This window comes from Urocitellus parryii, chromosome 12 (assembly GCF_045843805.1).
Source record: "Urocitellus parryii isolate mUroPar1 chromosome 12, mUroPar1.hap1, whole genome shotgun sequence".
Taxonomy (NCBI): domain Eukaryota; kingdom Metazoa; phylum Chordata; class Mammalia; order Rodentia; family Sciuridae; genus Urocitellus; species Urocitellus parryii.
Window position 1 is genome coordinate 70,674,393 of NC_135542.1, and position 72,089 is coordinate 70,746,481.

The following is a 72,089-nucleotide window of genomic DNA, read 5'->3' on the forward strand; positions in this document are numbered from 1 at the left end:
GACAGCCTTTGGATAAAACAGAAGCCCACAAATGTTTCTGTGAAGGGCCATGTGATCTCTGTGCAAGTTCGCAACTCTGTTGTAACATGAAAGCAGCCAGACAGAACACCAGTTAAGCATGGCCTTGTCCCAGCACAATTCTATTAAGGGCAAGGCTTGGCCCACAGGCCACAGTTTGCTGATCTCTGGTCTGGAGGGAAAGACACGTTAAGGTCAGCGAGGGGTAGGACAAAGGACAAGCTCTAGAGAGTGACCCTAAAACAGTACAGAGCATAGTACTGGACAGCTTCAAAATGATTCATATGTGTTTTTGAAACTTTATTGAAGAATAAGAAGGAAAGGAAACAGCATGGTAGGGAAATGATGGATAGGGATAGGGAAATGATTTTTTTTTTTTTAAAGCAGAAAGAAATGGTTGGGATTAAATGGGAAAAGAAATGTCCAAATGGGATGAGCAATTAAGCCTATTTGAGGAGGCTAAAATGGGAAGAGGAAAAGCCAGAGCATGGAGGTGAGGTCATATAGAGACATATCAAACATCAGGGTATAAAGGACCTGGTGATATTACAGACGGTAATGATATAAGCCCATTGCAATAAAAGGGCTTATAAAGGGGACTTGAGCTCTTCATCTACTGAGCCTGCCTCTCTGAACCAGAGGCTCATCAGCCTCATTAAGCAAGGTTTAACTTTCCTTTCAGCAACTGTCCCAAATTTCTTACTCCATCTCTAATTAATCATTCCAACACTGAGAAGCAGACAGGAAAATGAGAAATGATGGGGTGAGATGGGCTTCAACGGGTGCTTCTGTGTGCCCCCTCAGCACCAGGCCCAGCTTACCTGTCTCTTGATTTCTGAAAGCTTTGTCTATTCTGGTGAGGAATGGATGGTCCCATAGGCACAGTGTGGAGTCTACAGAGTATTAAGCCTTGCAGATGTCATTAAGGCAAGGTTCCCAGCTGATTTAACGAATGCAGTCAGCAGGAGGGCCAGAGAATTGAGTTTATCAAGGCGATTGTTGTCGTCTTATTATCTAGTTTAACAATTTGGGATCACCAAATCACATATCATCGTAACTCCCTCCCTGCCAATGTTTTCCCCTTCTCTTTCAAGACTTGCCACTGAATCATTTCACAGTATGCTTTAATGACAGTGGATATGGGATTCACTGTGGTTTTATAATAAAGCTGCAGCTGCCAGGCTCGTCTAAAGAATTACAAGGTCTCTTCTCCAAGCAGAGTGAAATGAATATCACATCAAAAATAACACCTAGGATTTAAAACAAAGGAGCTTGGATACAGTTTACAAGAACCAAATTCTCTTTTTTAGTTTTTGTTCCAGGGTAATTCCTGATCTCTGAGACAATGCTCTTGTGTGAAGTAGAAAATGTGGAAAGGATGGACTTGGGGTAGAACTACCTAGACTGGTGGTTCCTTCTTCATCCCACCCAGCTGACACTGTATTCATGTCCTGGTGCAAGCTGCACCTGGCTCAGTGCCTCACACATAAGAGTTGCTCAGTAAGTGGGAGGTAGGTTGGGTGGATGAATAATTACAAATTTTCCTTGTGCTTCTTGGGAGGGAGCCGGCTAATGTCTTCTCTTGTTAGTTCCTCTTTACTCTGCAAACTGCCACCAGGATTGGGATGAGTTCCAGAGGGAGACTTTAATTTAGTAACATGAAAACTAGGCAACCTACTTTTTTTTTTTTTTTTTGTTTTCAGTCAAACTTGAACTATTGCTGGGGAAACATTTTGAACTGATAGACAACTGGATCATGTTTCTGTACACTAGCCTACAGTTCATGAACTTGAACCTTCCGTTCTTTTTTAGTGAGACTTGTTAATGTCTATGCTGTGATCAGCACTAATCACGACTTTAATTATACTGTAATTACACGAGCACCATTATGTCCTTGTGTTTTCTCGAAGCAAAGAAAAGCACAAAAGCTCTTCTTGGCCATACTTTGTCCACATTCTTCTTTTGTCATCTCTTTCTTTTTTTTCTGCAAGTAATTAAAATTATGAAATTCAGGACAAAAATTCAACAGTTAAATAATTCATTGTATATTTAATAGACAAGTTGTACTCTTCACTTATTGAAGGTGCAATTAAAAACACATAAAACTTTAATTCATATAATGTTTAATTGGTAGGTTTGAAGCCAATTATGGTACCAATGTACTCTTTTTCCAATTTTAACTCCTACATTATTTTTCATTAAAAATGTTAAATTAAAAGAAATTGTCATTAAATAGCAAGGAAAGCTGTCACTGAACCTAGCAGGTGGTTTCTGTTAGCAAAGCTAAGACCACTTAGGAAAATGGCTCTAGTGGAATCCCTTTTAGGTAACCACTGTTAGGGACACACACACACACACACACACACACACACACACACACACACCCTTCAGTTTTCTCTAACAAAAGCTAATGCATATATGCAAGCCAGAAAACTGGAAAGTATAAAAATATGGAAAAAAATCCCAAGATGAAATAAACATGAGTTAACACTTAGAAGACAATAAAATTTCAATCTTAAAAAAAAAAATGTGCTACTCTAAGATCCACATGGCTCAGCTTAAAATTTTAAAGACTGTTGGATAATCTTTTTCATGTTATTAGTCTGTTCTTTTCCTACAGGTATTTTCCCTCCAAGAAAAAGGAAAAAAAATATTATGACCTTTGGTAAGGTTGAACTCCTTGGTTGGTTCAGGAAATTTATCTTTGCCTCTTTCAGTTAAAATATTTTTGTTAGAGAGAGCTGTGATTACTATTTATAGTTTTAATTAAAGGGATTTTAGAAACTGTAATCCCTTCTCCATTTTGTCTTATTCTTTTTCTCCAATCTCTATGCTTTCTATAGTTATAAATTAAAGATCTCAACTAAAAAAATGTTTTATATAGCATGAGGAATATGCACAACCAAGACAAAAAGGAGTAGACATCATGCTGTTTCAAAGGAAAGAGCTAAGTGATTTCACAATTTTATAGGCATCTATGGTCTTAGTTGAGGGTAATGCTTTCTAGTATTTAAGTGCTAAAGGATGTATGAAATTGTAGCAAAGCTTCATTGCATGCTACTTGATTTACTTTTCAGGACTCCTGTTTTTTTTTTTTTTTTTTTTTTTAATGAGAGTCCTGTGTTAGAAGAAGCCCTAGGGGCTGGGGATGTGGCTCAGCGGTAGCGCGCTCGCCTGGCATGCGTGCGGCCCGGGTTTGATCCTCAGCACCACATACCAACAAAGATGTTGTGTCCGCCGAGAACTAAAAAATAAATATTAAAAATTCTCTCTCTCTCTCTCTCTCTCTCCTCTCTCACTCTCTCTTTAAAAAAAAAAAAAAAAAAAGAAGCCCTAACTATTTTACTTTTAATTTCTTCCAAGGAGGAGATTGCCTCTAAACAGTCCTGAAATATCATTCTTTAAAGATTTGAAGATTTCTGGGAAAATTCAAGCATCTCATTTCACTGATGGAAGACTTCAATTTTAAGGAAAGTTTCTTGGCAATTTCTAACCCTTTTCAAGGTCAGGGGTCTGGTTATAGAAATAAGGCCAGGTTTTGTTATTCTAGAGCAGAGATTTTCAACCTCTGCAACACAGGCACTGTATTCTTTTATGCATGTAGGATTCCCATTTTTTACCTATTAGATGCCACTAAGCACCACTCTACTAACCCTATCCTCTCTCCCCCACCATTTGTAAAAATAGAAAGTGTCTTCTGGGGTGGGGGAGAGTAAAATCCTCCCTGATTGAGAACCACTGTCTAAAGAACAAGAACATAACTGGTTTGTAACAAAGTTTGGACTTTAAATCCGGGTTCCATGTCTTCCCTCTCTCCCTCCCTATTATGGTTTAGCTGAGGTTTTCCCCCAAAGCTCATGTGTGAGACAATGCAAGAAACTAAAATGATTGGGGTATGACAGCCTTAACTCAATCAGTCCATTAATCCCCTGATAGGGATTAACTGGGTGGTGACTGCAAGCAGATAGATGTGGCTAGAGGAGGTAGGTCAATGGATGTGTGCCTTTGGAGTATATATTTTGTCCATGGTAAGGGAATTCTCATTCTCTCTCTGTCTCTCTCTGTCTCTCTGTCTCTCTGTCTCTTCCTCTCCCGCTCCCGCCCTCCCTTCTCCTTCTCCTTCTTCTCCAGCTCTCTGCTTCCTGGTGCCATGTTCCCAACTTCCCAGGTGATTCCCTCTGCCACTCACTTCTGCCATGACGTTCTGCCTCACCTCAGGCCCTAAGGGGAGTTGACCATCTATGGACTGAGACCTCTGAAACTGTGAGCCTCCAAACAACCTTTTCCTCTCTAATTATTCTTATCAGGTCTTTTGGTCATAGAAGTATAAAAGCTGACTAACACTTTTCCTTCCTTCCTTCCTTCCTTCCTTCCTTCCTTCCTTCCTTCCTTCCTTCCTTCCTTTTTTCCTACTGGGATTGAATCCTAGGGGTGCTTTACCCCTGAGATATATCCCCAATCCTTTTCACTTTTTTTTTGAGATAGGGTTTCAGCAAATTGCTGAGGCTGGCCTTAAACTTGTGGTCCTCATGCCTCAGTCTTCCTAGTCACTGGGATTACAGGTGAGTATCATCATACCTGGCCGTGCTTTCCACCATTTTGTTATTTCCTGAACCGACTCAACATAGACTATTTAGAGCCTCCTTATGAACCCATTTAAAAGAGATGGCTTTAGTTATACAGAGTGGCCAGGAGATGTGTGGTAGAACCTGGTGTCTGCATGGCTTTTAAGTTTTCACGACACCAGTGCTCACCAGACTGAGGAATTTGAGAAGATATGTAAGAGTCACATTTTCCTGAAATTCGGTGACCTGGTATATTGTATAATAAAAAAATTCAAAGGTAGGAATTTGTGATGGTTAATCTTGATTATCACCTTGATTGGACTGAGAGGCAGCTAGGAAATGAGTAAACACAGTGGCACAGCAAACTGAGCTGAGAGGCCTGTCCTGAATGTGGGCAGCACCATCTAATAGGCTGGGGGGCTCCATAGAAAAGAAACAAAAGGAGGGAGCCCACCAGTATGTGTAAGCCTGATGCTTTTTGAGCACGTGCATCTATTTCTGCTGCCATGACCCATAGATATCAGACTTCTTCAGTCTTTGCACATGGATGCTGACCACTGATTCTCCAGGGACTTCCAGGTTCAGTCTCAGACTGGGGACGGATCACTGATCTGTCTTGTTCTAAGTCTCCACCTTCTTGGATGATTTGCCTGGCTCTCCAGTGTACAGATGGCCATCATACTTTTTGATCATGTGAGCCAATCTAATAAATCCCCTTTAATAATTAGATACCCCTTCCATTCTTTTCCTCTAGAGAATCCTAATAGAGGGAGAGTGTGTTGTGGCTCTCTGCTGTGGCTCAGCCTGGCCTACTACTTCTTGGATAGACAAATCTAGATTTTGCTCCTAGTTGGACCTTTTGCCAATTAAATGACCTACTGTCCTATTTCCCCACACTAACTTTGAAAATATGTGTGAGTTTTTCTTAGATTTTGTTATTGAATATTTCGTACTTGGATTAACATGTAACTGAGGGAGAAAAAACTTGAAAGTTTCCTCAGTTTTAAGTACTCTTCCCCAGTGTTTCTTTACTCCATGGGCACTATTGTTTTTCGTGATCCGTTTTGTGGAATGCAAGGTTTCTGAGGAATGAGTGTATTGTGTTATTGCTGTTATGGCTTACAGTTTTAAAAAGTCACATAGCGCGAGGAGCTTATAAATATAGACCTGGGTCTCTGCCTCAAAACCTTCAGAACCTGTTCTTTATCCCAGGTGTTCTAAGATTTCATGACATGCCTTTTTGTGGATATTTTTTCATTCATTTCTCTGGGCACTCCGTGGGTACTTTTAACCTGAAGTTGTATGCCTTTCACTTTGGGAAAATTTCCTTGTATAATTTCTTTGATGATTTTCCTCTCATCCTTTTTTTTTTTATAGAACATCTATTAATACGATAAAAGTGGAAGAAGGTTTAAATGAAACTTCTCCAGTTATGTAATCCAAACCAAAAACAGACGTCAAAGGGGACTGATGCCAGGTGTTAGGCTAGAGTTGACATCCATTTACTGGAGGGCTGTCAGGTTTATTGCAATCAAGTCTTGCTATTATTTTAAAAATTTTTTGAAAGTTCAATGTTAAAATAGCCGCGATAGCAGTGTTTCAAAAGTTCATTATTTCCACAGTGTGTTTGTTAGAGCAAGAGGAACATTTGATTATTAAAAGTTACTGGGAAAGGATGAAATTAGAATAGGAGAAAATGGATGAGAAGGTTACATGCAGGTTACCAGCCAGCGCTGCTGACCCCTTATTGATGGGGGTGTGGGCTATTATTTAACAGCAGCCCCTTCTCTAGAGATTTGTCCTGGTGAACCAGGGGCTGCTTCTCCTAAGGGGTAATGCACACACTACACGGGGTTTAAAATTCAGACAATGACTGACTGACATGGGGAGTAAAAGGCTGGACCTCTGCTTGAATGGGAGATTGGTCCAGTAGCGCAATGTGTATTGCTATGTTTTCCCAGTGGGACCAGACAGAACGAAGGCTCCACCTGAGACCAGAATCTTGCAGAGTTGTCTTGCCTTGCCCTAGCATGCATTCCTCTACTCTCCTGAAAGATCTCCCTCAAGCTGTCATTTAAACAAGAATCCCCTTTCAGTCTCTTCTTCCAGGATAGCTGGTCTAGGATAGAAATTATACTTTTAAATTTAAAGAGTTCTCCTCCCACCATCATTTCTGTTTATATATGCATCCTCTTCTTGTGCCATGAATCTGCTATTCTGAAAGGTTTTGTTTGATGCATCACTTTTACCTTCTTTTTGTTTGCTTTTGCCTCTTCTTCACAATAAGGTTTTCCCCAAATGACTGGTAATTTTTAGCTACATAGTCTTATTTAAGGTACTGAAAAATGGTTTGGAACCTGAATTAGTCAAGATTCTCCAGAATCAATAGGAAGAAAGGGTGGGTAGATAGATGAGAAGATATTGATTAGGGAATAGCTGAGAAGTCCCATGATAGGTCACCTGCAAATTAGAGACCTAAGAAGCTGTTAGCATGATTTAGTTCATGTCTTAAAACCTTGGAACCAGGGATGCCACTCAGCCCAAAGCCATAGATCTGAAATCCTGGGAATCTGCTAACCTAACACCCACAGTCCAAAGAGCAGAGCCACTAGAGTTCTGATCTTCAAAGGAATAGAAGAGTGTCTCCGCTTTAGAAGGTAATTCACCTTTCTTCTCTTTTGGTTTTATCAGGAATCCCAGCTTATTTGATGGTGACTCTCCACACTGAGGACAGATCTTCCCTACTCATTTCAGGAACTCACTCACCTACCAATCTCCTCCAGAAACAGGCTCACAGCCACAGCCATACCCACAGGCAATGCTTATCAGCCCTAGGCATTCCTAATCTAGTCACGAAGACACTTAAAATTAACTATCACAGAAGCTCTGTGTGAACTGTGGACTTCTCTTTGGTGAACACCACTTGTAAGAAAATTGGTGGACACTGGGATTATTAGGTGTTCCCAACAGCTTATCTTTGAGGTGGTTCAATTTCTCCAGAGAAGGGTTCCCTTCTCTCTGACCTAGAACATGTAAGCATGGTTGCCCAGCCGGTATCCTGGAACAAAGAGGAAAGGGCCTGAAGAGTTATTATCTAGGGAGTAGTTTTAATTTTGTCCCCTTATTTCAGTACAGCTGCTCATTTGCCCATTTTAAAGCCTAATGGATTTGCCTCCAGAGTCTCTCAGATTTCATTTTCCCAGAAAACAAATCTATCATTTTCTGATAAGCATCAGGGTGTGCACAGGGTAACCAAAATAACTGATTCTTACAAGGACTTTCAAATAAGTCCCTTATTTTCACAGCCTTATCATTCAATGTCATCCTTCCTGAATAGCATTGCTTTTTATTATTTCTATCAGCATGCATTTTGATTAGAATGGATCTCTCTGTAATATTTTATTTATTTAACTAAAGCTTATATCATGCTTATTATCTAGGCCACTGCACACATATAATTCATTTTAATATCACAACAATCTCTGAGATGATGTTTTTAATCACTATTTTACAAATGAAGAAATTGAGCAAAGGTCACTTGCCCAAGGTCAGGTACTTACTACATGGCAGGGCTAGGTTTTGAATTCAGGCAATTTGGCCCAGAAGTCTTTTTTCTTAGTCTGTTCTACTCGTCCTGTGATTTTGGGTCACTTCTGCCAAATTATTTATTATGACTTGAATCAAAATGTCTGAATTTATTATAGGTGGAATTTCTGTTTCTGATCTTCTTGTTTTGGGGTAAATTCCAGAGAAAGGGCTTACCAGGGTTTTCAAGTTCCTCAGGTGGTTAAAGCTTTAGGCTGGACATAGTTATTTTTCATAAAGCCTTAACATCTGATTATTGATTAGAAGAGTATAATTTAGAAAATAAGAATAAAATCATCTGGTTGTATGGATTAGTTCATCAGGGCTTTTGATATCCTCTCAGTCTGAGAAAGACACCAGATTTTGTTTTCTAAAATAGCATCATTGAGGTATAACTTATAAAATTAAAGGCTAAACTATGTATTTAAGAATACAGTATGATGTTTTGACAAATGGTGAAACTATCATCGGAAATCTAGATACTGAATCTACTCATCACATCAGTATTTTCTTCATGCTCCATGGCAGTCCTCTCCCTGGCACTCAGTCTAGCCTTCTTCTAAGCCCCTCTACCCCCTCCTAAAGCCCAGTCCCTAGGAAACTGATCTGCTTTTGGTCGCTACTCATTTGTGTTTTCTGGAATTTTGAAAAAAAGACTCAAGGAATCATAAAGTATTGACCTTTTTTTGAACTCTCTTCTTTTTCTTTCTCTCAGAATAATTGAGTCATTCATGTTTCTTCATGTGTTGATAGGTTATTCCTTTCTTTGGCTTAGTACCTTTCCATTGTGAGGATATACCACATTTGTTCATCTCTTCTCCTTTTGATAGATTTTTTTAAAAATATACTGTTTTTAGCTGTTACAAATAAAACTACTATGAACATTTTTATAGAACACTTTTTATAAACTTATAATTCTATTTTCACCTGGGAGCAGAGAGGCTGGATCAATGGATAGAGATACTTTTTTTTTTTTAAGAAAGTGCCACATTTTTTTTCTAAGTGGTTATACCATTTCCATTCCCTTCAGTAATGTATGATTATCTCAGTTTCTCCATGCTCTCATTACACTGGTATAGTCAGTCTAACTTTTAGACATTCTGATAAGTGTATAGTGGTATTTCTCTGAGGTTTTAATTTTCCTTTCTTTAATGACAAATGATGTTAAACACGTTCTTCTCCATGTGCATGTTTATCTTTTTTGGTGAAGTATTTGTTGACCTTTTTAGCCCATTAAATTTTTTTTTTCTTAAACCCTGCAATTTTGGAGTTGCTCTTTATGTATTTTAGATGCAAATTCATTGTCAGATATATGCCTTCCAATTGCTTTCCTTCAGTTTGTGATTTTTCTTTTCATTTCTCTTAATAGTGCCATTCAAAAAGTAGTTCTTAATTTTAATGAAGTTAACATTTACAACTTTTATTGATAAAATAAAACCAGTAAAAGGTAGATTCAATGTTGAGCTGAAGCCTCCATCTGGTATATTTCTCATTAACTATTACTGTCTCTCAGGAGTAAGATTCTTATTCAACCTGTCCTAAATAAAAAAGGTATATATAATCTCATTCCAAAAATCTCAAAAAAGCACAACCCTTAACTTTCACCTTCTAAAATGTTTCTCCTAGTAAATTGCAGTAAGATAAAATTTTAAGAAAAATTTTGGGAAAATCTCATAAAGGACTGTTTTTTTTCTAGCCCCTATTTCCTGATTAGGCCCCATTTGACTCTAATCTTTTTGTTTGCAGGTTTCCGTAGGCTATGAGGATTCCATCCACTGCTTATGGAAGTTCTTCACACTTGCTACACCTTTTGGGGCCCTTCTCCTAGCAATACTGTTTGCAAATTGAGAAACCAAATTTCTGTTTTCTCTTTCCTAATGTCCTAAAGATAATCACTGAGACCCTTTTTATTTTAAGAAGTTTAGTGCTGATAGCTCTGGGGAAGCAGATGGTAATAGCAAAAATAACATTACCAGGAACATTAAAAAGGTTCTAGAAATTTTACAAAATTCTTACAGTTGTCTTCTCTGTTCCCTGGCTCCTGGATCCCCCTAAAAAACTATCAGCTATTGTTACCTATTTTCATTGTTTGTAGGTGTGGCTTCTTCACCTCTAGCAAAGGACCTTTTTCTTTGCCTTTCCCTATCATGGAATAAAAAAACTCTGAAGATTCAATAAATAGAAGCACTGTTTTCCCTTATGTGAGAAGTTTGCATCTCTGTAGCTATGCAAACTTGGTAACAATCAAAGTTATCCTCTGGGAACTTCTACAGAAGTATGAGTTCTTTGTATATTAGTGGTAGTATCTTCCTATTATGAATTCAATTATGTAACTCCCAACTACCTCAAGAGTTAGAGATTGCACAACTGAATCCATAGTAAGATGTCCTGGGGAAGAGGATTTAGATTCAGAGTCCCACTGAGCTTCTACAGGCTATAAAAATAGGCAAATTTTTACCATTTCTATAAATCAGTGGATAGGTTCTGGGGTTTTCTTGATACTGGGGATCTAAAGCTGAAGAGCAGGTGAGGTTTAGGACAAAGCTCATGTTAAGACAAACAGGAAAAAAAATATTTCACATAGTAGACAGTGGGGAGTTACACACAGAAGATTAGAACTGGAAATGAAGTACTGAGTTGAGTTAATGGGAAAAGCTGGAAATGAGGCGGTGATCCTCGAAAGCTGTCATAATGGCAGCATCAAGTAACCTCCACAGGGATGGATCAGAAGGCATTTGGTGTCACTGATTGTCAGAAATAGGGTCAGAGAGTTGAGCTAGCTGTATGGCTTCCACAATCAGCTACGTCTGGTTCTGACTTCCTTTTCACTTAGTTTGGCTTAAAGATGACCTCTCTGTCAACCATCTGCTCCTTCACATGGTTTGAGTCACCTGAACTCACTTTGAGTTCAGAGATGATTAAAGGTGGCAAAGCACTGAATGATCCTCTGATTCAATTAACATGTATTGAAAAAGATGTTGATAAAAAATGTAGTAACGACACAAGAGTGAAATGGTGAAGGCCCATGAGGTATCAAGGAAGAGCACCCAACTAGCTGTGTGGGCCCTGAGGAGGTTCCTGCTTATGTCCTTTCTACATCGTAAGTCCATCCTATCATACATGCCTTCCTTGTTGTAATTGCACATTTCAAAGGGCACATGAAATAATTTTTGTGAAATCTCTGAAAATTGTGACTACTGATAAATATAGTGAAGCCTAAGACTCAGACAATGCTGCACACACACTTAAAACCAGTGACTCAGTAGTCTGAGGATGCAGAATTCAGAGAGTTACAGAAGCTGGCTTGGGGCTGGGGATGTGGCTCAAGCGGTAGCGCGCTCCCCTGACATGGGCGCAGCGCTGGGTTCAATCCTCAGCACCACATACAAACAAAGATGTTGTGTACGCCGAGAACTAAAAAATAAATATTAAAAAATTCTCTCTGTCTCTCTCCTCTCTCTCTCTCTCTTTAAAAAAAAAAAAGAAGCTGGCTCATAGGCAAGCTTACAAATATGTACCTATGGTAAAAGAAATGACCAGCAGATATCTATAAACTATGGAAAAGCACACAATAACAGTAATAATCATTACCATTTGCTGAAAATGTACTGTGTATTCAGAGTTCTCATCTCATTTCACACAATGGATATGATTACTTCCATTTTATGAATGAGGTGACTGAATCTCTAAAGAAGTGAGGCAAACACTCCAAGGACCAGAAGATAGAAGAGGCTGAAGCAGGCTTGGAACCCATCAGATGACTGGAAGTTCATGTATTTAACTAATCAAATGGCCTTTCCTCTCCAATAAAAATACAAGCCATTGGAGGAGGTTTGGGTGTAACGTCTTTTAAAATGATGGTCTTCTTCATGTTCACCCTACTGCTTTTGAACAAGAATAGGTCTCATTTCAAAACTTACCAAGAGATTTCTGAGAGGTGTGTCAGATGCCCCAGGAGAAAGTGAGCACTTCACAGAACACAGCAGGCTTTACAGGGATCTCAGTCTTGGGATGAACTAACTGTCCACTTAACCTGCCATCCACACATTGGAGGGGAGAAGAGATTTCCTCTGTCCTACTGTCTGGAAAATGGGGAGTAAAGTTGCCTCGTTAAAAGAGGGCAGGGGAGCCTTTCACTTTTCTGATGATGCGTTAGTATGTGTGGGCTGCAGAAGGCCTGGACCATTGCTGCACAGAGAGCTGATTAAGCCTGGAAATCACCTTGCTGGGCTGCAAAACCACTTCTCTTTCCCAAGCTACTAACTTCCACGCAGGAATGGCTTCTTAACACCAGGGTTCTGATTATATAACACCCAGGGATAATCTGTCCTTGGAAAAACAGCCGCTATTCTACTGATGTTCTAGGGAGAACAGAATTAAGAGGGAGGAGAAATGCCAGCAGGTGGGTTTGTTTTCTATAACAGAAAACCCCAGAATTAACGGATATAGGGGGAAAAAACTGACTGAAACCCATTACCAGATTTGTTAAAAGGATATTAAACTGAACCTTCTCAAGTTCTGCAGAATTTCCTTGGTGCCCACATCCCGTAGTGGTTGTAAACATCGAATGAATTAGTGCGGTGTTTCTAATTGACGGATATTTTGCCCTCCAGGAGGGCATTTGGGGAGGTCTGGAGACATTTTTTGATCGTCACAACTGAGAAGGTGTGACTGGCATCTAGTTGGTGGAGAACAGGAATGCTGCTGGACATCCTACAATGCACAGGACAGCTCTCCATCCCATGACCACACATACCCAAGAATTATCCAGTTCACAATATCAACAGCATCGAGACCCAGGAATCCTATAGGTGCAAAGAAAGTTCTTAGGATAGAATCCAGTACCTAGTTGCTCTCTGAAAGTGTCAGCTAGTCCTTTTGTAACTAAAGAGTGAGCACAATACAGAACTATTGTGATGAGGAAACTGCTCCTGTTGCTGCTGCCATGCAGCTAACCACTTTTCAGTTGTCCCAGAAACTCCATGTGGCGGTAACTTTTGTTTCCAGAGAAAGACTCCTACAAGGTCCCTGCCTCTTGTGTCATTAACTGCTGGGTCAGAATCGAGTGTTCGTTTATCTGATTGGTGATATGTACGTTTCAGAGGATGCCTGGGCCACCAGGCATGATGAAAGACAGAGTACCTTCCATTTTCATCTTCTGTAATGGGAGGTGGGACCTATTTCCCATCAAGCTTCATAACATGTGGACTCCCCAAACACAGGACTAAATTCAGTTATCTAAAATAATAGCAAATTCCCACTTCACTGAGATATTGCAGCCTAGGATCTAGAGATTGATAGACATTTATTATCATGGAAATTACTGAGAGAAAGGAAAGAGTTATTTTCCTATGCTGTGCTCAGACAGCAGGGAGTTTATTCCGAGGAGTATAACTAGAAGAGAGAGAAATCTCTATTCTTCTTTTGTTCTTTTCATTCCACTGAAATTATTAGTACTAAATATATTTTTAACATTCTAATCATCAAAGGCTACTTCTAGTCTAGTAAATTTTCTTCAGTATTTGACACCTTTGACTCTTCCTGTTGTTTAAAATTGTTCTCTCTTGATTTCTATGACACTCTTGTTGACCTCTGTGGCTGGATTTTTTTCTGCCTGCCTCTTAAATCCTAAAATCATCTATGGTTTAATCTATGGGTTTATTCTGCACATTCTAGAGGCGATTTTGTCTATGTCCATGGATTATACGACCAGTGAAGACTAAAGGGTCCTTCCATTAAAGGTCTTGCAGCTTAGCTTATCTCTCCCCCCACCCCAATAATAACCCATATAGCCAACTGCCTCCTCTTGGTTGCTCTAATTCATTTTAAAGTCAACCCACGTAGAATGAATACCTATATTTATTTTTCTCCTCTACCCACTTATTTTCTACCACATTTAGTGGTATTTATTTCCTAAAATATATAAGTAAGAGAAGTGTGAAATATTTTAGAGTTCCCCTTTTCCCTTAAACCCATATTCAAACAGCAACTGATCCTTTGGCCTTAGCTCTTTAATATATCTCTTCCTCCTCTCCAATTCAAATTCTTTGTTCACATATCTTGTCATTCGCCATAGATAGTAAGTTCCTTGAGATCCTATTCAATTTTATATTCATGGGACTGAGAACAAAGACCACCTGGGTCAACATGACCTAACTCTAAAGATAAAACTATAAATCAATAAGTCATTTTGCTGCTTGTTTGAGGAAATCATTGCAAGCCAATTTAAGCCAGACAACTGGTTTGCTCATCTGGATACACAGTTTCTTTTATTTAACAATATCCTCACTTGAGCAAACATCAAATTGATTGAACAACTGTTTTCTCAACACGGATATGATATCTATATGTTCACCATTCTTAAACTATTGTGTCAGTAATTTTGCCCAATCCCACCTTGAAAGACTCACTTTAAACCATCTGAGTCCAGTCCCCTGCAAGCTCTATAAACGTCCTTCCCTAACTTCATTTTTTTGTGTGTGCTATTGAGAAGGCTGTCTCCATGTGGTTTTCTCCTGTTGTAGTATATTTAATAAATTCCATTTTGTCTGATCAACAATTTCTATGATGGATATTGTTAAGGAGTCAATAATCAACAGGTCCAAATTCAGTCCTTAACACATAATCAAAGCTCAATAAAGTTCTACTTTTGCTGTTGCTTTTATTTCATTAAAGAACTAAATAGGAACTTGGGTGGGGTATCATATAAAAGGAATGTGGAGAAGAGGAAACAGGGGAGTAATAGCCAAAGGGCAAAGTTTTGGTTATACAAAATAACTGAGACTCAGAGATCTACTGTACAGCATAGTTTCTGTAGTTAATAATACTGTTTTGTATATTAAAATTTGCTAATAAAGTAAATCTTTTGTTAAGTGTTCTTGCCTCAAGAAAAAAACAAAATCAGTGGTAGGAAACTTGCCTTCAATGGTATATGTGTATATATTTGCAATAGATATATGTAAAGGATAGATGTGGGGATGATTTGGTGGGATACACTTATTTCCAAACTCATCAAGTTTTATACCACAGTCACGTACAGCTTTTTATATGTCAAAAATAAAAATAAAACATTTTGAATTTGTAAAAAAAAATGTGCTGCCTTCTCATCTCTATAAGAATTAGAAGATTTTGGGATAAATTAATATACACTTAAGGTTGACTATGCTAGATGTTTAAACATGGAGAACACCCTTATGTTTGAAAATAGTGAATGAACCAATAAACTTTATTGTATGAGCTTAAGAAAAAGCAGATGAATAAATTTTACTTTGTTGATCCTTGATATTCTGAAAGGAATTGTCATGAGACCCTGAATCTCTGAATTCACAAGTACTAACAGGCCTCACTATCAACCAAGGAGTCTTTGATAAGGTCAGAAATCATGGACAAAGCAAATCCCCACTAAATTACAAATGCTAAGTTGATGAGCAATCTACTTGGCTAACTTACCAGCTAACATATTTCCCTCCCAAGCCTACTCCTACAGAGATTCAAAACAGCATCATAATCCAAATCCATGCCTCTGCAAAAGTACAAATTACTCTGTTATAAACTTCTAACACACAGTAACTGTTGAAACCCAAATATTAAATCTAGGAATGCAAAGTCCTTCTGTAAGTAGGTCGTATTCTTAGTTATTCAATGACTCATTGGTAAACTTTCTCATATGAGATTTTGAACTTAAAAGCTGTGTTTTCAGGTTGACAGTGGGCATGGTGTTGAATAAAGAAGGTGTTTAATTTAAACATTTACTGAAGACATAATAAATTAATCTCACTTGGGAAAGTGAAATGCATAGGTCAATTGCTTCCAGTCATATGAGAAGTCAATAGTGCTATGTGACAGTGGTGACCATATGGGCTTTCTTAGGAAAGTCCCATTTATACCTGTTTTCCCAGCATTCACTTTAACTTAGAATATGTCCAGATAAAAGGTACCTGAACATGGCTGGTAAATTATAAGGTTACCCTGTAACTTTGATCTTCTACCTCTACATTTGAAACTTATTAACTGGATATTTTTATTTTCATTTGGAACATGTTTTTCCTGCAGATTATAAAAAGTAGTTTGCAGGCTGATATGTTTCTCTTGGAACTGGAAAGCAAAGAAAGCTAACTCATACTGTGAGGTGTTTTCTCCAACTTAATCCTGTGGGTACTTTGCCCCACAATTCAGAGAATGTGAACTTACACCCATGAGCTGTTAGAGATCATTCAAATTAAATATTTTAATTAGAAAGCACTTTTCCTATACTTTCCAATCTTCTATACAAATATTAAAATAAATTATCTTCCCTTAGTCTCTAAAAGGCTCAAAGAATATAGTTGATCCTCAATCATAAGAATCATAGAGTTCAAAGAGATAGCCAATACATGAGGTCAACCAGTCAGTGTTTGGAGATACATATATTATCCTCTCTGGAGTGTCACAAAGAATGGGCATGAAATTATCTGATAGATTTTGCAATGAAGAGCTTGAATTTATCAACATTTTTTATTCTTACATGAAAGGCTTTCTGTGTACCTCCAGTTTAAGCTGAGGCTCTGGATTTGCCTACATGGGCCAATAGGAAGAAAATAGTTATTTATTCAAACGTTCGGCGAATATTTTGATTTGCTATTTTTTTAAAAAAACATGGTAGCTTCCAGTGACACTGAGATGGATAAAACAGAGTATCAGTTTTTAAGCATCTTTTGGTATACAAAGCTAAGGTTTTAATCTCAAAGAGAAGTAAATGAAAGGAAATAACATTTCAGAACTGTACAATCCTGAAAGGGTTCATGTTCATAAGTTTTTAGATGGTCCTGTTGATCCTCCAAAAAAACCTATGAAAGGCAAAATTATTTTTTTTCTGGGAGGGTTCTTTTCATTTCACAGAAGTAAAGATCATTAACTTGGGAAAATATTGTAGCTTAGGAATCATTGTCAATTGCTTTTTTGCTGCAGAAGGGGGAAAAACAACCTTTTGTTTTGTTCTGTTTAAAGAAGTAGAACACTGAGTAATTCTTGAAATTGAAAATAGCTTTTTTGCTATCATGTAGTGCAACTTCGGCCTTTAGCAAAGATAATACCCATCAAGCCAGATGATGAGTAAAGCTCTTCAATGTGGTAACTCCAAAATGCAATTGGTCACCTACTCCAGTGCATACAAGTTTTCAACGTGAGTAAATATTTCTTAGGGACAAATATGTAAAATCTTCTCCCTTATGAAAATACAAGGCCTACCTAATTTTCTTGTTCTTGACCCAGTAAAGATGAAGACAACCTTTCTGCATTCCTAGAAAGAATGTTAGAGGCTTCCATTAACTAAACCACTGGCACATTTGTTGAGGTTCATAAGAAATTAAATTAATATCTTAGGAAATAACTGTATGCAAGAAACAGAAAAGCAATTCTAGGCTATCTAAAGGACAAGTGAGAATATGAATATATGAATAATATATATATATAAAGGACAAGGTCCAGGCAGAAACATTTAATGGGGGTAGGAGGTCAGGACAAGGGTCTGGGAGAGAGTATAGTGCATCTTGAGGCACAGTGGAAAGTTGGGCAGAAAGGAAAGGTAGCAGAGGTGGGGAAAGAGCAGGGCTGATTCATAGAGGGATGAATTTTAGGGTAGAACTTTATTCCCAATGTCAGGGATCCATATCCTACCTATGCATATTTGTTAAGTAATAATGATAAATATTACCCATTCTTATTAATGAAGCTTATGTTAAAATATAAATACATGTGAGATCAAAAGAACAATACTTCTTCCCAGCCACTGTTGCTGTGGTAGCCTACTTGATTCCAGACTTAGTCTAGGCATTTTACAAAGTGCATTTTTTCAACCAGGCACAGTGGTGCACACTAGTAATGTGAGTGATTCAGGAGACCTAGGCAAGAGGTTGCCTCATTCAAGGCCAGCCTGAGCAACTAAGTGAGACCCTGTCTCAAAATAAAAAATAAAACAGGCTGGAAGTGTAACTCATTGCTAGAGCACTTGCCTAGCATGATGACTTAGGGTCGACTCCCCATATTGCAAAAATAAATACATAAAAATTAAAAGGCATATTTTTAGCTCATGTTTCAACTTGATCGTGGACTTTTCAATTCAGTATTGCATTATGAGTCTTTTCCATGTGAATTATGCATCTATTTTATTTCATCAAGTGCATCTGCTGTATTTTTTTATACCTCCTATCTAATTTCACCTTTGAATAACCTCTCATTTATTATTATTACAAGCCATTTGCTACTAACATCTTTGTATATAACACAACTTTTCTGACATGGAGTCACTGAGAGGGGACTGTGGTAGCGTAGACAAAACATAGGATTTGGAATTAATTAGATCTGGTTTTGATTTTTCAGATTTCTTGCTTTAGTTTGTGATCTTAAGGAATGTAGCTGGCTTCTTTTGAGCTTTGGTTTCCTAAAATATAAAATGAGCATCACTATGGTTACTTTGTAGAAATATGTTGAGAGTGAGATTTAATAATGGAGAAATGCTTAGAATAGTACCTGGCTTATAATGGATGCTCAATAAATAATGGTTATTACTGTTATTATTGTTATTCATATTAGGTATTAGAATATAAGATCAATATTCATATTGATATTATGTGGGCCTTCTTAGGGACAAAGGAGAATGATGGGCAAAAACCATCTCTGGTGAGTGGAGAGATTTCATAAGGAAAAATTAGAAATAAACTCAAAGGGTAATTTGTAGCCTGATTTAGGCAGGGTTGAGTATTATTTCAGTTGTGCCTCTGAGTCTCTGGATAACCAGGAACTGTTTATAATTCTAGAGCAAAAGAGTGTTTTAATGAAAGTGATCTAAGAAAATGAACAATTAGTCTAGTTTTTTTCCCTTGGGTAATCAACCCCAACATTATTAATGTTTCCCTATCAGACCTTTCACTTCCACATTAATCCTTTGGTTCTTCCTGTAGATTTCCACTTATGTAGACGTAGCTTCTATTTAAGTCTGTGAGCTGAATCCTTCTCCACTTCGTCCCTATACAAACATAGGTAACTCCTAGTTAGGCACGGAAAATAAAATTTTAAAATCACCTAACTATACATCAGATAAACAAACAAACAAACAAACAAAAACCCTCCCCCACCCCCTACAGAAAAAAAAAAAAGGAGAGAACTCTATACTTGAACCCAATTCCAAATTTCTTTGGAGTAAAATAAATGAGTCTTGAAAAGAGACTGCATACAATACAGAAAATACTTTAAAATATATTATGTGTATTCATGTAAATTCTTTAAAGATTTATTCTCTAAATTTCCAATCAGAAGAACTCATAAAGGTGGAGCTGGTGGACTAGGCAAGTTTAGAGTTGATGGAAGACAGATGGACTTGTCATAGTACCTAAGCTTTACACAGCCTCACTTACTGCTCATTCCTGGACCAAGAGACAGCTGACAGAGTGGCTCATGATGAATGATTTAGATATTTAAAAAAATCACAGTTCCTGCTTCTTAGGTGAAATGAATCAATTTTTAAGCCTTATTTATATAAAGTTAGTAACTTGGTTCTTTTAAGGTGAAAAAAATTAGCAAAAACTAAAAACCTAAGCAAATGCAAAAAAAAAAAAAAAGCCACTTAGACATGTTGTCTTTGTTTCTTAAAAAAAAAAAAAAGTTACAGAAGGTACATGGCCTTATTCTGATTTTGGTACCTTTACTGAAATTTATAAATATTGATATTCCTTGTTTGGAATTGGAATTATTTTGTTTCCTTCCTAGGAATGAGTGGCAAGTGTGAACAATATTTGCTTGTTGGTTTTTGTAATTCTCTTAATGAAGGCTTTAAATGGCCTTGCCTTCTCTATATCAATTTGCTTCCCCACAAATATGTCACAGAAGTCATTGAAGTAATTAAAACAATCTGAGCTTAAGAAATTATCATCTAGAACTTGTGTAAAATACCTTTCTTATAAAAACACATCCTTATTCATTTTCCTAAAATTGAAATAGAACTACATTATTGGGGCTGGAGATGTGGCTCAAGCGGTAGCGTGCTAGCCTGGCATGCGTGCGGCCCGGGTTCGATCCTCAGCACCGCATACCAACAAAGATGTTGTGTCCGCCGAGAACTAAAATAAATATTAAAAATTCTCTCTCTCTCTCCCCCTTCTCTCACTCTCTCTTTAAAAAAAAAAACTACATTATTTCCTTCTTAAAGCATTTCCATTAAAGGTGTGTCCTAAAACTTTAGATGTGTTTTTTTTGTACCCTCTAATTTATTTTGTCACCTATTATTAACTATTTACAAATACACATACTAAGGGAACTTCCATTTAAAGCAACCATTGATCAATTTCTTTATAACATTCTTCTTTAATGAAGCAAAAGGAGTGAGGGAAAAGATACCTGGATACCATACTGGCTATAGAAGCAAAGTGAGGACAGTGAGCAGGGGTTGGCAGTTGGAACTTGATGTTTGAAAAGAGTCATAGCTAGGGGATATGTCAACACTTCATTCCAGTGTGCTTCAGCTTTTTAAAAATTATTACCTCCTAAAGCAAATTATTGCCTCCTTAGTCTTTTTCCCTCCTGATTGCTGCCCCTCTATAGAAATCTAATACTACAGAAATATCATATATTTCTTTTTGTACATCTATGCATAAAAAGAATAAGATTTTTTTTTATCCTGTCCTGTGTTTGCTTCTATGAGATTTATTTTGTTCCCAATGAAATATATGCTCCATGTGAACTTGTGTTTAAGACACACATTGTGCAAATGATAAGGTGGAAGAGGAATCTTCTATATCATAAAGGACTGCAGGAGTCAGCCTGTGGCTGTTTGAATAGATAACATCAGAGACAATATCCTTTTAAGGAAGGCTATACAGAGAATGAAACTCCCAGTGTTCTTTCAGGAAGAGCTGCCAGGTGCTATATCTACAGTGCAAAGTTGGATTTGAGTTGGTCTATTGAGTACCCAGAAGGTGGTTTTCACCAAATTGCATTTGCAATTTGAATTGTGTCCTACCAAAAAGATATTCTGGAGTCCTGATGCCCAGTATTTCAAAATGTGATATTTTTAGAAATAGGATCCTTAGAGATGTTCAAATTAAAGTAAGGTCACTAGGGTGGGTCCTGATCTAATATAGATGGTGCCTCTACAAAAAGGGTAACTTTAGACACTGTTAATCTACTAAGGGTGTCATAAAGTAATAACATAACCCAGGTGTATTAAATAATAGAGATCTATTTTGTTACAATTCTGGAGGCTGGAAGTTCAAGATCAAGTTACCACTGGAGTTGGTGTCCATTGAGGCCTTTCTTCCTGATTGTAGATGGCCAATGGCTTGTTGTGTTCTCACATATGATCTCATTTTACCTCATTTACCTCATTATAGGCCCATCTCCAAACACAGCTGTCCTGGGATGAAGGCTTCAACATGAAAGTTTTGGAGGCACAATATTCAGATGTTATGAAGTGACCAAGAAGAAGATGGCCACCCATAAGTCAAAGAGAAAGGCCTGGAATCTTCCTTTCTTCCAGACCCATTAGAGGGAACCAATGCTGCCAACACCTCGATTTCAGACCTCTAGCCTCCAGAACTGAGACAAGAAGTTTCTGTGGTTTAAGTCATCTGGTTTGTGGTACTTCATTATGGCAGCCCTAGCAAACTAGCACCGTGGTCATCTCTTAAAGTGGAGGCAGTCTATGCTAGCTCTAGGTCATTAGACTGAGATGCCTGAGTCCTAGATCAAAGAAGCAAAAGAAGAGGGAGGAGAGCCAAGGCATTCTGAAACAAAATTTGAACCCATATATCAGAGTGACATCTGCTCCTTTACTCTGGTATAGGCAAAACTCCGTGCTGGCATTGCTATTCCTAAAACTTGCTCTCCATTGTCCTGGGCAATTGCTCTCTGCAGAAGAGAATACTGGAAGCTTAACCTGAAAATCCAGATGGGGATTATATCACCAAGAAGGAGAAGAACGGATGGTCTAATGGATGAGGATGCAGAAATACAGAGGGAATTGGAGATTAAGGTTGATTTAAGGAATCTAATAAAGATACAGTCATTTGGAATGGAAGACCAAGTAAGGTCTTGAAAAGAAATGACTTACCTAAAAGGTATGGTCATGGGAGGAAAATATATTTATAGAAAATGGTCAGAGAATATAGGGATATCATGGGGAAGACCAATCAGAATCAGGAAAATTCGAGAACAGCAAGTGAAATGCGTTAAGTATTCCCAGTAAAGATTATTTTTCCCTTTCAAGGGGAAAACTTTCCAGCTGCTGCAAAAGCCAAGTAACTGGATTTTTGGTCTTTCTTGAGCAAATTCTGTTCTGTTCTGCTTTAGCACATTTTTTTTTTTTGACTAAGACACAACCTCTGTAATATTAAATCTTGGAGCCAGAATTGACTGATATCATGATACAATGGAAATAACAGAATCTGACACACACGACATGAGTTTAAAGATTTGAAAAGGAATTAAAAGTGACTTTTACCCATCTTAATATAATTTATTTTTATAGTGATCTTTAGAGGTCTCTTAATTCCATTTTCCTATGCCTGATATAATTTTTTCTCTCTCTTTCTTACTCTCTCTCTCACACAGACACACATCCTCGTTTTTGTCTCCACCTGATTCTACTATTGAATAGCAGATTTTTAGCCCTCTATTTCAACATGTTGGATTTTCAGCAAAGTAGCTTTCTTAAAAAGAAATTTAATGGTGGTGGTTGTATTATGATACAATAGAAGTTGTTTACTTTTGCTAAAGCAAAGGAGAAAAATGGAGTGAAATCAACCATGATTTTTTTTTTCATGCTAGCTTTTCCTATTTAGAAGATTGTTACTGATGACATGGCAGAAAACATATTGCTATATTAACAGGGTCACTCAGTCACAAAATCCTATTAATGTGGAAAATGACAGAACCTAGCCGTGTGGTGACAAATAAGGCAAGTTCTCACCTTTTATTCTTAAGACTTCTTGTTCAAATTTTCATGGACGGCAGGGAAGTTGAGCACAGATTCAAGTGAGATGCGTGACTCTGTGAAAAAGTTCATATATCAGCAGTATTGACACTTTACTAATTTTACTCTTTTTAAATTTTTTTTAAAAAATGGTGGCAAAGCAAACTAAATCAGGGAATATGTTTCAAATTTATGTTTATATATAAAAGAGTTATCTACGAAAGTATAAAGGAACCTGCTGAGTAGAAAATTTCAAAATCAACATATACATTCATAATATCGCTGACATATTAACTTTTTTTTAAGAACTAAAGGCACCAAATAGTCATTTGCATTTTGAACGATAGTAAAGGCATTTCAGATTTAGTTGTCAATTTAATGAAGCCTCAAATATTGATTTTAGAGGAACAGTAAAGTAGAAAATAAAAATAAAGAGGATCATTATAATGGTATCCCAGAGGGAATAACCATGGTCACTTCAGTCAATGATAAACTGACTTTAGTGGTGTGGATTAGGCAAATAAAAATAAAGATTGCCTTGATTTAGCTTAAGCAGGAAAAGAAATCTTGGAAGTTTATGGCTTCATAAATTGTTCTGAATGTTTAACATTCCGTGAAGAAGAATCAAACAATGAAGATACTTCATTCAAGAATATATACCAATATACTCAGGCAAAAGACTTGTCATTCAGATTTAGCATCTTGTTATCCCTGTTTGCACTGCTAAAAGGCCTTTGACTATTTCCAAAGCATTTTCATGCAGACATGATGAACCATTTTGCTTCTTTTAAACACCTGAAAGACTGATCTGTCTTAATGGTGTTATAACTACCGAAAGGTTGTACATGAGGTTATTTATTTTAGTACTTTATGACCTTTTGTTGAATATAGATAAATTACTCACACTTCAGAACAAACTATTCTTGCATGTGATGATAACTGAACTGTTTGGATCCCCCAAATACTTTCATGTCTCATTGGAAAACATTAGGAAAACTAAAAGTAAATGGTTTATTTACTATAAGGTTGATAAAGCAGAATCATAAAAAAATTATGGATTTATTTCCCAGTCTGTAGGGCACCATGACATACATTACATAGTTTAAAACTATAATTATACTGCTCTTTCTCCATAATGTATTGGAATTTCTGGAATGAGAACAAAAGGGATGGTATTAGAGTTTGCTTATATACTCATTCCTGCTTTTCTGAATATAAAAGGTTTATTATTATATCTTCTCAACAGAATGCTTGTTATTAATTCTATCTAGAATATCCTTACCATGTCATTCAACTTCTCTGGAGACCAACTTTTCCTAGAGATCTACTGACACTATACTTATATGACCCATGTTACCTTTCCCACACCCTGGCCTGCAATGACTCACTCTATGATGTCTTAGGCCACTTATTTGGCCTTATTATAGTCCTTGTTTTCTTTCTTTTCTGAGGTACATACTGTATAGTTTTAGCCTAAGACTCTCAAGATCAAGAATTTCAATTTATATATGCTCTTTAACACATATGAAGCAATACGTAGTATACTAAGTACTGTAATATAACATAGTATAATATATAATACTATAATATACTACACATATGTAGTATACTAAATAGACTACACACTGTTCTCTTAGCAAATGACAATCATGCTTCAATATTTGCTTTGGTTACTGTGGATCCCCCAATTCAATTTATGTTTTATATTTGTAAACATATATAGCCTCTCTTGCCTCTCAAGAGCCATCCACATTTTTTTCCTGAACCTGAAACCTACTATTAACATATTTCTTAACACACTATTAACACATTTCTAATTTTATTATTTTTGTTCAAAATGATAGGTGAAGCAATAAACAAATGTTAATATAAGTTCATCATTGGTTTGATTAAAAAAAAGTCTCTGCAGACCATTGTGATATATGTTTTGGAACTTGGTTCCCATTTGTAATAAATTTGATCAATCAAGAGAAAAGTCCAGATTAAGAAATAATATTATATGTATAAGAACATGGTTTCAGTGAATGGATTCAGTCTAAAGAACAGAAGGATGGCTTCATGGTAACATATAAAATGGGCTCTGAATAAGAGTGGACTTTGGCTAGTTAAATTTTGAGGAAGACAATTTATAAAATAGAATTAGCATAAAGCAAGAAAAAAATTGGAAAGAACATATTTGAGTTTAAATACATTAGACCATCTCTAAAGAGCTGAGACTAAATAGGATTAGTTGAAATAGATGATGTTAGCTATATAAGTAAAAGTACATCAAATAAACCATTAATTAAGTAGACAGAAAATATGTAAAATTGATAAATAAATTCAAGACCTGATCCTTTGAGAGCAATACTGTAGATAAAATTGTCACAAAGATAATTGGGAAAAAAGGAGAGAAATAAAAAATAATATTAGAAATGAGGAAGTTGATAAAAATTCACAGATACAAAAGAGCTTATTTCAATAAAAACAAGATACCATCTGCTCAACCAAAAAAATAAATCAAATTATAAAGTTGAAATAATTAAATGGGGACATATAAGTGTAGGAATAAACTTACAGGCTAATGAAACTGGGAAAAATATCCAGAAGGAAACCTTGATGCACACATAAATTTAATACTTTATAAAGATGGTGCTTCAAATCAGTTAGAAATAGAAAGATTATTCAATAACTTGTGTCAGGAAACTGGCTGATCAGTTAGAAAAATATAGATTGTTTTCTCACACCATGTGGGGAAAAAAGTAAAACTTTTAAAAATATATAAAATTGCTAAAAAAGAAATATAAATATTTGTACATTGTTAGTATTAGAAAACATCATTTTGAAAATGACCCAACTTCTACAATACGCTGGTAAGAATTATTATTAAAACAAACAAGCAGACAAAAGCAATGAAGTCTATTTAGAAAACAACAGAACAAAAATTGTTCTGTATAGGTGGTTGAGTAGGTAAACACCATTCATAGCTTCTACTTTTTTGTTGCTAAAAATCTAAATTATGTGACAGTGATATGGAACATAGACACACATACACACATTTTTTTTTCTTTCAGAAAAAAAATACATTTTAGGAAATATAGGTATATGAGTTATGTTTCTAATTGTGTATGTGCCCATGCATAAGTACATAGGCATCCCTAAGTGGTTTTAGTTACAAACAGAAAAAGACTCTAGCATAAATAGAAGAGGAAAATTTGAAAGCATATTGAATGGGTCACAGAATCCCCAGGAAGAGTGCAAAAGGAAAAGTCAGGGATCAAGGCAGGCAAAGTGGTATAAGCCATTGTCAAATCATACTATGGTGGTCTTTGCTGCCACCACTGCCTTTGGAAATGTTCCCACTGCCATAGCTAGAAACAATTGTCGTCTCTTCTTTGTGCCATATTTGATTGGCGACTCGTGCATTTTGGATCCTTCTACTGACTTCCAGGAGAGAGAGAGAGGGGGAAAATACTTATCTGAATTCAACTCCTGTAGTGAGAGGCAACCATGACACAACTTATCCTTCACAAAGAGGAACAAGCATATATTTGCAGACTTGCAGGTGTGTGTGGGTATATGTCTCCTGAGATAGCATCTGATATGATTTTGCTATGAATAAAGTGATGCTGTCGGTGACTTTCTACCTAAAATATATATTGTGTTCATGGATTCACTATACACCAGGTACTGTGTATTGCAAGTGTGTTGCATGCAAGTGATTTTTTCCCCCATTCAAGAGGGTGTAGCCTGGAAAAAACGATTAGCCTATGTGGAATATCTAATACTATAAAACAGCATATATAAAATTTTACAATGATTGACACAATTGATATTTGCTTGTTTTTGAAAGGAAAGATTTAAGTGATTGGCACAGTTGAGAAGACTTCATTAGAAAAGTACCAACTTGAAATAGACTTTTAAAGATGGATAATATTTGTTACACATTGCCTATATGTCAGTGTGTTGATAAATGTGTATATATATGGTCAAGTATATGTTTACATGAGTAATTATGAATATATCCTCATCCAAGAGAGGATACAATTAATGAAATAGTTGCTTAGTAAATTGTACATAGTGCATTTCATGTGTGGGTTCAATGTTTTTCAAGCAATTCTTTGATTTTTGTAATAAGCCCTTGAGCTAAAATAATCCCAATTGTTTTGTAAACTTATCCAACAAGTATATACACAAAGAATAATATATGTGTTATTCGTACATATACCTCAATGAGTTTTAGCAAAGTGAGCACTTCTTACAAGCACCACACAAATTGAGAAACATAACATTTCACTCATCCTAGAAGACCCTGGTGTGCCCATATGATTGTGCTATGAATAAGATGCTTTCCACAATGGTGACTGATATCTTGACATCCGTCACTGTAGTCTTACCTGAGAACTTTATATCAATAGAATCATATAGAACATACTCTTTTGTTCCAGTTTATCTGTCAGCATTACACTTATGTTATTTATCTATGTAGTTGCATAAAACTACATTACCTTCCCCCAAGGCTATCATCCCTTGTAGAATCCATCATAATTTATTTATCCACTCCATGAAGCTTGATTTTATTGTTTATAAATTTGGGCTTCATCAATATTGCCGCTATAAGCATTCTTTTTGATAAACATGTGCAGGCCTGTTTGTTAAACATGCAGGTATGAAATTTCTAGCTCTCAAGTATGAATATATTAAGATTCAGTCCATATTGGCAAATGGTTTCAGTAGTGCTTGCTCCAATGTACATCATCTCCAACCTGTGCTTGAGAATTCTTGTTCTTCAAATCTTGACAGTGCTTACTATTTACCAATATATTTGTTTTTGTGTCTATAATGTACCATTCTTGGGCTTATGTTGTGATTTCTCACTGTGGTATTAATATGGATTTACTAAGACAACTAATGAATTAAGGAATAATGTCACTGGTCTAATGGACATTTGTATATCTTTTGTTTACTTTTTTGTTGTTGTTGAAATACCTGTTCAAGTCATTTTATTATTTGGGTTTTCTGTTACTGATTTTTAGTTCTTTCTATATTCCAGATGAGTCTTTATTGTTTGTATTGGTAATATTTACTTCTAATCTTTTCATGCTTAGGTGTATCTTTCTTTTGATTAACAATGGTCTTAATTTTATTCAGGCCCAATTTGTCAATATTTCCATTTATGTTTAGTGTCTTTGTGTGTGTGTGTGTGTGTGTGTGTGTGTGTGTGTGTTCTATTTCAAACACATGGTTATCCAAGTTGACCAAACACAAGTAATTAATAAAACCATAACGTCATCAATGTACTTTAGTAGAAATTTCTCATAAATGAAGTGAACACATTTGCTTAGGTGTCTTTGAATCTCTTTTCTGCTCTAGTGGTCACCTCATATGTTCTTGCTGGTCTAGAAAATTTCCAGCCACTCTAGATGGCAAATGATGATAATGGACTAACTTCCAAGTAAAGACAAGATCCAGGGTACTCCCAAGGACTCAGTCTCAAGATAACATCCCAGGTGTTTATAAAGTCATTATTTTTACTTCTTTTCTCTAATCAATCATAAAATATCTTTCATGTTCACACATCTTTGTTCAGTTCATTGCTATTAATAGTTCAGACCCATGTCAGTTCTTACCCAGGTTATTAGATTCCTACAACATTTTTGTCTACCTTCCACACTTACACTGGAATAATCGGTTCCCTCTTTCAGTCCTTCAAATTACTCCACTTCTTCAACATAAGACACAGACTCTGGGCCAGAGCAATTAGACAGACGAAAGAAATTAAAGGCATAAAAATAGGAAAAGAAGAACTTAAATTATCACTATTTGCGGACGATATGATTCTATACCTAGAAGACCCAAAAGGGTCTACAAAAAAACTACTAGAACTAATAAATGAATTCAGCAAAGTGGCAGGATATAAAATCAACATGCATAAATCAAAGAAAGGCATTTCTGTATATCAGCAACAAAACTTCTGAAACGGAAATGAGGAAAAACACCCCATTCACAATATCCTCAAAAAAATAAAATAAAATACTTGGGAATCAACCTAACAAAAGAGGTGAAAGATTTATACAATGAAAACTACAGAACCCTAAAGAGAGAAATAGAAAAAGATCTTAGAAGATGGAAAATTATACCCTGTTCATGGGTAGGCAGAACTAACATCATCAAAATGGCGATAATACCAAAAGTTCTCTATAGGTTTAATGCAATGCCAATCAAAATCCCAATGGCATTTCTTGTAGAAATAGATAAAGCAATCATGAAATTCATATGGAAAAATAAAAGACCCAGAATAGCAAAAGCAACTCTAAGCAGGAAGTGTGAATCAGGCGGTATAGCAATACCAGATTTCAAACTATATTACAGAGCAATAGTAACAAAAACAGTATGGTACTGGTACCAAAACAGGCGGGTGGACCAATGGTACAGAACAGAGGACACAGAGACTAATACACAAAGTTACAACTATCTTATATTTGATAAAGAGGCTAAAAGCATGCAATGGAGGAAGGATAGCATCTTCAACAAATGGTGGTGGGAAAACAGGAAATCCATATGCAACAAAATGAAACTGAATCCTCTCCTCTCGCCATGCACAAAAGTTAACTCAAAATGGATCAAGGAGCTTGATATTAAATCAGAGACTCTGTGTCTGATAGAAGAAAAAGTTGGCTCCGATCTACATATTGTGGGGTCGGGCTCCAAATTCCTCAATAGGACACCCATAGCACAAGAGTTAAAAACAAGAATCAACAAATGGGACTTACTCAAACTAAAAAGTTTTTTTTTTTTTTTCAGCAAGAGAAACAATAAGAGAGGTAAATAGGGAGCCTACATCCTGGGAACAAATTTTTACTCCTCACACTTAGATAGAGCCCTAATATCCAGAATATACAAAGAACTCAAAAAATTAAACAATAAGATAACAAATAACCCAATCAACAAATGGGCCAAGGACCTGAACAGACACTTCTCAGAGGAGGTCATACAATCAATCAACAAGTACATGAAAAAATGCTCACCATCTCTAGCAGTCAGAGAAATGCAAATCAAAACCACCCTAAGATACCATCTCACTCCAGTAAGATTGGCAGCCATTATGAAGTCAAACAAGTGCTGGCGAGGATGTGGGGAAAAGGGTACTCTTATACATTGCTGGTGGGACTGCAAATTGGAAAGCAGTATGGAGATTCCTGGGAAAGCTGGGAATGGAACCACCATTTGACCCAGCTATTGCCCTTCTTGGACTATTCCCTGAAGACCTTAAAAGAGCTACAGGGATACTGCTACATTGATGTTCATAGCAGCACAATTCACAATAGCTAGACTGTGGAACCAACACAGATGCCCTTCAATAGATGAATGGATTAAAAACATGTGGCATTTATACACCATGGGGTATTACACAGCACTAAAAAATGACAAAATCATGGAATTTGCAGGGAAATGGATGGCACTAGAGCAGATTATGCTAAGTGAAGCTAGCCAATCCCTAAAAAATAAATGCCAAATGTCTTCTTTGATATAATGAGAGCAAGTAAGAACAAAGCAGGGAGGAAGAGCAGGAGGAAAAGATTAACATTCAACAGAGACATGAGGTGGGAGGGAAAGGGAAAGAAAAGGGAAATTGCATGGAAATGGAAGGAGACCCTCATTGTTATACAAAATTACATATAAGAGGTTGTGAGGGGAATGGGAAAATAAACAAGGAGAGAAATGAATTACAGTAGATGGGGTAGAGAGAGAAGATGGGAGGGGAGGGGAGGGGGGATAGTAGAGGATAGGAAAGGTAGCAGAATACAACAGTCACTAATATGGCATTATGTAAAAATGTGGATGTGTAACCGATGTGATTCTACAATCTGTATTTGGGGTAAAATTGGGAATTCATAACTCACTTGAATCTAATGTATGAAATATGATATGTCAAGAGCTTTGTAATGTTGTGAACAACCAATAAAAAAAAATTTAAAAAAGACACAGACTCTGCATATGAGAAGCATGGACATTGCTTACATTACTATTTTCTTACTTTAATCCTTCTTACGTAAACCTTCCTATGGTCAGTAATAGCGGCCTAAGCTCAAGGTTTAGTCCACAAACCTGCACTTCACCCTTCTGTTTCTGTTGTGAGGAAACTGCTCACCAGCTCTAATTCATTCTATCTAGAATTCCCACCTCAAAGTATCAATTCAGGATGAAGCTATTTCCCTTTCCTTTTTAACAAAAGTTGATCATTCATTTTTATTTACTGGCTGTGAACTGATATTATCTCTACTGCATCTTCATATTCATCTTCATATACCTAAAGATTAGGTACTTAAAAAATAGTGGTTGAATTGAATCAAATTGATGAATTTAGAACTTCTCCCAACAGTACTTACTCCTCTTCACAAAAACAAACAAACAAAAAACAAAGGGATTAAATCATTAAATATTGAATCTCCAGTTGGAGTACAAGAATGTTGAATATTAAGCTTCAAAATTTAGAAAATAAAGAAATAACAAAAGAATATCTCTTTAAAAATACTTATTAAACATTTTTACAAAACTTTCAAAGGAAGTACACTGAATCTTCACAGGCCTGTCACCCAGGTACAACAATTATCAAGACCTTCTAACATTTACTTCATATAACTCTTTACATTTCTTTTTCTTTGTTGAAGTATCTTAAGGCAAATCAAAGTCCATTTCACTTTTACATATACCAGAATAAATTTTTTTAAATAGACTTTTTTTTCACAATACTATACTGTCCTTATCCTACATGCCCAAGTAAAGAGTTCTTTTGGTATAATTTAATATCCAGTCTATAATCAAATTTCCATGATAATCTCAAAAAATGACTTTTATGACTGAATGAAGAATCAACAAGCTCTACTCAAAGCATTTGTTCTTTTTGTGTGTTGTGTCTTTTAAAATTCTTTTGGTAGCTGATCCTCCTGCCTTTATTTCCCTCATGCTATTGAATTTATTAAAAAATTAGGTTAATGATATTCCATATTCCCGATTTGTTTCTTTGCTTCTTTACAATGTCATGTAAATAACTTCCACTTATCCACTATAAGAGAATGTTAGCTATGGATCTTAATTGGATTTAGTTTCAGGTTTTATTTTGTTTGTTTTGGAAGAGTTCTTTATAGGTAATGTTGTGTGTCATTCTTCATCTGGTCTCTCAAGACCACAAGGACTACTTTTTATACCTTTAGTGATACCTGGACTAATTAGTGGAGACAGGCCCAGGCAATCTAATCCTATCATAATTAAATACGTCATATCATTTCATTGGATGCTGTCATTAATTTATTATCATTATCTGAATCTGTTATTTATCTCATTAGGAATTGTAAAATAATTCTTCTCACTTTATGGTATCGTTCCACGTTTCTAGATGGAATTCTTCAGCAAAAAAGAACTTTCCCTTATCAACTAGAGGTATTTGTTAATCTTGAAATATAGTGAGCACAGATCAGGCTGGATAATGCCCTTCTTTATTATGGCTAGTGTTCAGAGCTGTTGCCTTAGTACTTCCAATCACATCCTAGGAGGTGTTTTTTCCTTTCTCTTTATGAGTTCCATCTCAAACTCATTTTTAAATATTTGAATGCTTTTAATCGGTTACATACATCAGATTTTGATATTCCAATTCATCTTCTTTTGACCAAGGGGGGCCTTCTAGTTTATCTGATCTTTTTCTCATGTAGCCCAATAGTCTTGAAGACTTCCTTACTTTCTGGCACTGGATATCTCAGTATATTCTTGTATATTTCAGCCATTTCTCCAAGAAGCTCTGAGTGTCAACTTACTTATTGTTAATATACTGCTATTGATGCTGGGCTTTTTCAGTGGATAAACTAGAAAATGCACAGTTATGGAAACAAGACAAAATAATGAAAGTCCATAGTGCTATTTCTAATTCACCTGTAATATGATAGTATTTACGGAACTTTTTTGATTTTATCATATATCAATTTCATATTCAAACTTTGAGCTCCTAAACAACTGGTAATATGATTTCTAACTTGTATTTTTCTACAACACATAAAATAGATTAGAAATTATAATATAATTACTAATCATTAAACTACATGATGAAATTTAGTACATAGCTATTACCAATAATGTAAAAACAGAATGAAATGTATGCTACCAGATTGCATAGTACCTATCCTTTGTTTTAAAGTTAATTTAAGTAATTCTTCTGCTTATATTGAAACTTGATATATAGCCAAACTTCAATCAAATATGAAGGAAATAAAAGCAGTCTTTGGTCATAAAATGACTCAAGTAATATATAATTCACATGTTCTATGTTAAGGAACTTCTTGAAGACTTCCCCCAATAAGAATAAATATAATAAAATAAACCAGGAAAGATTTGAGAGCAAGGAAATAATGCATTAACTTTAAATACAAAGAAGATTTATCCAACTGGGGTCTTAGAGGTCAAGTAGTCTAGACTAACAGGTGACTACCAAGATATCAGGGAGATAGCCCAAACAAAACTATATGTCCCATGGACAGTTTAATAAAATGCTTGAGGCAGTGGAATAATTTAAAGATATAATAAGGGCACTTATAGAACAAATAGAGAAGCACAATTAGAAAAACCAAGAGCTCTGTAAGTAAGGAAACGTGATCATAGAAAAGTCATTGACTCTGCAGTGAACCTTCCCAAAGTGATAATAATTTAATATTGCTTAATGATTTCTAACATTTAGCATCAATATGTGGACAAAGTAAGAAGATTTAATTATAGTCATAGAAAACCCTATAAATTTTAGTAACATTAACTCTGTAAAATATAGGTAGCCAAATCTAAGAAGTAAAGTCTGGGGGAGGCAAAAGGGAAAACAGATGCATTAATATCCTCATTCTACACAGAATGAAATCAGGAGATAACTTTCTATTAAATAAAGATTTCATTGTATTACTTGGGCACACAAATGAAATTTATAATCATAGGAAGAACTGACGTATCAATGACTCAAATGTGTGATTCTTATGGAAACAAAATTAAGATTATGTGGGACTGGGGCAATAACTCATTATTTTTTTGTAAACTGTCCTATAATAATAGGTTTATTTAATCATGTATCTGGAATATATTGGGTAAAATGTGCAATATTAATATTTACCTAGTCACTTTAGATGACAGAAGTTCCACATCAAGAAATGTATATCACAAAATGAAGCTGAGGAAGTGAAGCCAGAAAATAGAAATGTCACCTATGAGTAATTAGTGTCCCTAAGTGAAAAAGTGATGTAAATGAAAGAGAAGCTGTATTCAAGGATAGAAGAAAACTTTATACTTGATAGAGTTCTGAATCAACAGACAAAAAATGTCTCACTATAATGAGAAACAAATTTTATTAATAAAATACTAAGACACATGATTTAGATTTTCACCACTGCAAAAGCTATTTCACAGGTCAGCTTTTTCACCACTGTGACCAAAAGACCTGACAATAATAATAATAATAATAATAATAATTATATTATTATTATTATTATTATTATTATTATTGGTACTGGAGATTGAACTCAGGGGCACTCAACTACTGAGCCACATCCCCAGCCCGATTTTGTATTTTATTTAGAGACAGGGTCTCCCTGAGTTGCTTAGCACCTCGCTTTTGCTGAGGCTGGCTTTGAACTCAAGATCCTCTGCCTCAGCCTCCAGAGCCACTGGGTGATAATAATAATTTTAAAGGAGAAAAAGTTTCTTTAGTGCTTATGGTTTCAGAGGTTTCAGTTCATAGACAGATGGCTCCACTGCTCTGGGCCAGAGGTGGTGTGTTCACAGTGGAAGACTGTGCCAGAGGAAAGCAGCTCAGGCATGACAATCAGGAAGCAGAGAGACTTTCTTCATTATTGTCAAAATATAAACCCCAAATGCACATCCTCAATGACCCATCTCCTCCAGCCACACTCTAAAGGTGTACTGTCACCACCCATCAGGAGATTAATGGGCTGAATAAATTAAGGTCTCATAACCCAAACATTTCACCTCTAAAATTTCTTGCATTCTCTCATGTTAGCTTTAGGGGAACACCTCATATCTAAGCCATAACAACATATCTGTAAATCAAATAAAGTTATGAAATTTAAAAATAGAGAGAAAAAGAGAGACAGAGAGTGTGTTTGAGAGAGACAGAGAGAGTGGGGGGGGGAGAGAGATCAACTTTTTAAGTTGACTTACAGAGTTAAAGACACTTGGCTACCGCAGGACTCTCCTTTTCTAATATCTAAGTAATAGATGAGCATCTTTATAGAATTAGCTAAATAAAAGTAGTGATATAAATATTTGAGATGGAAACAAACTGTTGTTCTCTTATAAAGAGGTCACAAAGAAATTTTCATGTATTCCAGGATTTAGGAATTACCTCACTAGTGAATATCTCATTCTGAACCATGTACTTGAAGGGAAGATATATGGTGTTGGTATGAAAAGCAAGGGGTTGAAACAATATCTTCCAGCTCAAAATATTGACTCATGTCAATTTTTAGCTGCACGAGTCTGGTTTTGTATGTTTAGAACTTTTAGCTATCTGTAGGAAGCAAGTATAATTCCCTTCTGCAAAACAATAGCATTATATTAAACCATAATGTATTTATAGAACTTTCATATAAAATATCAAACATGAGATTAGAAGTAGAATGAGGAACACACACACACATCACATACGCATGACACACAAATTAGTAATATAGAGAAAAATCATGACAGATAGATAGACCATCATTGTGGCTGGAATGTGGTTTTTGCCCCAAGGGTTCTTGTGCTGAAGTCTTGGTCCCCCGTGGAATGATGTTGAAGTAGCAGAACCTTGATGAAGTTGGGTCTAATGCCAGATTATTAATGAATTCAGGACACTGCCCTCGGAAAGGATTAATGCTGATCCTACAGAGTGATGTTTGTCATGAGACTGTGTTGTTATAAAGCTAGGCAAACCCTAAGCATGGCCTCTTCTGCATGTAGCTGGTTCACTTTCCATATCTCCGCCATGATGTGACTCAGCCAAGGGAACTGTCACCAGAGACTGAACAGAAGGGGCCACCCAATCCTCAACTTTCAGCCTTATAAACTGTGAGTTAAATATATATCTTTATAAGAATCCAGCCTTAAGTATTTTGTTACACTAACAGAAAATGAACTAATACAGTCATGTTTCATGAAGGCCTAAATATATATTTAGCTATAATCCTAGCATGAGGCAGAAAATGAATGAGAAGACCAATATTTGAAGACATAGCAGCTGTTCATTTTCTCACTTTGCAAAAGATATTGAGCCATGGAATTAATAAAGACTACAAACCCCAAGCAAGAGAAATATAAACAAAACATCTGATAAGATTATAGTAAAACTGTCAAAAGGCAAAGATACAAGGGAAATTTTTAAGGAGTTCAAAAAGAACCGAAAAACACTCCACAAGAAGAAATAACCTATCATCTGGGTTCTCAAAAGCAACAGTAAAGTCTGATTATAAGACAGTATCCCCAAAGTTGCTGACAGAAAATAGCCTCCAACTTAGAAGTCTGCTCCCAGCAAACATACCTTGTAAAAATGAGGATGAAAAGATATTTTCAGAGACTCTAAAAAATTAAAAATTGATCACCAGGAAACCTACAACAAAGAAAATATACTTCAGGAAACAGAAAATTGATCCTTGTTACAAACCTGGAGGTGAAAGAGTTCATGGAAAGCAATTGCGATGGATTTGTTTTAAAGAATATTAATTATGGAAAATGATATCAATGATAATGCCTTATGGAATTTATAGAGTAAGAACCCTGATTTCAACTTCCAGCCTCCAAAGTGTTGACAAATAAATCACCCAGTCTATGGTAATTTGTTATATCATTCCAAACTGATAAAGACAAAGATATAACTGTTAAATCACATAACAGTGCTGAAATATTTAAGGAAAAATATTTGACAGACAAGAAAAAAATTGATCATAACATAAAATTAGTGGGAGACTTTAATATGCTTTTCTTGGTTTGTAACCAAAATGAAAATAATCAAAAAAAGACTCCTACAAAATATGATATGGAGCAATGATGATAAAACCTCAGGCAGTATCAACATCACTTGGGGAGAGCCCAAATACCTGGCCTCACCTTCATGAATTTAGTTTCCTTTGGTATGGGTAGGCTCCAGGCATTATTGATTTATAAAAACCTCCCAGGCAATTGCAATGTATAATCAGAGAAGAAAACTAATAAGGTAGAGATAGAGAATCTGGAAGTTATTTTACTAAAGTGAATGTCACACTCTATATTAACCTCTGTAGCCTATAGAGATAATCTCTTTAAAAGAACACCTACAAATTATTTACAAAAATTGATTGTATACAAAGTCACAAAGAATCCTCAGTGAAATCTACAATATAAAATGGCATAGTTTTTGTTCCCTAGTAACAATATGATAAAATGACATTGGAAATAAAATACACTCTAATGACTCAACTCCATACAAAAACCTAAACTATAGCGCATTATTTAGAAAGTAGAATAATGGTAAATTATAATGATTTTACTTATTAATTGTTGTAATTATTATGAGTATATAAATTATATGGCTAAAGTTTTCCTAAGAGAAAAATTAATACTGCTTAATTATTTCATAATGAAATGAAATAGTAGGAAGGAAAGAATTAAAGCAGCTGGCTTGTGATTCATTTATTTCTTTTAGTGGAGAATCACATGCAGCGGGGTAAAAAGACAACCTGGTTAATATCACTGTCAACTAAACTTCTGGATAAATAGACTAAAAATTGTTGGGAGGAAAGAGATATTATCTGTAGAGTTCCCTTAAGGAAAATACCCCCAGTTAAAGGGTTACTAAATCAAGTTCATTAACATAAGCATTATCTCACTGATTTTTGTGGATGTATGTGTGGTGAGAATATAAAATCTATTCTCTTAGCAATTTTGAAACCACCATAATATTATATTCAAAGGATATGAAATCAGTATGTCAAAGAGATATTCTTGTTTATTGCGGCACCATTCACAATAGCCAACATAATGGAATCAACTGTGAGAAACATTCTCACCTCCCCAAACCCAAAGAAGGGGCTCAAAGATGAAGTACAGTGACGGTGAAGCTTTAATGGTGGCCTTGAGAGATTGGGCATCTGAGGAGCAGGCACCACCAGAGCCTGATATGATCAGCATCATATCCCCTTTTGCACAAGGATCCTCCCTTGATTCCTCGTTGGCTGAGTACCCTGAGGCACACAATCTTCCACAAACATTGTCCAGGTTTTACTTTCTCCTATTGGATTATTTAAAGAAATGTTGCTTTAGTTTTGTCCACTTCCCTTTGTTATTTTGTAGCAGGAAGACCTTTGGGGATGAATGCATTTTGGCACATCCTCAGTTTATCTCTGATGGCCAGGCTGGTTCTTTCCCTCCCTTCTTGTTTGTATGGACTACAAATCTGCCACATAAAGGTGTTAAGATCTGGTAACCACTCTGTTTTATTTCCCCCTCTGCTGTTTTTCTGACATGCCCAGTACCTTTACATTTAAACTATATACTGTAGTCTGAAAACACACCACCCGACTTTCTATTTCTCACAAACCAAATATCAATAGATGAATGGATAAAGAAAATGTAGTGTATATGCACAATGAAATACTACTCAGTCATAAAAAGGAAATCCTGAGTTTTTGAAAACATGAGTGAACCTGGAGGACATTTTGTCAAGTGAAATAAAGTGAGCACAGAAAGGCCAATACTACATGGTCTCATTTGTAATTGGAACCTAAAAAAAACCACTCAACTCATAAGCTGAGAGTAGGATGGTGTTTACCAGAAACTAAGGGATAGGGGTATTGATGATATTCTAATCAAAGGAAAATTACCTTCTTATTCTTTCCACTTCCTCTGTATGATGGTCCTAGATATTTTTGCAGATCGGTACATTCAAAATAACAAAATCAATCCAGATGTTAATCAACTTAATAGTTAACAGGAAAAGAATAGCAACCTTCAAATTTATTTTTATCATGCTAGCATTTATCTGATGTAAAGTATTCAACAATGGTTGACCAATAAATGAAAATGCTTACATTACTTAAAATTCATGAAACAAATAACATGAAAGTTATTTGGGAAATTTTATAAAAAATAAAACAAAAACAAAAACAGGACACAGACTAAAACTCTAAGATTGAAGTGTATTGTAATCCTGTAATAATAAAAGCTGCATATAAATGATCTCAGAAAATGCAGTTATTAATGAATCAAAATTGTAGATCTTGAAAACGACTTAATGGTAACTGTAGGAAATAAATTACATGATAAAAGAGTCATTTTTGACATCGAGAAAGAATGAATTATTCAAAAATGTTTTGAGAATAACTAGATAACCACATACACAAAAATTAAGATTTCATTTTGCCTCATTCTTTACAATAAATTCCTAATAACATTAAAATGACTAGATGAAAAATGGAATTTTGGAAACCATAGAAGAAATGAAAGAAAAATCTGTGTTTCAACAGCAGAGGAAGATTTCTACAACACCAAAGGCAAAAGTTGCAAAATAAATATTGCTAAATTTGACTGATTAGGAAAATATCCACAGATATATATATATATATATATATATATATATCACGAAAAGGAAACTGGAGACTGAGTTTCTATCGTAATGGAGTAATAGAAACTAGAATTTTCCTATCATCTCAAATTAAAAAAATTAGAACTGGTGATTGATATATGGCTTTTTAGACATTGGACAACACTGCCAGGGAGAGTTATCTCTGCCAGAAGGGAAACATTGAAGCTAGTCCCACAATTGCCCATTTCTATTGCCTGCAAAGAATTTCCAGGATACAAAGCATCTGGGGGGAAATCAGTCTGGTGGTCTTCCTGGGCGGAGAAGTCAGGGAGAACAAAGGAGCTAGGATCCACAGTGTAGAGGGCTGGAGAAGAGAGAGATATACATTCAAGTAGCTCTGGAGTAGAAGAGAGTTCCCTTTCAAGGCCCAGTGTGCTGATCATATATACCTAAATCTGAGGAAGAACTACCATAAAGGTGTGGTGGGACAATTCCTAACGTTCACACAGGGCTGAAACTAGACTCTATACATAATCAGCATAGGGGAAAAAAACCTACCAACATTCAGAGTACCAGGTAGAATACTTGATTGTGAGGACAAATTAGCCTTAAATTAAAGACTTGTCTGATTTTGCTTATCAGAGATTACAAACAAACCTTGAGGTTCAAACTTTTCCAAGTGACTAAACTGTATCAGAACAAAGATCAGTAGTAGAAGGTTTTAGATTTTTAATTAAATAATAAAATAGTTTTACATTAATGAACTTTATATATTGCCTTCCAGATTACAACGCATGTTAGGAACATCACCTCACCTTAGCAGGTGGTTTACTTGTATGGCTGAATCAAATAGCAGGAAGATGATCCAGGCATTTGCCAATCTTCATCTGTTGGAGACATAACACTGGTACTCTTGCCTTGTAAAATCAGATTAGAGATGGATGTCTTAGAGACAGACTTACAAAAATGTATAGGAACTCAGATGCAAAGGGACTTTGTTTTGTGATTGAATAAAGTACATGGTGTGCTTTTGGCTTAGGGTTGTCTCAAACCTTCTCCCAAAGAATTAGTTTTCATCAGTAGGAGTACTAATTTTTTTAGAAACATGGTATAAAATGTTAGGTGGTTTAATTTTGTGTCAGTTCGGTGCTGAGAAAGGCTTTAACCTAAACACCTAGCAACTGATAGTTCTGTTATCTGTCAACTGTGCTAGTGCCAACACAAGTTGTGAATTTCTTAATGATGCTAAAAATATTCTAGAAAATAATCAAAGTTACCAGTATTATAGTCAAAATCAAATGACTAACATATCAGGAGAAGCCCCAAAGGATTAGGAAGCTATTTTGGGGGATGTCTGTTTTGATACATGTACAATTGTTTACTGGTCAAGAAGAAAAATGATAGATGTTGCACAACTACTTGTAATTTTTAGTGTTTATTGAAGGTATATATAATTGTTTCAACAATTCAAACAGTAAAGTTAAACACATTTATGATTAATAAAAATTCAAATTAGATGAGGAATATATAAACAGGGTTCATACACAAAGTATAAACTAACCAAAACTGGGCTCAAAAAGAGTACATTTCTATAAATTACCAATAAATCTCTTCAAAAGCAATGACTTCCTAATATTTAAGTGCTTTTCATGCTAGAAAACTGTAATTTCACACATCACATTGTGTGTTGTTAAATAATTTTCTGTTTGATATTAATCATTGATGGTTAGCTCTCTCCCTTGATAGATATTCTCAATATTTATATTTCAATTAATGAAACATGAACTCTGCTTAACAGATTTATACATCAATGAGTCTTTTGGTTCTTCTTCAAAAGAACATATGGTCAATTTTTTAAAAGAAATATACAAAACAGAATCACATGTGGAGGAGAAATAAATGAGCTTTAGTCTCTCAAATATCATGCTTATTCAATTGGTAAAGAAAGATCTGTATGATTATTTTCAGGGTTTAACTATCACGTGTTCTTCCTGGGATTAATCCTTGACATCAAACTTAAGGCAAAGATGATTCTAAAATACATGGGAAACTCATTTTGTCCTTGAATGGAGGTAGGGTCAGGATTCATCCCCCACTCGTGGCAGTTTGGTTTATGAGGATCTTCCTGTGAGCTCCTTTCTGTTTAGGTTTACTGCCTGTCATGAATGAAGCTGTGAGCACAAAACAGACTGAAGACTTTGTCTTCCAGGGGCCAAAAATAAACAGCAATCCTTCTCCTTTTTACTCAAGAAACATGCCTGCCACAAGATAAGGGTTTTATAGAGAAAGAGGGAAAATTATTAATTGCTTCCCACCTCCCCTTCTCTGTAACAAGTCCAAGAGAAGGAGATATTGGAAAGCAAAGCAAAAATAAAGTGCTCTGATAGAAAATGGGAAGAGATTCAGTTGATCAGTGTGTCTTCCTCTTGCTTCCTATAAAAGTATTCTCCCATCCAGAGCTTATCAAGAAATGCATCCTCAAAATGATCTATCTCCTACTTATAATATGTCAGACTCAGAATGCATTTTTTTTTTGCAGTGCAAGATTCTGGGGAAATTGAAAGATAAAATTAAAAGGAAGCTAGGAGGGAAATTAAAATTTTCCTTTTAGGGGTCATTCATAAAATCTTTGCTTCTTAGCAGAGTGATAAAAAAAATAATTTTTATTTCAAGGAATAGGAAATTCAATACCATACTTTGTTTAACACCTTACAAACAACAAGGAGGGCAAAACCATCCATCACATACAGAGAAGTACGGAGAAGGGCTTTGGCTCAGCCAGCCATCTGGAGGAAAGCTAGAGAGGAAATGGAACTTGAGTTGGTTACTAAATAAATATGACAAATGCTTGGATATTAACCTTTGAAACAACCAAGTGCCATTCAAACCAAGTCCCTGGAAAGTTGGCTTAGAACTAAAATTTGCCTAGGCAACCAAAAGGGAAACCAGCAAACAGAAGAAAAAGGTACAATGTTGATACTACTATAAGGAAAGTAACAGAGAGCTCCACCAAAGGAAGCCTGGTGTCCCCTTTATGACACTGGAGTCACAGAGTGTGCATGACACTGCTGCATGATTGTAGGAAACACAAAACAGTTAAACTTCTATCAGGGAAACTTTAGACTTGGACTTTTGACCAATGACGAAACTGTTAAGATTTTGAGGACTTGGAAATGGACATGAACCTTTGGGGACAAGGGACAGAATGCTATGGTTTGAATCTTAAATGTCCCCCAAAGCCTCATATGCTAAAGGCTTGGTTGCCAACCGGTGGCACTACTGGGGACTGCTGGAATTGTTAGGGAAGTGGAGAAGTGGAAGGAAGTTAGGGTGAGCCCTCCAGGGGGATATTGGGACTCCAGGTCCTTCTTTGTTTCCTTGCTGCCAAGAGGTGAACAGTGCTACATTTCTCACTGCCATGATCTACTATGTCACTATAGGACCAAAAGAACCAGGCCGAGTGACCATGGACTGAGAGTTGTGAAACCATAATCCAAAATAAAACTCTCCTCCTTTTATGTTGATTTGTCTTGAATTTTACAAAAAAAGCAAATATTTGTTACAAAAAGCAAATATTGGTAACAGTGGCGGAAAGCTGACCAACACCATTTGTAAGTATCTAGATCATTTTTCCCTGGGAAATGTATGAAAAGACTCAGGTTCAAGTGTTCTGTTCTGGAATTATTCATAGGAGAAGATGGAAAACATCTCAAATGTGCATGAAATGCACAATAATTGAATAAATTATGGTACCTTGACACTTTGAAATAATACAGAACACTAAATAGGAATGAAGAAGTCTCTATCACAGATTTCAGGATCTCCATTATATATTATTAGTTTAAAAAACAAGGCCTAGACCAGTATGTAAAATGTTATTTTTGTTGAAAGAAATCAGTTATATATAAATATTCAAATAAAGATATGTATGTATGTATATGCTTAATTTTAATTAAAACACTGAAACTTGAAATAAAAAATAATAAAATAGTTACTTATACAGGGTAAAAGGAAAAGAGACAACAGGATGAAGGAGTCAAGTAAAGAAGGAATTTTTAAATATAAGTTGGTGTTTAGGTTTTAATTTATGTGCTTTACAACACTTCAAGTAGACTCTAATAACCACGAGAAAGTGATATCTAAAAATTTTAGAAGAATTTAATTGTGTATCATTAGCGATACAAACCACACAGAGATGAGCATTTTTTAAGCAACTTTAGAGCATATTACTTTTATTGTGTTGGCTTGGTGGAAAATATTGTAAAGAAACTAGAACTACAAATAAATCTTGAATTTCAGTCAGTAGTCGATGGGAGAGTAGCGATATCAATGTATAATTTTGGAACGTTTTAATGTATGCTATAAATTAATGCAAATAAATAATTCGTTAAGATATAAAATTCATCTTTAGAGAAAAAAGGACCCAATTGCAAAATACAAAGGTTGAATAAAGTATGAAAATATAAATTTGACTGAAAATATAAGCATGAACACTGGGTATTTTTTTTTCTTTTTTCAAAAACAGTTATTTATTGTAATTCCTAGAAGTAATGGACAACTCGATAATAACGAACACACCTAGTGCTCAGATCATGATCTCTAAATACCATAGGGAAATCAGAGCTTCTAGGAATAACGAAAGATTCCATACGGGGGCTGCAAAATATATTCAAAATATGTACCTTTAATACAAAGTGGATAACTACCAAAGATAAATGGATTCTATCCAAGGAACACAGAAATAAACATAGAAGAAAATTCCTAGCCAAATTTGAGCATTTTGGACTGAAAAATAGTAGTGAATGCAATTGATTGTAATATATTGAATATATGAAAATTCATGTGTTCACAATGTTACTCAAAAACATAAGGGGATGAAGATGACCAAACAGAAAACGAAATCATCTAGGACTCAATTGGAAACAGCAGGGGCATCAAACCCTTTGTAAGAAAACTGACCAAAGAAAAGTTCAAGTATTTAATCATGTCTTTCCTTTATGAGTTATATTTCTTAATGAGAAAATAAACTAAGTTAATGAGGTATTTTTTATATTATGTGAAAAAATAATAAGTTTAGAAAATGTGATTTTTCAATCCCTTATGAAATAATTGATTCAGATAATTATCATCAGTGGATAAAAGAATTTGTTGAATAACTGATAGAGCACTTTATCATGGTTGGATCAATGGACTCCCACCTGAAAGCTCTGATCTATCTTAGAATCACTTGAAGTGGGAAAACCAAGTATTACTTTTCTCTCTATGTGAGATAGCATGCAGCATATAACATCATTTTTTAAACATTCTTGTTAAAAAAAGTGCACAAATCTAATCAAGACTGTCATTAGCTTTCATTTACAGGAACTATAAGGAATAGAGCAACACATTAAATCACACTAAGAGGAAGTTAACACACATCTAAATGAGTGACATTCAATAGGGGGAGTGGTTTAGCTTTTGTGAAAAGTCAGTGGCATGAAAAATACTCGGGGTAGGGAAGTGTGGGGGACCAGCTCTTGATTTAGAAAGCCCTAGGAGACATGATATTCAAAAGTAAAGTGTGGACAAATTAACTATGAACAATACTACTTTGTAAAATAGTATAGAAATAGAAGCGTGCATAATATAATGATACTAAGAAGTTGTTTTCTTTTTAAAGTTTGACAATGGCATTGTAATTATGTAAGAAAACATCTGCATACATGCATATTGGAGAATGCATGGGTGAATTGTCATGAAGTCTGCCACTTATTTTAAAATATTTTAGCAAATCACAAAAGAAGTAAAGGAACAAATGAAGGAAGCATGGCAAAATCTTGATTATTTTTACATCTGGAGAATCTTTAATTTTTGCATATAGAAGTTGGTTGTATTATTGTGTCATTTTGTGTATATTTTCAAAATGCTATAGTAATTTTTAAGTTGCAAAAACAAAATTAATGCAATGATGTTTTTTAAATAACTGCTATTGCTTGTATATGGGTAGATGAATAAATTAATGAAAGATTCATAACACAATAAAGCTTATATTTGCGCTCCGTTACTGCACCATTTTTGGTTTTAGGTAAAGTTGAATAACAAATGTAGGTCATGTGAGGGCAAAAGCAGGTGACAGTACTCTGAATTGCCAATGAGACAGACTCTCAGAGCTTCCACAGAAGTAGCTCTCCTTGTATGTTAAATACTTGCTTTAAAGGTGAATATATCAAAGGAAAAAAAGACTTCTAAAAATCATATGATAAGAAAAATTTTTTGAAGGAAAATTCAAAATTTGAAAAATTGTCTGCTCTTCTGATTAGTGATCATTCCACTTTTCTATTATAAAAATTAGTAGTTTTACAGGGAGTTCAAGAGATCTGAATATTTAAGATGCTTAAAATGTTCAAAGTAATGAGCAAAAGACAGCCAGATAAAACAGATTTGATGAGGACATTCCCAAGAGGAAAAACACTTTGAATAAAGCAAGCATGAAGCTCAGAATCCACATGGAAGTCCTTGGAGTAATTTGAGTAGGTCAGTATTGCTAGTAGGGCACCCAGTGTTGAGTGGTTCTTGTTTTGAAAGAAAGCCAACACCATATGAATAGGAAAGAACTTTGCATTTGTCAAAAGAATGTGATGTCCCATTTTCATAGATAATGATGCCTAACAACCTAAATTCATTGATCAAGAAGAGTAAAATGACAAAATATAGGCATTAAATACATTGCAATACACTGTTGAAGAAAAATAAACCCATGTTAAAGTCAAATGACTTTTTATATTGTTTCTGCCTATTACATTTCAAACATTTCCTGCTTTTTGGTTTGTATATTTAAAATTAACAAGCAAAATATAAAAAGTGAAATACTCAGGAAAGGATGCTACTACCCAAATGATCAGATGATGGAGGAAAACAGGTATTTTGACATAACTTGAGTACTCACTGATCACCCATCTAATTAATAATTAAGCTCACTGACTTGAAAAGCATGCAGGTGCTTACATACATGTGTTTATAAAAAATAGTGGAGAAATATTATACTTTATTTAATTTTTAAAAATTAATCCTTTAAGCACAGTTAAGATCCAGTATTTTACTGAAACTATGATGAAACATTTTGCAGAGTTAAAAATCCTAACATATTGTAAATGTCTAGCTTTTCTTATAGATTTTATGTGGGTTTGCTTAACATGGGTTCCATTTTCAATTAATTTGATATTTGTTCAATTCAGAAACGGAGCAGCTCAAGAGAAGATCCTATATTTCTATACTCAGATAAAAGGGATAGGACAGAAAAGAAGAATTGACATAACACTAAAAATAATTGTTAAATCCCAGAAAGTAAGGTTCTACAAGTTAGTTTCCCACTACATTAAAGCTGATATCGAAAAAAACCCCACAAAACTGATAGGGTGACACCATCAATCTCTTCAAGGTCCCTGTGTGTTTGGAAATTTAACAATGAAATATATTTGGAAAAGAGATAGAAAACCAGAGATCAAGACATTAAATATTTTTTTACACTATGAAAAACATTTTTAAAAATCATATCAAAGAGATATTTATCTTTTTCATATTTCCAATCTTATATCTGCTTCCTGTTGTGTTTTGTAACATCTGAAATATGACAAACCCCACTGAATGTAAATTTCTCAAATTCTAGTCTTATTCAGAGAAGGAATTCAATTAATGGATTTCCTAGCCTAAGATTCAATAAGATAAATATAAAAATCAGACTTATAAATGAATGTTTTCTACTCAACTATTCTCAGCACTCTATCCATAAAGACAGAACAGCAGTTGAGTATGCATTCCTTTGAATTAAAAAATTTATCAGGTTCATCTAGCAGCATTTCTATATAGAGAAGTAAATTATGAATTAAATAAAAACCTCATGGGATTCATATCAATTTTTACCAGTAAAAAGTAAAAGATGAAGTCGATGTTATACAGGAACTCAGTTGGAGGAGAAGATGGAGAAGGAAAATAACGTTAATAAAGTTAAGACATTGAAGATCAAATAAACTTTGTGGTTTCTATTTTATCTTTGCTGTGGATATGAAGGTTTGCCTTTAAATTTCTATATGAGGAATTTTTAGTAAAGGTTTTAGTGCTTGAATATGGAAAGGTTGTGGCCTAGGATATGACATATATTGATAAAATAGTGGGTTAATTTCCAAATGAACCTCATCTTGTGTGTGAGGTAATACACTTTGCTGCCTGCAGAGGCAATTACAGGTTTAATACACTGGGTGTTGTACATCAATCTTGCTAAATCAATCATTATAAATTATCTCACAAGGTGCCTGCAATTCAATGACAAAGCCTCAAGTGGAAAACCAACAAAGTTTGCCCAACAAAAGTAGCACAGAAATTTATTTTATTGTTGCTCAAAAAGACTTCTCAAAGAAAATTCGAGAATAGTCATATATGATAATCAATATAACCCCTAATTCCTTATACTGAACCTAAAAGGCTTGAATAGATTTACTGAGAAACAAAGTTTTAAAAACCTGGTAGGTCCTGGTCACACTTCTTGCAGTTTGGTTTCTTGGTTTATAAAAATTCATTCTCGTCAATGTAAGTTTCTGCAGCATCACTGCATTATGACAGGCAGATGAGTAATTTTCAAACTTATGAGAAAATGAGAAGGGACGTTGTATTTCTACTTTGCATAAACAGGCTTCCCTTGGTGATACATTTTTTAGTGGTGAATAAAGATTACAAGATGTCCATGGCAGCCTGAAATGACATATGTGAATTTATTTGATTTCTGATTCCACCTAGGAACAGAAAGGAGGAAAACAGTAAGATCCCCCTTTCCTCTTCTCCATCCCAGACTTTAATGTTTATTATTTTTGTTTACTTTCTAAGCATCTTGAAGGCATCATCTTTATTGTGAATCAATATTCCTAAAAGAGTTCATTGCTTTTGTATAAAATCTTGTCATGCAAGTAGAAATTTATTTAAAGCTTTTCATTTTCTTTTCCTTACATATACTGAAAAAAATATACATCTAATCTACAGATATGAATGCACACACATATGCCCACACACATATAGGTTTTTACTATTTGTCTAGCAGTTGCTGGTTTTTAATTCAGTGCCTTTGGTACTTTTCTCTTCAACAATATCAAGGCTGATTTCAATAGAAGACATCTTTCAGGGGTGGGAGGGAAGAACCTTTGAACCCTGCTACTACTAGGAATTCTTTTATCCACTTTGAATGAACAGACTTGGCAAAAAGCAGGCATATTCATGTATAGACAGACTTTAGGGATGTGTGTTATCTGTCTATTGCGGGACTTGCTCTTTCTGTTTTCCTAATGTATACATTAAAAAAAAAGACAGTAAACATGACTCACCCTGGGATGCTTAATAATATAAATATTTAAAAGTACTGTTATGGAAGACATATTTTATTGATCAACATGCTCATAGGCTCTAGCTACATACTAGGCACTGTCCATTTCCCCACGTGATTTCCATTTGAAACTGCTGCCCCTGTAGGTCAGTTATGATCTTCTCTGGACTAGAAAATAGCTCCCTGACTTCCCAGATGGTTGTCTAAAACGGCTGATGGACTGGCCAGATGACTTCAGGTATGAAAACCTCTTTGGGCCTATTACAATCTCCTTTTAGCTAATGGGATTTCCTATCCCTCTGCTGTACACCTCCTCTCTTGCCCACTGCCCTCCTCTGGCTGTAAGCCCAAGTCATCAAATCCAAATATTTAAGAGCATTATGATCCTACTTAAAACGACTTACATTTTAAATTTGTTTAAAACATGTACGGACGACCTAACAGCCCAATGTGGCTCCAGACAGTATCATAATAATGTACAACACAGCTAAAAAGAAATTCCATTTGTTTTTTTTTTCTAATTGGCCTTCATATGAAAATAAGGAAATGCTTTCAGCCTACTAAATTATTCAGTGGTACTATGCATTCTCTAAATTTATTACTCTTGGCTGATCTACAGTTTTAAACATAAAATAAACGGTGGAATCTGAACTAAAAATGCAATAAATAGAACAGTCTGACGGTGGCTGTAAAGAAACTTCCATTTTCATGATCCCCTGATGGTGACCACATATCATCAAATTTATTTTGATAAAAACTGAATGAATAAAGTGAAAGATCTAACTAAAGTAGCATTCGGTACTCTAACTTCAGGACCACGTGAGAGTAAGTAATCACATATTTTTGGTTAATTGCTTCACACATATTTCTGTTTTTAACACTTCTGCAGCAAATTAGACAAGACTACTATATGTGTTATGGAAGTTATGTCAAAGATCACCGGTTTTTGCATTGTTATAGTTTCTTTTAAAAATGAGATAAGCAAAAGTAATACAAGTAAAATTAGATGTGAAATATCTCTTGGTATAGTTTTTAAAAACAAAGTTTTAATTTGACCTTTGCCCTCATTCATTTTTTTCTTTCTTTTTTTTTTTTTTGGTACCTGATATTGAACTCGGGGACACTCAACCACTGAGCCACATCTCCAGCCCTAGTTTGTATTTTATTCAATGAGACAGGGTCTCACTGAGTTGCTTAGTGCCTCGCCAGAGGCTGGCTTTGAACTCTTCTGCCTCTGTCTCCCAAGCTACTGGGACTTACAGGCATGTGTCACCATACCCGGCCACCCTTATCCATTTTAGTTATTATTTCAACACTTAGAGACTATTTTCTAACATATAATCCAAATGTTTCTCAATCTTCCCATACTTTCAATTACTTCAGCCTTTGAGTCAGGTGTCCCCTTCCCTAATCATCAGTAGACTCACCTAATGATGATGATCATGTGACAGTCTTAATCACAAAACAATACAAAATATGTAGAAAATTTACTATGTCTCAGATACAAGCTAAGAGCTTTTTCTGAATTACCTTCAGTATAACATGACCTTTGAGAGTTAAGCCCTTTGTATACACGAAGAAACTGAGATCCATAGTAATTAAGCAACTTGACAAGTGTCCCAGGGCTGGGAATTCATATATAGATATCTGGCTTCAGTGCTACCAGTCTAGCATTTTAAAACACAAGTCAGATATCAGATGTCAATCTTACATGTGGAAACTTTTTATCCATTGCCCATCATACTTAGAAAAAAGTACAAATCCTTCCTATGCCCGATAACCTCTTTAGTGATCTCAACCCCAGGCTCTTTCCCCAAATCTTACACTCACTCTCTACAATATGACAATGATTTCTTTGGTCTTTCCAAAATGTGAAGAATCAGTTTCCCCTCATGTATTTGCTTGGCTTACTTCCTTACCCCATTCAAGTTATGCTCAAATGACACACTGAGAGGAATTCCCTCCATATTCTTTCTAAGATATCACTTTGCTCCTATTATTTATTTTGATTTTTAGGCATGTATCGTTTTCCCCACCCCAGCGGGGAACTTCAGAAGGACAGGGACTTTCTCCACTCTGTTCATTGCTGTTTCATTTGTACCTGGCTTAGTGATGTCACATGGTACATGGCTAATTAACATTTGTGAAATGAAGAAAGAAGGTAGGGAGAGGCCTGAAGGGAAGAAGGAAGTGAGTCCATCAGGCAACCTCTTTCTAGGGCACTGAATACTTCTTTTTCTGTCTCTATCCTTTATTTTGCCTCTTTGCCAACTCCTTATATTTTATTTTCTTCCAAAAACATGGGCAGTGTCCAAGATTTTCTTCTCCCTTGTTGCTTACTTTGTAGAATCTTCTGTTCTTTCTTTCCTTTTGTTCCTATGTTTCAGCAATTACATTTACTTAGTCAATTTGTATAGTTATGGCAATCCTGGCATTCTGTGAGGGAAAAGCTAGAAGCCGAAATTTCCCCCTCCTCTCTGTTAGGTGAAGTGAAAGCCACTGAGCCAAGAGTTCATGGATTCTTTCCTTCCCTGAACACGTGTAAAAATGTTTGATAAGGGAAGAACACAATCAAACTTTATACTCATGGTTTTGCAGCAATAACAATAACTTATATGAAATGAGTGCTGAGGCACCCAGGCACTATGCTGGAGGATATGATGTACAATCTCATTTGATCCTCATGTAAACTTCATGAGAAAGATTATTTATTATTTCATTCAGGGGCATATAATGCTTCCCACCTCTGTTTAGATCCTGGAATACAGAACAGCTCTTATTCTTGCAAGCTGTTTTGGTGAACTTGCATGACGGTACCTGTGATTATAGTGCTGAGATGGAGAAGGATAGGGAGACATTTTCTAAAGCCTGAACTTCTGTTCTCGACTTAAAGCATTGAATAAATTTCTAACAAAATCAGAGCAGCAATAAAACCCACAAAAGGGGTGGGAAGCATGATGTAGTTTTAAGTTAGGGATAAAAAAAAAACACAGTTCAGGTGGAAGAATGTTCTTAAAGCAATGATGATTGATGATTAGATATCATTATATATACATATATTGTCACTACATCTGGATTAAAGTGAAAATTATGAGATTTTATAGTTATGCAATTTCACAATGTTAAATATTCCTGGGAATTGTTACTTTAATCCTCTTTTATAATTAATTGCAATTCTACTCCAGGATTGTATATATACTATGCTAAACATTTACATGGAGCAACTATATTTAATCACTATCCAGATGTTTCCAAAGAAATGCCCCATATGGTAGACACCATGTCTGAACGATCCAATTTGGGAAAATTTCAGAATTCTTCTTAAGCACAAATTTCTTTCCAATACATAAAACCAAATGAGAAGGAGTAATGTTCTCTGTTTTGTTTTCTTGTCTGATTTTCTTTCTTTCTTAAGAAAAAATATTTTATTTAGCTGTTGATGGACCTTTATTTTATTTATATGCAGTGATGAGAATTGAACCCAGTGCCTCACACATGCTAGGCAAGTGCTCTACCACTGAACCACAACCCCAGCCCTGATCTTATTTCTTTATCTTTCTTTCTATTTCTATTATCAACACTCTAAATCAGCCTTCCTAAATTCCATCTGTAATACAGGAATATTCTCCCTAATGTGCCCACTTTTCATTCATAATCAGCTAAATATAAAGGCTCTAAACAGAAGAGACCATCTCTTTTCTTAGAAAACCTCAGATTTAAAAAAATAAAAATAAACAAAAATAAAGAAAACCTCAGATTTCCCATTACTCTCAGGATAAATCTCAAGTTATTGAAACCAGATTTAAAGAAATGATTGGATTGTGAGAGTCTTCACCCAATCAGCAATTTAATCCACTGACAGGGATTAACTGAGTGGTAACTGAAGTAATAAGGTGTGGCTGGAGGAGGTGGGAATTGGAATGTGGCTTTGGTATATATATTTGTATCTGGAGAGTGGAGTCTCTCCTTGCTTCCTGATCACCGAGATGTGAGCTGCTTCCTTCTGCCACATTTTCCCGCCATGTTCAGCCTCACCTCCAGCCTGGAGAAATGGAGCCCATCTCCTATGGATTTAAACCTCTGAAACTGTGAGCCCTCAAACTAACTCTTCCTCCTCTATAGTTTTTCTGGTCAGATCCTTTAGTCAAAACAGTGGGAAAAAAAACTGACTAAAACAAAAACCAAATCCCAATTTTTTGTTTTTATTTTTATTTATTTATTTACTTATTGTTCTAGGGATTGGACGCCGAGGAGCTTTACCTCTCAGTCACATCCCAGGACCTTTTTATTTTTATTTTCATTTTGAGACAAGGTCTTACTAAGTTGCTTTGGATCTCACTTAGTTGCTGAAGCTGGCTTTGAACTTGGGATCCTCCTGCCTCAGCCTCCTGAATTACAAGTCTGCTCCACTGTGCCTAGCTACACCTCCCAAAATTTTACATGGTGAAGACTTGACTTTCACATGAGGGACAGGGAACAGAGGGTTCTCGGATTCCATATCCTTAATATCTGTATTTATTTTTCTCTTTTTAATTTCAAGTGTCACCACTCTATTCTTCCATTTAGTTTGAATTCACCTCTTTAGTAAACTTTTCTTTTCTAATTCATTTCAATATTACATAACTGTTTGACCAGGGGAACTTAAATGAATAAGCAAATACAACTTAGATGTAACAGAAGAAGGGCCAAAAATGAATTCATCCAAACAACTTATTTAGTGATGCATATTCTTTAAATTCACTGCATCCATATTCACATAAACTGGAATGAAAACACGCACTGCCCAAAAGTATGCATATTCTAATTAGGGGAACCATCTATGCTTATTTTAAGTAAAGAAAACTTGACCTTTTAAAAGGGCAAGCAGATGTATTTTTAAAACTTATTATCATGGCATGATGAGAAAACTGTAACAAGATTCTTAATTCTTGAGCACAGATACATTATTCTCCCCTTTCTCCTAACCCCTATGAACCTAAAAGAGTAGGATACACACACACACACACACACACATATATTTACACATATATATCACATATATGATCAATATATAGTAGGATATAGTAGGATATAATCAATATTTACTTGAATTTATTACCATTGCATGTTAGTTGAAATTATATATCCTTTATAATGCAATAAAGGATGTAGTCAAATGGGTATTCTCTTTTGTCTTCTTTTTATCATTCTTGTATCTTTACCTTAAAAACTGTGTGCAACCTTTATTAAGAAAATTGATGCATTTTCACATTATCAACCAGTGGAATAAATTACAAGGTGGTGCTTAAAGAAAGTTTAAAAGCATGTTAATGACAAGGAAGTTAGACCAACAGAGGGTAACGTTGTGTCTTCCTACAAATTCCCCTGGGATGTTGCTTTCCTAAACACTACCACTAAAGACTACTGCTTGAAGTAAAGTGGGGGGAAAGAGATAGAGGAGATCATGGTTTTTATATTGCAACACAAATGTCTGTTCCCAGATTGATTATTGTGAGCCAGCTGCATCCATCATGAACTTGAAGGAAACATCTGCCTCCAAGAGTGTGTTGACCCTCTACCTCCTGCCGTCAGCTCCCCACACCATGGTGCAGCAGGAAGTTGAATTCATGTGAAAATGAATAAAAATCAGAAAACAAGCAACACAACACTCCTGCATGAAAACTAGAAACAACAAAAGTAATAACAATAAAACAAAATCCTGAATGGGGAAAGTGCATGGGAAAAGGGTTCCTAAAGAACAGGGAAAGATTATGTAAATTAACAAAGAAGAGTCCAGATGAATAATTCTCCACAGTAACAAGGAAAATAGGATCATTGTTCTTAAAAGCAAAAAAATAAAATAAAATAAATAAATAAATTTGCAGGGTTTAGCAATAAAGCCCCAGGAAAGAAGTAGAGGAGAAAAATGAAAAGGTATCATAGCTAAAAGTTACATGCTGTATGAAATATGATGAAGGCCAAGTAAGATACGTGGTGAATAGCTTAAGAAAAATGTACAGAATGAAGTGGGAATAACACTATAAATTCTGTTAATTGAGATGATGAACATGGAAGAATATGATGCAACAGAAGGATTCCTAAAGGAATAAAAGAGGAAAACATTTATGAAATATAGAAGTGGGCATGCAAACTGAAAGGAGATGTGTGTCTGAGGAAAAAACTGAAAAACTAATTATGCTAAATATGATCAAGCAAAGCTACTGAACTTCAAATATAGAGATTCATAAGGATATTCAGGTATAACAAGCAAATTACAGACCAGATGAAAAAAATCATTTTGGCCTTAGGCACCAACCATGGCAAAATATTCCTATAAGAAGAAATAAAACAATGTCAACACAATTATTAATGACATAAGTTTATCTTAGGATATTTACACCAAGGTAGTTGTTCTTTAAACAGAAAGACAAGCATACAAACAAGAATCACCCTCACAAACCCTTCCTAAAACAAAACCCATTACAGCTACTAGAACCACTACTGTCTACTACAAAGTCATAAAATCCAATCATTTAACAAAGAATCAAATAAAAAAAAACAGCAATGGAGAAAGGATGGTAAGTACCTATTCTATTTGATTATAGAACTAAGATGGAGAACTATCATTAAGAGTACATTTATAGTCAAACAGAATTTCAAAGTTATAACCATCAAGAGTATAATACTGAGAACAGTAACAAAATAAGAGGGGAAGGGAAGTGAGAGACAGTGTAAGGATTTGTCCATCATTTATATCACAGGATTGAAACCCTGACTTGAACTAACAATTGTGATTGACCGACTGATTGATTGGTACTGGGGAGTGAATCCAGGGGCACTTAACCACAGAGCCACATCCCTAGCCCTTTAATGTATTTTATTTAGAGACAGGGTCTCACTGAGTTGCTGAGGCTGAGTTTGAACTTAAGATCCTCTTGCCTCAGCCTCCCAAGACTCTGGGATTATACATGTGTATGCTACCATGGCCAGCAACACTTGCATTTTAGAAGAGTAAATACTACAAGTTCTTAAATTTTTACAATAGTCTATTATTTGTAGAGGATCTTTAAAATTATGGTTCTTAGAATAAATAAAAACTCTTATTGGAAAGTGAGAAATTCCTTTAATTTCTGCTTCGTTGCTTTTCTCTAAGTTAAAAAAGTTAAACTGAATATTTTATAATGTAAAATTTTATGCATAGAATAATTATATTTTTAATTATTTCTATCTAGTTATTTATCCAACTACCATATCCATCTTTCTGAGGTATGTCTATATAAAGAAATATCACCAAAAGTTAACTGTGTTTACTTCTGGGTGATAGAATTTTAAGTGATTTTTTTTTCTTTTTTCTGGGACTTTTTTTTCTCAATGGAGTTGGGATGTTAAAATACACCTGTATTGTTTTTATGAAATTATTATTATGTCTCTTAGTTTAAGTTAAAATACACTTTTTTTAACAATGCTCTCCAAATCTCAGTGACTTACCACCAGAAAGGTTTATCTATTGTTTATATCCCATGTATCTCAGGAGTCAGCTGCAGCCATGATCCACCATGAAGTCTCTCTGGAACTAGGGTTTCCATAACTGTTTAGACATTTCAGGGTGTGGCTGTGCAAGTCACAAGCCAAGCTTGCTCTCAATAGAAAAGGGACATATCAATTACCCTCATGGAGAAACAATGAGAAGTTGAATGATAATACATTCTAGAAAGTCATTTCTTTTTAAAGAAAATATGCAATTCTCAGTCATATTGCTCTCATGGTTCAACTCCTTTAAGGCAGAAATAAATTTCTACTATTCCAGGTGAGAAATCACTAGCTCTCTCCTTTTTCTTCCTACTTCTACCCTGTATCACTTATCACAGCCTTTTAAACACGCGCGCGCGTGCGCGCACACACACACACACACACACACACACACACACACACATTCAAACACATGTCTTAAATTGGAGTAACTCTGCACATCAACCTATGGTGAGATACTGTGTTTAAAAACTATATTCTAGGTGGGATATATCTTCCTTTCTACTTCTTCCTCCTTCTCTCCCTCCCTCTTTCCCTCCCTTCCTCCCTCTTCCTTTCTTCCTCCCTCCCTTCCTTCTTTCTATCCTTCCTTCTATCTGTCCATCTTTCCTTCCTTCTTTAATTTCCCTTACAATGAAAATAGCTTCTAGGAATCAACAGGGAAAAGATATAATTTATAAATAGAAAGAAACAGGGCCACTGAATTCACTTAACACAAGTACAAAAGAATAAGTTTATAAAGTGTTCTCAACTATAATTCCATTATGCAAATTCAAAACAAATTGGATTAGTTTTAAACTTTTAAAGTTGCCAAAAGTTCAAAAACTTTGTGAGCCCCGTGCTAGAAATGATATAGGTGAGGGTATAGTGTTAATGGGAGTATAAATTATTCTAATCATTTTAGAAATCATTTTATCAATATCTATGAGACACTTTAACTACATGTATATTCCTTTACATACTGAGTTAGGGTTTTATATTTAGTAAGAATCCTGGTTTACAAAATATTACAAAATAAATGGGTAAAGATATTTAGTTTAGCAGCATGTGTAAATTAAAAAAAAAAAACTACGACAATCTAAATGTCCATAAAGATGGAAAATTAGAAGCAATATCAATGACTGTCATTAGGGATTTATGACATAATGGCAGGTTATGTATTTATTTATAAATATGTTACATCTTTATGTTCTTGGCAAAGATTTATTAGATGTGTAAAGTGAAAAAAAAGAATGCATATGCAAACACACATATATGATGGTACATCATAGAATTATTTCTGGATATACATACAAAAATTACTAGCAACAGTCTTTAGAGATGAGTGATGAGAGATATTTTAATTTTTATTTGTATATTTCTGTTGTCTGAATTTTTAAAGTTTACTTCTTTTTACCTTGTGTCTTAAATCTTTTTTAATTTTTAAATTTTTTTAAATTAGTTATACATGATAGTAGATGTATTTATGCACTTTGATATATCATACATAGATGAGATATAATTTCTCATTTTTCTGAGTGTACATGTTGCAGAATCATATTGGTCATGTAGTCACATATATACATACAGTAATAATGTCTGTTTCATTCTACTGTCTTTCGTATCCCCACATCCCCTCCTCTTCCCTCTCATCATTTCCTTCTACCTAATCTAAGGTCATTCTATTCTTCCCTAGTACACCTCACCTTATTGTGAATTAGCATGTGCATATTAGAGAAAACATTTGTCCTTTGGTTTTTTGGGATTGGCTTATTTCACTTAGCATGATATTCTTTAACTCCCACCATTTACTGGCAAATGCTCTAATTTTTACCTCTTCTTTGCTGGTGGGACTGCAAATTGGTACAACCACTATGGAGAGCAGTATGAAGATTCCTCAGAAAATTGGGAATGGAACCAACATTTGACCCAGCTATCCCACCCCTTGGTTTATATCCAAAGAACTTAAAATCAGCATACTATAGTGATACAGCCCCATCAATGTTGATAGCAGCTCAATTCCCAGTAGCTAGACTATGGAACCAACTTAGGTATCCCTCAATAGATGAATGGATAAAGAAAATGTAGTATATATACTCAATGGAATATTTCTCAGCTTTAAAGTAAATTACACAATATAATGATATGTGAGAATACGATTGAGCAACTCCTGAAAAGAGCAATAATAATGGAGTTCTTATGGATGGCAGAAGGGGAAAATTGTAGCACCATGTTATTGTTGAAAGCTTCACACTGACACTAGTGCCAGATGGAGTATTTTTGTAGCAGAGTAATTAAAGTCATCCTAAAAGGGAATGTATTTAGAAGTATACTGTTTTATTTTTTTTTCTGTTTACTTCCTACTTTTACTTTTTTTATTGTTGGTTGTTCAAAATATTACATAGTTCTTGATATATCATATTTCACACTTTGATTCAAGTGGGTTATGAACTCCCATTTTTACCCCATATACAGATTGCAGAATCACATCAGTTACACTTCCATTGATTTACATATTGACATACTCATGTCTGTTGTATTCTGCTGCCTTTCCTATCCTCTACTATCACCCCTCCCCTCCCCTCCCCTCCCCTCTTCTCTCTCTACCCCCTCTACAGTAATTCATTCCTCCCCCTTGTATTATTTTTCCCTTTCCCCTCAATTCCTCTTGTATGTAATTTTGTATAACCCTGAGGGTCTCCTTCCATTTCCATGCAATTTCCCTTCTCTCTCCCTTTCCCTCCCACCTCTCATCCTTGTTTAATGTTGGTCTTCTTCTCGTGCTCTTCTTCCCTAGTCTGTTCTTAGTTACTCTCCTTATATCAAAGAAGACATTTGGCATTTGTTTTTGATTTTTAAAAAACCAGCAGAGATTATTTGTGTGGGGGATTTATAGACCATTACTGTGTCTTTTTTATTTTCTCTTTCAAAAGTTAATAGGTATTATAAATACGGAAATAGGTGTATTGCTTTATCTGTTTGAAAATATATTCTCATTAGTAAAAATAAACCAGGCAACAGAGGAAAAAAAAAAACTCTGTAAAATAAAATGAAATTAGCATGGAATTCTACTACTGAAACTACAGTTCTTGAAAAATACATAACATAAATACACTGCACATGGAAGAACAATGAGCATCAATCATAGCACAATCATGTGAAGTAAGGATTGGTGACCATAACATCCTTGAATATTACATGCACTTTGTACTGGTGTACCTGACCACACTTCCCCTCCCAAAACGATGGGACATGGAAAGGTGGGAGAGAGTATTTCAATATTATTAGATGACTTTGCTAAAAGGAATTTCTAAGGCATAACTTTCATTTGCTTTTACCAATGTTTTATGAGAAACTCATGAAAAAGAACTCCGCACAGGAGCTCAGGTAGAACAGTCCATGTGGTCAACTAGCCCTCAGTTGGAGAATATGCGAGGAAGGTCTATTCTGATGCCAACACTTTACCTAAGACCACACTACCCTGAATTCTTTGTAGTTACCTGGAGTATAATCAATTTAGCTTCCTTCTCTGAGATTTAGAACAATAATTTCTGTTAAAGCTAAAATAGCCTTGAGTGGAGCAACACATTAAGTTGTTACCAGTCATTGGAACCGTAGTGTAGATTTGTTGATAAATTCCTTTCCAAAAGGCACAGAATATTAAATGGAAAGAAATGGTAAAGCTAAAGGGAGAAGGTATTGGAAAATCTTTGGCCATGGTATTTCTGCTTCTTGCATTATTACACAGGCATTTGACTTCTTTCTGACAAATGAATTTTCCATAATTATGACCCATTCCTATGGTGTTTATAGTCATCATTTTCTCACTTTCATTAATGTTAATGCAAGTAGAAGAGTAATTAGAACAATGCAAATTTTATTTTAAGCTCTATATTGTGCTGACAAGAGTCCTCTAAGTACCTTGCTTTGGCAAATAAAAAAGAAACAAACTGCTTTAGGATTGGTAGGAGTGCAGCCAGGCCCACCCACTGGGTAACTGTGACTACCACCTGAAATCCAGAGATTTCTGATGAATAAAGATAATTATGAATAATCCTGCATACCTTGCCTGATTCAGAGCATATGGCAGAAGTTCTTCATTGCCAAGAAAATAATGTTTCTGTCTGCATACATTCTGATGTTTCACTCAGAAGCTTTACCTCCATGTGATTGGCAGAAACACAAGAAAGCTTGCAGCACCATGCTGACAGAATTCACTGCAAAGGCTGATATTCTAAACAAAATCATCAGGAGTTGCATGGAATTAAATTTCAATCCGATGCCAGAACTGCAGAAGCAATTCAAATATGTACAGTATTTCTAAAGACCTTGCTTGTGTAGTCATAAATATGAAATGCTAACAACCAGCAGGGTTCAATTGGTTGAATTTTTTCCATGAAATTATTTGAGATTTTTTTTCCGAAGGTGTATGTTCTTATGACTGATTATTATTCATCATGAATAATTTTTATTTCTATGTACAGGTTTCTTCATGCTGTTAGGAAATAACTTGCTTTGGGGAGACAAATTAACTCTTTCACTTATCCTATTCAAAACAGTGGTGTGAAATAGACATTTGCTCTCTGGTATACCTGCAATTTCTTCTTCTATCTTTGTACCAAATGACCTCAAATAGCTGAATCCTCCCCTACCCCCACTAGCAATGTATTGTTCTGGCAGTGTGTAGGAAGCCCCAACTTACCCAATCACTTCTTCCTTATCCAAACATTATTATTCTTTGTCTCAGCTTATTAAGACTCTCCTTGCATTAAAAAAATATCATTTTATCCAGTGTTGACAAAATTGTGAGTAAAGAATTTAACCTATTCTTCTTCTTTATCTGCTTCTTATTGTTGCAAGGATGTTGCATAACAAAGTACTCTCTGAACCTATTGGCTTATAACAATAAGCATTCAGATTTCTTACAGATTTGAGCATTAGTTGAAATGTTCTGCTTCAGGGTAGGCTAAGCTTTGTTTCGGTTCAGGTAAGGTTTAGATCTATTTCACATAACTTCTTCTGGGATATTCTGTTCTTATAGTAATCACAGAAACATAAGAGATGAAGCCAAATGGCACAAATATATTTAAGACCTCTGCTTGCATTGCATCCACAAGTACTTCTTCAGAGAAAGCAAGTCTAATGACCAATCTCACTATGGATTGGATAGAGAAATATATTTCACTCACTGTAAGATACTACAGAGTCATATGGCAGAAAAGAAGCAAAGAATAGAGAATCTGTATAACTTTCAAAGAAATGTATCTGTTCTTTCAAGAGAATGTAATAGAAATAATACTGTGATTTAAATGAAAGTAGAATTTATATTGGTATGAATATTGGCGTCATCATATCTGATATGTTCCTTCAATTGCCTCTCACATAGAATCCTATGAATTCTGTGAATTATATCCCATAGATGTTCTATTTATCAATTACATAATAAGAATTAAACCTATGTGCCAGGGACTATTATAAGTGCATTTTCTACATTAGCATATTTAATTAATATGATAATCTTATAAATTAATGACTAGTCTGATTTCTTTTGACAGGTTAATAGAGTGAGGCACAGAGAGATTTACCAATTTGCTCAAGGCCACATATTTCATAAGGTATGAACTCTAGCTAAAGATACTAAACTCCTGAGAGACTGGGTATGCAAATGAACAATGGCTAGACCAGGCATAAAAATAGAACTGTGACCCACAACCTGCAGCAATATGCATTGAAAACCAACCCATTATGTATAACTAGCCCAGGAAGCCAACCTGCTATAAATCAGACTTGTAGGAAGTCAGACTGCGATCTCAGGTAACAATCCAGGAAGCCAAACTATAACTTCTATAACAATCAGCTCAAAATAGCCCTGACTTGATTAATAACTGACAGTTTCCCTAAGTTTTGTCCTTGCTTCTAATGTAGGATCAATCAGAGAAGCCAAATTTGCAGGCCTAACCAGTCACTTAGAATCCCTCATTTCCCCTTAGGCCCCCAACAATTTCCTCATGCCAACCGCCTCCAGTCAGGGCAAACTTGAACTCTTATCCTTTTTCCTTTTGAAAGCTTTTCTTGCTCCCTTGCTTGCCTTTGAGTCTGTGCCAAAACTTAAGGGATGGTGGCTGACTCTTTTGCTATAGCACGCTCTGAATAAACAGCTTTTGCTTTTCTCATTTTAGTTGGCCTTCATTTATATCCACATAACCATAGAAATATCCATCACATATAATTGAACTGGCATATTTCTAACAGAGAGCAAAATTACTTATAACACAGAAAGGCCAATAATTAAGTCTTTTTAAGATTGAATTTTGGTAATATGACCTACTCGATATATAGAGAATTAGTCTAAATATATCCACAGGAAGCCTGAGTCAATAATAATTACAATAATAAACACAACAATAATAATAATAGTTATTTTATTAAACACTTATAAACGTGATCCATTTTATTAAAACCATTGCTTAGTTTATTTTATTGCAAACTCAAAGTAAATATGTCAGGCGATTACTGGGAATAGTCTCATTTTACAGATGGGACTTCAAGGGGGTTAGGAATTTGTTGATGCACATGTTCAGTTATTGTTCAAAGTTTAACTTTGTCAGTTCAGCTCCACAATTCAAATGCATTTATGCTTAAACTCAGCGTCTTGCACACAGTAGGAATTCATCTTACTAAACACTTCTAAAATAAAAAGAATGCATTAATAGATCAATCATCAGCACTCAGTAAAACCTACACTGACCCTGAAGACCTATTCATCAAACCCCTTGGAACTTACTTATCTTCAACTCCTCTTTCCCTACATGCACATTATGTTCACTTGTACTTTTGCTACATGTATAATGAGATCCCACATTAAGATAAGAATATACTAAGAACACATGATCCTTCTTACTTTTCTTCCAGGTTTTAGTTTAACAGTGTACATATCATAAAGCCTGAGTTAACGTTGAAAAGAAATAGGCACAGAATTCTGTGCAACCTGCCACTGTGCCTAGCAAATCTACTATTGGGGGTTGGTAGCTGCAGTTCTGATCTCTTACCAAGTCTAAATTGAAAGATCTACAATCTCCCTATTAAGGCATCATCAAATCTTGGCTGAGCGCTATGTGCAATGTGAAAAGCTTTAGTTAAGACAGGACTTCCTGATAATCCAGTGCTCTGAGAACACCCTTAGCAATGACATGTTGGAAAGAACTGGTCTTTCAACTCTGCGGTAGAACAGTTGAGATTGTAATCTTATGTACATGTGAGTTACAAAGCACAGTCTGTTTCCCCTAAAGAGCTTGAGATCCATTGTAAGGACCATGAGATGTTGATTACAATAAACTTCACTGACAAATAACAAAATCATGATACAAGAATCATATTCAAATAAAAGTGTTTAATTTTTTTTAAAGCCTACAAGGAGGAGGTATGATTTTCAGTTAGAAAAAAAAATGGGCTGTAGGTTTAATTAAAGGCAGGGGACAAGAGAACATTAAAATGATAGGGAACAATCGGGCTGAAGGTGGAGCAATGAGGAAAAGAAAGATGTATAACAGTGCCTGAGTCCATCAGTCTTGTAAGGAAAAAAGGTTTTTGCAAGGAAATTGTGACCTTCAGATCTGATGTGCCTTCAGTTCTTCCAGATGAAGAACATCTGACCTTTAGCGGAAGATCAAAGAGTAATGGCGAATAACACAAGCGCTTATTTTGGAACCAAAACTTCAAAATGGCAATTCAACAATTTACATTTTTTAGGGGATGAATTATCATGACTAAATGCCTTCATATGTGCTGATGTCTGTTCGTGTGACAACACGACATTTTATAAATCGCACATTGTACCATTCTGCACCATTCAGGAGGAAATACGCCTGCTCTTCACTTGGTTTCTTTCTTGATACCTCATTTCCTTAGCCCCTCCATAAATTATGCACTATTCCAAAGAATTATCTTCACAGCTTTTTTGTCTTCTTTCTCCTCCAAAAAAAAAAAAAAAGGCCATGCAAAAAGTGAAGCCTGCCTTGCAAACCGTTGGTTGAACTTCCAGTCCTCTTTCCTGAAAACTCAGTGGGGAGCTCATGGTAGGATTTTTTTCGTCTCTCTGTCTTTTGCTAACACACTGAAATCATCCTTAATTAGTCTCCCCTCTCCCTTCTCTTTCTACTTGGGGTATGCCAGTCTCACATCAAGCACCTCCCTATCATTATCTCCAGTTTTGTTGTCTGGATTTGTTTCCGGTCCCTGGCACATCTCAAGAATGCAAAAATCCAAGATATTTTTTCATGGAGCCAGCAAGAGAGAGATGCAGACACTGGAGAACCAAACCGGAAATGGCCTTCTCCATTCATCCAGGCTGTGAGGCAGAATGGAGGCAGAGAGATAATTTGGGATGGTTTATAGTCTCACCCAGTAATTGTACCTGGCCATGTTTACTTCACAAGGCCCTATGCCAGGTACTGTAAGAATGTAAGAATGATAGGACATCATTCCTTCACTCAGAATTTAACAGTCTAACGTATCAGACCAGAGCACCATTCCATCATAGAGAATGATTAGCATCATCAGATATGTACAGATAAAGAGCTGTATGACTACAAAGAAAAGGGGATTATTTCTCCCTGGCTTAGGGCCAACAGTATTTCCTGAAAAATGCAATATTTGATGTGTGTTTTGATAGTTGGGTAGGAAACAATCTGCAATAAGCCTGAACATTGAGTCATAGAATTTGTTAATATCCTTGGTCACAGTCAAACCATGATTTCTTTCTCTTGCCCCCATCTCTTTTTTAAAGGGGACTGGGGATTGAACCCAGAGCCTTGTGCATGCTGGGCAAGCTCTCTATCACTGAACTGCATCCACAGCCCAAACCCCGTTTTCTTCTTCTTCCGTTTAACTTCAATATACTTGATCCCAAGGATCTCAAGCAAATGAAAATCAGTAACATAAAATGGCTTTCCTGAATAAGTGATTTGAAGGTTTTATTTGGTTTGCATTGCTTACACCCATTCCATTCATTTGGATAACTGCAGAAAAATAACTTTTAAAAAATAGTTAAATAAAGAAATAATGGTTGTTTTCATTATGATATTCTAGTTCCCTCATTTCATCATAAATCTAAAGTTTGTCTTAAGACCCTAACAACACTTTAGTGAACATGAAATGCAATATAATTGTAAAAGTACCAGAAAAGAAAATATAAGTTGACTAGCTATGCTATTTTTAAAGAGAAATACTTGGCGATGGGAAGAATTTCTAACTCAGAGAAGCAAAGATTCTACGAGAATATGATTCCATTATCTACCAACTAACATTTTTTTCTTTTATTTCTTCTATGTGCACTAAATTATATGTCTTTATCATGAGTAGCCTGCATTTTTTTATTTCAAATTTTCTAACACACAAGAAGTAATTAACTTTATAATAGCACTGACTTCAGATGCCCAGACTGCCCTTTTCCTTATTAGCTATTTTAATTTGTCCAGCATCTATTGGGACACTGACAATCAACACTGCAACTTTTAATTTAAATTGACTATAATTTACTTGGAAGAGAAAACTGTTTTAATTTGTAATAAAATAATATTGTTTTTTAATGTCTGTCTACTATTGTGATGTATCACCTGTGGTTTGCACATCATGGCCAATTTAAACAAAAACTTACCACAAATACTCCAAACTTTATTGCAAATCATCCAATACCAGAAAATTTAATTTTAATTGATTATTATCTGAGCATAATATGATTTACCAGAGTGCCATTCATGTCAGTGCTGCTGAATAATTATGCGCATGTTATAAAAGTGGAATAACATTTGGGATTTTTATTATTCACCCAAAATTACTATTATAGTGAGGCATAAATACGGGAAATAATTTATTTCAACAAAGACAAATTAATCAATTCTTTGGTATATTGCATAGAAAAGCTATTTTCTAGGAGAAAAATGAACCAGAGGGGACTGAAAGGTATATTAAAAGTTAATTTTTCAAATGCTAACATGAAATACTCTCATATATTAAAAAAATTCTATGAGTACAAGGCAAAAAACCATTTCTGATTCTTTGAACAAAACTCTGAATTAACAACAATCTTAAACTCCATGTGCTGTTTGGCTAGGAGCTGCTTATCCAGCTTCAAAATTATAATTTTTCAATCCTGAGGTTTTGTTTCTCAAATTTATATTTTAAATAACAGCTAAGCACATGTTATAAACTACTTCACTAAGAAACCATCTGCCCATTTTTATACAGACCATTCACATTCTATTACATTTTCAGGTGCTAAGCTGTGGTTTTTCAAATAACTGAAAGACCAAAATAATCAAGACCAAAAGCCACTGCAGTTGTAGGCAAAAAAAAATTCCAAATACCTATTGGTGTTTAATAGGCATTGAGAAAAAAAAAGCATCAAACAATTAAAGGATCCTTTCTACATATTGCTAAAACATCCCATAAATATGGAGGATGTCAGTCAGTTATCCAAAATTTGTAGGCTAGAGGTCACCACATTTTGGAAGGCTAACTTTATTTTCACACTGATTTATGGATGGTGATTGTGAAAACTTATGCACCCTTCAACCCAAAGCACACAAACCTGAGTGGTTTTGACTGGTTTGTAACTGGTAGTACCTGGCAGAGGTGAGTTACCCCAGGGCACAGAAATTATTATCCTTAGACTGACTTGTAATTATGTGTAACCAAACAGTGACAATTGGCAGAATTATATCCTCAGGTTACCTGAGAAGTATGCTTTTCTTTTCTTTCTTTCTTCCTTTCTTTCTTTCTTTCTTTTTTTTTTCTTTTTTTTGTGGGAGGGGGCGATGGTACCAGGGATTGAATTCAGGGGCACTTGAACTCTGAGCCACATCCTCAGCCCTATTTTGTATTTTATTTAGAGATAGAGTCTCACCGAATTGCTTAGTGCCTCACCATTGCCCAGGCAGTCTGAACTCAGGAACCTCCTGCCTCAGCCTCCCAAACCAGTATTTCTGACCTGGAACTCAGCTCCAGTTGAAGTTTTTCTCTTTTTTTTTCAAGTGGCATGTATGTTTACTCTAGTATTCCTGGCAATTTTTTTCTAAATTTTTTGTTTGGACAAAGTACATGGGTAGTCCTGAGTGAAAAGTTAATCTAAAAAGTTTTAAAGTTACTACTTTATCATTTTGATTTCATTGCATATCATCATTTCTTATCATTTGTTAAAGTTGTCCTTACAACTAAGTCACTCCTTTTAATTATGAGTGGTAAGACACCAACAACAAAAACAGGAAGTCACTTATACTGAACACAAACACAAATATATATATATTTTCTGAATTGCTTATATTGTGGCATCTAAATACTTCAGTGTGTAATTTCTGAAGACAAAGGCAGTCTCATGCAATAACTATTAAATCAGGGAATTAACATTAATAGAATCCTATTATCTAATCCCTAGCCCGTAAATTTCACCACTTTTTAACCGGGTAATGTATTTTATCCCCAGTCCCTTTTTCCAAGTTTCTAAGATCCAATCCAGGATCACTGGTTCTAATTAGTTATTACATTTAATTCATTCTTTTAGTCTAGTATACATTTCTTCAGGCCTTTTTTTTTTTATTTCATGATCTCTATATTTTTTTAAGAGTACAGGCTAATTATTTTGCAGTGTGTTTGAAGTACCCACAGTTTAATTTCAGACTGTGAATTTGGGGGGCAGGAAGGATACAGAAGTGACGTCAGATCTTTGTCAGTGCCTCATTTTAGGAGGTTCGGGACCCTGGTTTATTCCCTTACTGCTGATGTCAACCAAGATTATACCTGGTTAAACTGGTGTCTACCAGGTGTCCCCCATGAAAACCTCCCATTGACAAGATACTTTGTGACAAGATTCTTTGAATCTATATAATTATGTTATTTTTTCATCAACTTTTACTTACAGTTTTATCAACCATTGATGATTCTTGCCTGATTCAATTTTTTATTATAATGACAGCCCAGGGATGATTTTAATTTGTTAATTTTACGTTTTATTATAAAAAAATAAAATTTCTTTTTCCATTTGTCTATTTGTATAATTATATCGGAATGGATTCCTGGATTCTTCTTTTAATTTAGTGAATTATATTGTATGCGATCATGGGAACACACTGCTCACCTCTCTTTTCAAGTTATAAACTACTAACCTGATTTCCAAAGTAGTTCTCCCATTTTATATGACCATATCTTGGTCTTTTTTATATGGCAGCACCAATCTTTGAGAGCTTTCTAAGGTTTTGTTACCAAATGATGTTCCAGACTCATCTTCTGCTTCCTATGTATAGAATCAGCCAATTCCCCTAGCAGCTACATTTCTTTTTAGTGAGGAATGGCATTTAGAATCCAAGATCTGGGATGCATTGTTATCAATGCAATGTATACATACACACACAAACATGCACACACATGTGGATCTACATTAATTTCTAAATCAGTGGATTTAAAATCGATTTCTGTATAGTGCTTCAGTAAACATTGAAGTGTAGCTAACTCTTCAACATACAGATTTCAACTACTATGGATACATGCTTAGTAGTACAATTGAAGTTCTATTTTATTTTTTTGAAGAAAATACATGCTGTTTTCCATAGTAACTGTACTAATAATGTATTAATATAAATCATTCCCACCAATAGAGTACAAGTGTTTCCTTCTTCTCCAAGTCCTCACCAACACTTGTTATCATTTGTCTTTTTAGTATGGCTACTTTTCAAGGGTTGTTGTGGTATTTCGTTGTGATTTTGATTTGCATTTCCCTTATGATTACTGACACTGAGCATTTTTTTCACATACCTGCTGGCCATTCTTATGTCTTCTTTTAAGTAATATTTATTCATATATTTTGTCTGTTTTTATTTTATTTTTTTTATTGTTGGTCGTTCAAAACATTACATATTTCTTAATACATCATATTTCACAGTTTGATTCAAGTGGGTTATGAACTCCCAATTTTACCCCATATACAGATTGCTGTATCACATCAGTTACCCTTCCATTGATTTACATATTGCCTTTCTAGTGTCTGATGTATTCTACTGTCTGTCCTATTCTCTACTATCCCCCCTCCCCCCTCCCTTCCCTCCCCTCTCCATTTCTCTCTCTACCCCCTCTACTGTAAATCATTACTTCCACTTGTATTATCTTGTCTTTTGGGCTGTTTTTTTCTTGGCATTCAGTTGTTTGTGTTTTACATATATTCTGAATTTTAACCTTTGTCATATATAGTTGGCATATATTTTCTCCCACTCTGTGGTTGTCTTTTCACTTTGTTGATTGCTTTCTTTACTGGGCAGAAGTTTCTTATTCTAATCCTATTTTTCTATTTTGCTGTTGTCGCCTATGCCTTTGAGCTAATAGCCAGGAAATCATTTTCAGATCAATGTTCTGGGGATTTTCTTCTAGTAGGTTCATCGTTTCATGTATCATATTTAAGTCTTTAATCCATTTTGAGTTGACCTTCGAATATGGTGTGAGATAGAGCCGAATTTCATTATTCTGCATGTGGATATGCAGCTTTCCCTGCATGGTTTGTTAAAGAGACTAAATTTCCCCCATTATGTATTATTAGCACTTTTGTAAAATATTTACTGGCTATAAATGTGTGACTTTATTTTGGGGCTCTCTATTCTATTCCACTGCTCTATGTGTCTGGTTTTATGCTAGTGTCATGCTGCTTTTATTTTATTTATTTTAAAGAGGAGAGAGAGGGGGAGAGAGAGAGAGAGAGAGAGAGAGAGAGAGAGAGAGAGAGAGAGAGAGAGAGAGAGAATTTTAATATTTATTTTTTAGTTTTTGGCGGACAGAACATCTTTGTATGTGGTGCTGAGGATTGAACCTGGGCTGCGCGCATGCCAGGCAAGCACACTATCGCTTGAGCCACATCCCCAGCCCATCGTGCTGCTTTTATTACTACAACTTTGGAATATATTTTGAAGTCAAGTATTGTGATGCCTCCAGCTTTATTCTTTTTTGCACAAAGACCTTTGGCTTTTCAGGGTCTTTGCAGTTCTACACAGTTTTCAGGATTTTTTTTTCTGTGAAAATTATCACTCATATTTTGATAGGGATTTCATTAAATCTGTAGATTACTTGAACAATATCAGTTCTTCCAATCCATGAATATGGAATATATGGGATGGGAAATTTTTCCATTTATTTGTCATCTTCAATTTCTTTCATCAGTGTTTTATAGTTTTCAGTCTAAAGATCACCTATCTCTTTAAATTTATCCTTAAATATTTTTGTAGCTATTACAAATGGAATTTTCTTTTTCAGATAGCTCACAATTAGTGTACATAAACATTACTGATTTTACTTTGCTGAAATCATTCCTTCATTTTAATAGGGTATTTTTTTTGTGTGTGTGTCTGTGTGAAGTCATTGTGGTTTACTGCATAGAAGATCATAAAGCAAATTCAAATTCTATTTTTTCTTCTTAAGAAATGTCTTTTTATTTTTGTTTCTTCATATTAGGTTGAGAAGAAGCATTTCAAATTTCATTAAAATCCCTGTCAGGTTCTCTTTAGGTTTTCATCGAATATATAGATTATTTTATGAGAACCACTATCACCTATATTGAAACTATTAATGAACCTGATATTTCTTTTTCATATAGGTCATCTTTAATGTGTTTCAAATAATAATAAAGTTTAATAATTTTCTCCATAAAAATCATGAGGCTCTTAGTTCATACTTAATCTTAGGGTTCTTTTCTATTTGATGCTGCTACTGATTTTATAATATATATATATAAATCCATTTTCTATTGGTGCTGCTGTACAGAAATGCAATTTAATTTTTATATGGAACTTAAAAACCTGCAGACTTCTCATTAATTCTAAATATTTGCCTGTATATTATGTTAGGTTTTCTACATAGGCAGCCATAATAATATCTGAAAATAATGACATCTATTTTTTTTCCAGAACATATTGTTAATTATATCTTTTGTTTTTTTTTTTTTCTTTTTTGCTGTGTTGGCAAGGACACCTAGTACATTTTGAAACAGAAGTGGTGATAGCAGGGGATATTGTCTTGTGGCTTGCTATTAAAAGGAATGCTTCTTATGTTTTATAATATTAAGATTTTGCTGTAGAATTTGAAGATATCTTTTATCAGAAGAAAATATCTTCCTTCCAGTAATTTCATGAAGTTTTTTTCTATTTATTCATGAACTAGTGTTGAATCCTGTTGAATGCTGTTTAAGTAACTATTGAGATGATAATTTTCCTTCAATCTGTTTATATGATGAATTCTATTATAGCTTAAAATTCTAAAACTAGCTCTGAATTCTCAAGATAAAACCAACATTGAGATTATACATATTGATTTTCAAATTTATTCCTAGATTTTGTAGTGAATATTTTGTATAGGAATTTTATATTAATTTTCACATGTGATACTGTCCTATAATTTTCTTCTTCTTTTTTAATACTATTCATGTATGTTTAGGTATTAATGTCCAATTTGATTTGAAATAATTTTCTATTTGAAATAATCTTTCTATTCTCAGTGATTAGGACAACCTTGATATCACCCTCAGTTTGCCCACACTTTACACAGATTTATTCCTGA